Source organism: Gossypium arboreum, chromosome 5 (genome assembly GCF_025698485.1).
Source record: "Gossypium arboreum isolate Shixiya-1 chromosome 5, ASM2569848v2, whole genome shotgun sequence".
Taxonomy (NCBI): Eukaryota; Viridiplantae; Streptophyta; class Magnoliopsida; order Malvales; family Malvaceae; genus Gossypium; species Gossypium arboreum.
In genome coordinates this window covers 32590026-32662114 of record NC_069074.1, presented here as the reverse complement: position 1 = coordinate 32662114, position 72089 = coordinate 32590026, and the positions used below count along the sequence as shown (strand labels likewise).

Genomic DNA, 72089 nt, shown 5'->3' with positions numbered 1-72089 from the left:
AATTTTTATAATTTTTTATAATTTTAATAAAATCGAAGCTTAATTGCTTTTTGAAAAGTTTGAGGGCCTTTTTGAAGCATTTTGAAAGTTCAAGTACCTAATTGAGTGAAAAAAGTATGGGCTTAATTGTTTTTTTCTTGAAAAGGTTTAAGGGCTTTTTTGATGCATTCTAAAAGTTTAAATACCCAAATAAGTGCAAAAAAAAGGCAGGGACTTAATTGCTTTTTTTGGAAAAAGTTTGAAAGCATTTTACATTCTTAAGCCTTTAATAAAGAATTTTAATTAGTTTTAGAATTTTAACTTTTAATAATTATAATTTTAAAAGTTGAAAATATTCTAACAATATTTTTAATTTTGAAAATCATTATTGGAAGAATAGTAATGGTTTGTTTAATAATTAGCAATATTTAACAATTATAGTGATTACTGTTTTGATTGTTTTTGTAAAAATATATTTGATTATGATTGTGTATTTTTAAATAAGTAAAGAAATCATTTTGAAATTTGAAATAAAATTTATAAGTTATATTTTATGTTTTAAGATATATTTTTTAAATTTTAAATGCCGATAGGTAACTTTTATTTATTAATGAAAATCTAAAAATATTTTTTTTGGTAGAAATTAATGATATTAAGCAAAAACAATAAAATTAAACAATCTGTTAAGGATAGTATTTTCAGACTCCAAAATCTCTTGAATAAAAATTGATATATCCTCAAAAACGTTTGACTCAATGAATTATAATATATGGGTTTTGCCATTTGATCAAGAAACATATTCTAATATCTAAGAATGTATCAATTCTTATCTTCCAATCGACTTAAGAAAACCGTAAATTTATACATGCAAAAAGAATCATTAAGTTAGTATGACTGGAAATTATAAAATGATTGTATGTATGATTTAATATATTCATATGAGTGGATTAAACTAATCACTTTAGCCCTAATATCATTCATTACTTAGGGTTTCTTTTTTTTTGTGTTAAATCAACCATCAATCGATCTAGTTCTAATTATTATAATACTAGTTTTTAATGTCAAATGTGATTTCAATTATATTAATAATGATTATTTAAAATAATTATTGAAATTTGATTTTCTTTTTAAAATAAATTCACAAAATATTTTTCACACGTACCAAATAAATAACAGATAGACAAAAAAGAAACGGTTTTAAAAGTATTTGTTTCACACGGTATAAGCAACATATAACATAATTATAAAAATCATAATATCAAACTACCTTTGATCAATAAGTAAAATAATCTTCTATTTTTTTCCAGTGCTATTATAGTTTGAATATAATTCAATATTGTCTATTCGAATAACTATTGTTTATATATATACATATATAGTTCTAACTTATGTTGATAATCTTTATTTTTTATCGATAATTTTTCTTAGATGTTATTTAATTAAATATGTCTAATTACTGAATGTTATTTATAAATCTAAGCTTAAATTTTAATTCCTATATAACTCTAATATTAATTAAGTGTTAATTAGCATGCTTAGAATTTTATTCAAGTAATAACTCTATCTTACATCAATAAAATTAGCACAATTTTTTATATAAAATGTCTTTTAACTAGTAATTGTAATTTAAATAATAATATACTGTTATGAATATTTTATTAGGTGGATGTCTACCAAGATCAAGATAAGTTTGGATGTACTTTAAATTCTAATAGTCCATTAGAAGTAGATATCTACTTCATTTATACTTCTTGTGCCTATAAATATAGATTTTGGATATGTTTTGTAAATATTTTGATTGATCAATAAAAATACGCTCTCTCTTTGCTCTCCCATTCTTTTTGTTCTTTATTATCTGTCTTTTTATTTTATAACACGTTATCAACACTATTTTCTTTTAATTGTTTTTCTCCATAAGTCACAAAAATATCCCAAATTTTACTATTGTCAATTGCCTCATAGAGTTGCTGCTATTTCAATTGAGGCCTGCGCACTATGAGTAATCATTAGAGCATTTAACCACTCAGCTAGGGTGACAACGATGGTGTTAAAGAATTTCATATATATTTAACTATGATTTATTCATTATATCATATTTATTATAATTGGAGACTGATCATGACAACATGAATAGATAGATTTTGATTTGAATTCCATGCATATTTGCGATGGTGATTATGAAATAAAGAATCTAATTAGACGTTTATAAGTTCGTCTTAGTAAATTTATTGCATTCCCCGAAGTGAACGTAAAAGAAAATATAAACCAATATTATTTCAATATTTGGTAGTACAAAATTAGTCGAAAGATTAGAAGAGCTAATATATTAATATCCTGTGATGGTTAATCTATTGGTTTTAAAATATATTCATAATAGATCTCATATTGAGATTGTGAATGAGGAAAAGATTATACTGCATATGAATCAAAAGAGGATTGAGTTATTAATTGCGACTATCTTTATAATCTTCTTTTGTTATCATCCCCATTAAGAAATTGAAAGCAAAATATTTGACTATGAAAGAAAAATATGAACAATAGAATATGGTAATTCTATCTAAAGCTCATTATGATTGGATGCACCTAAAGTTGCAAGTTTTTTAAAAAAAAATTGTAAGTATAACTTTACAGTATTCAGAATAAGTTCTCAATTAAAATTACGTGGAAAAATATTACTGATGAGAACTCGTAAGAGAGAAAACTTATGTATGAAAAGTCATTAGTTATGTACCTATTATACACCTGGAAAATAGTGATTTAGACTTCACATTAATTTAGACATTTCCAGTAGTAAATGTTATAATAGTACTTATATATGGATATAAAGTAAAAGAAATGACAATAAAATTATCAGTTTGTCACAATTTGTATTGGCATTATTAGTACAATTGAAATGCTTGTTAAAGTAAACCAGAAGTTTATTGAAACAAATGCATTTACTACTTAGCGTGACCAGTTAAACCATCCTGGATCATATATGATGCGAAAATTAATTGAGAATTCATATGGACATTCATTAAAGAACTATACGATTCTTTAATTTAAAGAATTCTCATTTGTTGCTTCTTAATAAAAATTGATTTTTAGAAACTCATTAGCTAAAGTTAAGATTTAATGTCTTACATTTCTGGAATGAATATGAGTCCATTCATCCACCATGTGGATGGTTTTGATATTATATGATTTTGGTAGATGCATCTACAAAATAACCACATATGTCTTATCAACTTGTAACTTGTCATTTGCAAGATTGACTGTTTAAATAATTAATTTTAGATCATGCAATTAAAACAATTCATCTTGCTAATACTGATGAATTTATATCTCAGTCTTTTATTAATTGAGTTTAAACTCTTTTTTTGTAAAAGTTTATTATTTATGCGCATGATGGTTTAGAGAAATTATTGACTGGACGTCTTTGATTAATGCTAAACCATTACTCATGAGAACTAAACCTCCTATTTCAACATGAGATTATGTTGATTTATGTATTATACGCATCATGCCAATAAGTTATATAGACTCCCAATTACAATTGGTTTTTGGTAAAGAGCTAAATATTTCCCATCTTTGAACTTCTGTATGTGTATATATTCCAATTGATCCACTGCAACGCACAAATTTGAGTGAATCCTCGAAGAAAATTGAGAATATATATTAATTACGAGTCTCCTTATATTATTATATGTTTTAAATGTATTGGAGATTCAATTATGACATGATTTGTGCTTATTATTTTGATTTGATAGTTTTCCCAACATTAGGGGGAGATAAATAATAACTTGTAATGAGTTAAGGGGGAGAGTAATTTGAACCAAAAGTTCAACAAGGATAACTCATTACAAATTCCAAATATGAAAATTATCATAAAAATAATAATAAATCTAGATGGTCATATAGTGAAGGTGAGTGCTCCAAAAGAGACCCAAGACATAACTAATAAGTAAAATTTCAGAAGAGATTCAGGTACCTGAAATTAAAGATTAAAATAGTGAAAATAAGATATCTCGATAAGTTATTCAATTTGAGAAAATGTAGAACCAATAATAAAAGTGGTTGACAATGGTTTTGCATGCAATATTATTATTGAAATAATGAAATAAAAGGAGGATCTTGAATAAATCTATTGAGAAATATAGATGTTGAATAAATTGGTTAAAATGGAAAGATGCAATTTAAATACAATTAAATTCGTGGAGTTTTTGAAACAGTAGTTCAAATATCTAAAGGTATAAAGTCAATGAGGGTGCAAATGAAATAGTTTTGCAAAAGCGGAATAAAAATATGAAGTTTTTCGCTACGTCCTGGCATTGATTATGACAAGATATAATATTCTTTTGTGGTAGATGCAATAACTTTTAGATATATTATTAAACTGACAATTTATAGAAGATTTAACTTGGGTCTAATGGTTGTTATTACAACCTTTTATGAATTACTATATAGTAAATTTTATATTAAAATCTTTGAAGGATTTAGAATGCTAGAAGCATATTGAAATTATCGGGAAATTATGCATTTATATGAATTGAAATAATTAAACATATGTGGTAAATTTGACTTAGCTAATATTAGTTGAAAGAGGATTATAAAATGGTCCAAAATATCTATTTGTATTTTTATAGAAGGATCATGATTAAAGTTTGTTACGATTATTGTTGAAACTCCTGAAGAAATCAAAATATATTTCTCCCAAATTTTCCCTCACTCATGACATTTAAAGGAATGGTGATAAAAATGCTTAGCAAATACATTCAATTAGTCATTTGAAAAATTAGAATTTAAGATTGAATGCGTAGAATATAAGAAAGTATGCGATGTTTTCACGAGGGGGAGTAAATACTTTTTTTCCTTAACCGAGGTTTTACCCCATTGGATTTTCCTGGTAAGGTTTTTAATGATGCAGCATAGTATGCATACTATAGATGTAACGCCCCCACGCCCGAAACCATCACCGGAGTCAAGCTTGAGGTGTTACTAAACTTATCTTACCTTTTAAACAACTCTAAATCACTTATTTTAATTTTCGGAATAAACTGTTTTTCTGCGTCATGGTTACTTAAAAATTCATTTATCAAGTTTCAAAACTCGAAATTAAGATCCGTAAATTTTTCATGAAACTAGACTCATATATATATCTACTAATTTTTTTCTAGAATTTTTGATTTAGCCAATTAGTACAGTTTATTAGTTAAAGTTTCCCCTGTTTCAAAACTTGACTGCACTGACCTCTTCTTACTACGAACCATTTTCCTTCCTGTACAAAATTCATATGACTAAGTAGTTTGTTTCTCTCAAAACTAGATTCAACAAGAATTCTAACCATATAAATTATACCTTCTAATTAGTTTTGTACAATTTATGGTGAATTTCCAAAGTTGAAACAGGGGATCCAGAAATTGCTCTGACCCTGTTTCACTAAAACTCAGATATATCATAAAATATAATACTTTTACCTGTTTTGCTTATTCCATAAGAAAATATACATAATAAGATTTAATTTCATATATTATTAATCTTCAAACTATGTTTCTACAATTTTAGTGATTTTTCAAAGTTACATCATTTCATTACTTGAATCTGTTTTTAGGTTACTTTCACATTTTCATAATTTTCATGTGATAATCATCATTCAATCATACATATTAATAAACATGTATATCATCAGCTATTTTCTTAGCTAATCACTAGCAAGTATTTACACATCATTCATTATTCATATTATACCAAAAGTAGCTAAGTTTCTATACATGCCATACCTAAAACAAAACGTCTAGTTATACCGAGTTATTTCTTTGATAGTGTGATCGGCCTCCGACATTTCCTTCGATCCCCGAGTGACTAGATAAGTACTATAAGAAGAAGAAAATAAAGAGATTAAGCACTAGGCTTAGTAAGCTTACAAGCAAAAAATCACAACATTCAACATAATGGATAATTATGCATAATATCATCTAACATCATAAATTTCTTTACTTCTCAATTTCTATCTTCTTCTTTATTCCCTTACCTTCTTTCTTACCGACCTTTCCTTTTCATAAGTATAATCTACTTTTCCTTTGCTGTTAATTCACTGTAATTTAACTCAGATCCTGACCCGTTGAACCACTCGGAATACTAAGGATACTAGGGTCGTTCCTGTCTATCAATATCCTGCCAATGCCATGTCATTGACATGGACTTACATGAATTATTCCTGTCTCCAATGCCATATATAATATGGACTTACATGGCTCAATCCTGTCTCCAAAGCCATATTTCTAATATGGACTTGCATGGCTCATTTCATTACGTCTGTCAACCCTAATATCCTAACATTCCTAGGGTTCAATCGGGCTTTCTAACACTTTTCCTCTGTCACTTCACCTTAAATTCGACTTTAAATATTTTCATAACATAAATATATAAATGCTGAAATTGACAATAATAATGTAAAATAAAAGAATATTGCATTTATTTACTGTAAACTTACCGGATACAAAATGTGACTAAACCTTACAATTTAGTCCTTTACTTTTTCTTTTCCTCGTTCTTCTTGGATTCTTGATCTATAATATAAAATATTTCTACTCATTAGCATTTATTTGATTTCTATTTCACTTCACAATTTATGCTGTTCAAAATTCGAAATTGCACTTTTACCCCAAAATTTACAGCTTTTACAATTTAGTCCTGCTCAATTCACCCATCAATTGAACTAATTTTTTCTAAATTAACACTTTTATTTTATCATTATAAACTATTTCACAGCCTTTGATATTCTGAATTTCAACACCAACATCTAATTCACAATTTTGCTCACAATTAGGTCCTAAATACCATTTTCTATCAAAATGACTTAATAAAACAACCTTAATATGAAATTAGAACTTCAATTTCATAATAATTCATCATAAACTACCCTTACTCAGCCAGGGTAACTTCCAATTTCACCCACCAAATCAAAAACTAATGAATTAGATGATTGGACCTAATTGTAAAAGTCACAAAAACATAAAATTACTAAGAAATAGTAAAATTGAACTTACATGGTGCAAAAATATGAAAACCAGCATAGGAGACCTGCTACGGCGTTTTTGGCTGAGAAAGATGAAGAAATGTCTAGATTTTCAATTACATCATTTTTTAACTATTAACTTTTATGCTAATTCCAATTTTGTCCCTTGTTCACATTGTTTTCTTGCTTATTTCATACCCAAACCGTCCATCCATTAACCTTTGGGTCTAATTGCTCTTTAAATCCATCTTTTAAATACTTAAGCTATTTACTCACAATTTAACAAATTTTGAGCTATTTTCGCTTTAGTCCTTTTAATTAATTAGCTATCCAAACCTCAAAATTTTCTAACGAAACTTTAATACTAACTCAATGACACTTAATAAATATTTATAAAAATATTTATAGCTCGATTTTCAAATTTGAGGTCTCGATACCTCGTTTTTGACCCGTCTGACCTAATAAATTATTTTAATTCACTAATTTCACCATTTCACAAATTCTTCTAAATTCTTACTTGACTCATAAATATTAAGTTACTATCTTGTTCAATCTTATTTGTCCGATTTAGTGATCTCAAATCACCATTTTGACACCAATGAAAATTAGGTCGTTACATTCTACCTCGGATTTGTGGTTTAGCAACCATCGTTCGCTTTAGGCCCTATTTCGGATGTTACATTTCTCCCCTTTAGGGATTTTCGTCCCAAAATCTTACCTGTGAAGAGATTTTGGTACTATTTTGTATAGCCTCTTGGGTTCCCATGTAGCCTCGTCTACCCCATGTCTATTCCATAGTATTTTCACAAGTGCAATACTTTTGTTCCTTGATTGCTTTACCTCTCGAGCTAGAATCTTTACCGGTTCTTCACCGTAAGTCATGTCCGGTTGAATCTCAACCTTTGTCTAAGAAATCACATGTGACGGATCTGAATGATAACGACGTAGCATAGACACATGAAATACATTTTGAATCTTCTAACTCAATCGGAAAGCTAACCAATATGCTAATGGTCCGACTCTCTCAATCACTTCAAACGGTCCAATAAAACATGGACTTAGTTTGCCTTTCTTGCCAAATCGAGAACTTTCTTCCACGGGATACTTTCAAAAAAACTTTGTCACCAACTTGATATTCGATCTCTTTTCTTTTAAATCAGCATATGACTTCGCTTTTCTGAAGTCGCTTTTAAACAATTTCGATAACTTTCACTTTTCTTCTTTTTTTAACTAGATCAACCTCAGAATCGGCTTTCTTTAAGCTCATCCAATATAAAGGTGTGCGACATTTACGTCCATACAAAGCTTTATAAGGTGCCATCTTCAAACTCGATCGATAACTATTATTGTAGGCAAACTCTACTAATGGTAAATATTTTTCCCAAGCGCCTTGAAATTCCAAAGACACAACATCTAAGCATATCTTCAAGTACTGAATAACTCTCTCGATCGACCGTCGGTTTGAGGGTGGAAAGTCAGTACTAAAACTCAACTTTGTGCCCAAAGCCTTCGTAATTTCTTCCAAAACCGTGAAGTAAATCTTGGATCTCTGTCTAAAATGATCGATAATGGTACCTGTGTAGTTTGACTATCTCGACATATACAACTCGCCAACTTGTCAAGTGAATAATCCATACTGAATGGGATAAAATGAGCCGACTTCGTTAACTTATCAATCACAACCTATATCTGCATCTTTCTTTCTCGGTAAACGCAATCCTGTCACAAAATCCATAGTAACTCGATCCCATTTCCACTCAGGGACTAGCACAGGCTGCAATAAACCTGAAGGCACCTGATGTTCGGCCTTTACCTGCTGACAGATCAAACATCTAAAAACAAACTCTGAAATGTCCCTTTTCATTCCTACCCACCAGTACATTTTTTTTAAAAATCATTATACATCTTTATACTACCTGGATGAATAGACAAAGAACTACTATGTGCTTCCTGTAAAATCTTTCGAATAAGCTCATCATTCTTCGGTATGCATACCTTGTCTCGGAACATCAAACAACCGTCGAACTGATCTGAAAATCTGACTCTACATCCGACTCACACTGATCTCTTTTGGTTAACAACTCATCATCATTTTTTTTTGAGCTTCACAAATTTCTTCAAGAAACATCGGTTTAGCTCTCAACTCAGCTAAGATAAAACCATCATCCGATAAGGCTAGACTAGTGTTCAAAGCTCTTAATGCAAATAAAGATTTCCTACTCAAAGCATCAAGAACAACGTTTGCCTTACAGGTGATAATCGATCACTAGCTCATAATCTTTAATCAACTCTAACCATCTTCTTTGCCTCAAATTCAAATCTTTTGAGTCATCAAATATTTCAAACTTTTGTGATCGGTGAATATGTGGCACTTCTCACCGCACAAATGATGTCTCCAAATCTTCAAATAAAAAAACAATGGCAGCTAGCTCTAAATCATGTGTCGGATAGTTCTTCTCATGTGGCTTTAGTTGTCTAGAGGCATAAGCAATTACCTTCCTTCCCGCATAAGTACACAACCAAGTCCATTCATGGACGCATCATCAGAAATCACAAACTCCTTACGGTTCTAGTTGCACTAAAACATGAGCTTTAGTCAACAATGCTTTTAACTTGTCAAAACTCGTTGACACTTCTCATCCATTCAAACTTGACATCCTTTCGCAGCAATCTTGTCAGCGGGGTAGCTATCATGGAAAATCCCTCTACAAATCGCCTATAATACCGACAAGACCAAGAAAACTTCTAACTTTTGATACATTTCTAGGAGGATTCAATCAACAATGGCTGAAATCTTGCTCGGATCAACCTTAATACCTTCACCTGAAACAATATGTCCAAGAAAACCAACTTCTCGTAACCAGAACTCACTTTTGTTGAACTTGACATACAACCGATTATCTTTCGAATCAGAAAGCGTTCTCAAATGCTCGCATGCTCGGTCTCATCATGAGAATAAATCAAGATATCATCAATAAACAAAACTACAAACTTATCCAAGTACGGTCTGAAAATTCGGTTCATTAAGTCCATGAAAATGGCAGAGCATTAGTCAAGTCAAATGGCATCACAAGGAACTCATAATGACCATACCTAGTCCGGAAAGCGATCTTCAAGACATCGACTCTTTAACTCACAACCGATAATATCCGGATCTCAAATCTATCTTGAAAACACAAGAGCTCCTTCAATTGATCAAACAGATCATCAATTCTAGGCAATGGATACTTGTTCTTTATCATTACCTTGTTAAGTTGCCGATAATTTAAGCACAATCTCATCGATCCGTCATATTACCTTGTTTCAATTCCAGAATTCCTTTCTCTTCGGTCAATAAACCTCGATGATGTACTTTTTACTTAAATTCCTCCGAAAGAAATCCCAAGTGACCTCTCCTTTGGTACAACCGATACAAGTGTCTTCCACCAGTAGTAGGCTGAGTCTCTAAGAAGTGATACTACACATTCCATACATTCCTCGGGTGTACAAGATAACTCATCAAAGACTCTGATAGTATTTTCTAACCAAAATTCTGCTCTTTCTGCATCATCATCTTTTGTTGCTCGGAACTCTTCGCCTTGTTTCTCGATTCTATCAACTGGTGGCTTTTCTCTTATCACTGTACCTGTGATTGGGGGAGCTTGAGCTACATGGGTAGCCTGAGAATCATGAGGGGGTGGAGGTCTAACTGCCGGATTCGTACGAACGAACTCGGCAAACAAATCATTCAAAGCTTGGAAGAGAGCTTCTCAGTCACTCCTCCCCGATTAATCACATCGCCTATTCTCGATGGCGCTACCCCTTCTACGGGAGCAGGTGCATTACTTTCTACATCATCATCACCAGCTCACTCGGGATCCATTACAATAAAACAAAATATTTAAAAATCGTCAGGAGTCGTCACACTATCAAAATACAAGTATGGCATGTATAGCTAGACTTTTTCTCACACTAGCTGTTCCGAGAACCGACTAAACCTGCTCTGATACCAATAAATGTAATGCCCCCATGCCCGAAACCATCACCGGAGTCAAGCTTGAGGTGTTACTAAACTTATCTTACCTTTTAAACAACTCTAAATCACTTATTTTAATTTTAGGAATAAACTATTTTTCTGCATTATGGTTACTTAAAAATTCATTTCTCGAGTTTCAAAACTCGAAATTAAGATCCGTAAATTTTTTATGAAACTAGACTCATATATATATCTACTAATTTTTTTCTAGAATTTTTGACTTAGCCAATTAGTACAGTTTATTAGTTAAAATTTCCCCTGTTTCAAAACTCGACTGCACTGACCTCTTCTTACTACGAACCATTTTTCTTCCTGTACAAAATTCATATGACTAAGTCGTTTGTTTATCTAAAAACTAGATTCAACAAGCATTCTAATCATATAAATTATACCTTAAAATTAGTTTTGTACAATTTATGGTGAATTTCAAAGTTGAAACGGGGATCCAGAAATCGCTCTGACCTGTTTCACTAAAACTCAGATATATCATAAAATATAATACTTTTACCTGTTTTGCTTATTCCATAAGAAAATATACATAATAAGCTTTAATTTCATATATTATTCATCTTCAAACTATGTTTCTACAATTTTAGTGATTTTTCAAAGTTACATCATTTCATTACTTGAATCTGTTTTTAGGTTACTTTCACATTTTCATAATTTTCATGTGATAATCATCATTCAATCATACATATTAATAAACATGTATATCATCAGCTATTTTCTTAGCTAATCACTAGCAAGTATTTACACATCATTCATTATTCATATTATACCAAAAGTAGCTAAGTTTCTATACATGCTATACCTAAAACAAAACGTCTAGTTATACCGAGTTATTTCTTTGATAGTGTGATCGGCCTCCGACATTTCCTTCGATCCCGAGTGACTAGATAAGTACTATAAGAAGAAGAAAATAAAGAGATTAAGCACTAGGCTTAGTAAGCTTACAAGCAAAAAATCACAACATTCAACATAATGGATAATTATGCATAATATCATCTAACATCATAAATTTCTTTACTTCTCAATTTCTATCTTCTTCTTTATTCCCTTACCTTCTTTCTTACCCGACCTTTCCTTTTCATAAGTATAATCTACTTTTCCTTTGCTGTTAATTCACTGTAATTTAACTCGTATCCTGACCCATTGAACCACTCGGAATACTAAGGATACTAGGGTCGTTCGCTCATCAATATCTCGCCAATGCCATGTCTTTGACATGGACTTACATGAATTATTCTGTCTCCAATGCCATATATAATATGGACTTACATGGCTCAATCCTGTCTCCAAAGTCATATTTCTAATATGGACTTACATGGCTCATTTCTGTTCTGTCCTGTCAACCCTAATATCCTAACATTCCTAGGGTTCAACCGGGGCTTTCTAACACATTTCCTCTGTCACTTCACCTTAAATTCGACTTTAAATATTTTCATAACATAAATATATAAATGCTGGAAATTGACAATAATAATGTAAAATAAAAGAATATTGCATTTATTTACTGTAAACTTACCTTGATACAAAATGTGACTAAACCTTACAATTTAGTCCTTTACTTTTTCTTTTCCTCGTTCTTCTTTGGATTCTTGATCTATAATATAAAATATTTCTACTCATTAGCATTTATTTGATTTCTATTTCACTTCACAATTTATGCTGTTCAAAATTCGAAATTGCACTTTTACCCCAAAATTTACAGCTTTTATAATTTAGTCCCTGCTCAATTCACCCATCAATTGAACTAATTTTTTCTAAATTAACACTTTTATTTTATCATTATAAACTATTTCACAGCCTTTGATATTCTGAATTTCAACACCAACATCTAATTCACAATTTTGCTCACAATTAGGTCCTAAATACCATTTTCTATCAAAATGACTTAATAAAACAACCTTAATATGAAATTAGAACTTCAATTTCATAATAATTCATCATAAACTACCCTTACTCAGCCAGGGTAACTTCCAATTTCACCCACCAAATCAAAAACTAATGAATTAGATGATTGGACCTAATTGTAAAAGTCACAAAAACATAAAAATTACTAAGAAATAGTAAAATTGAACTTACATGGTGCAAAAATATGAAAAACCAGCATAGGAGACCTGCTACGGCATTTTTGGCTGAGAAAGATGAAGAAATGTCTAGATTTTCAATTACATCATTTTTTTAACTATTAACTTTTATGCTAATTCCAATTTTGTCCCTTGTTCACATTGTTTTCCTGCTTATTTCATGCCCAAACCGTCCAGCCATTAACCTTTGGGTCTAATTGCTCTTTAAATCCATCTTTTTAAATACTTAAGCTATTTACTCACAATTTAACAAATTTTGAGCTATTTTCGATTTAGTCCTTTTAATTAATTAGCTATCCAAACCTCAAAATTTTCTAACTAAACTTTAATACTAACTCAATGACACTTAATAAATATTTATAAAAATATTTATAGCTCGATTTTCAAATTTGAGGTCTCGATACCTCGTTTTTGACCCGTCTGACCTAATAAATTATTTTAATTCACTAATTTCACCATTTCACAAATTCTTCTAAATTCTTACTTGACTCATAAATATTAAGTTACTATCTTGTTCAATCTTATTTGTCCGATTTAGTGATCTCAAATCACCATTTTTGACACCACTAAAAATTAGGCCGTTACATTCTACCTCGGATTTGTGGTTTCGCAACCACTGTTCCGTTTAGGCCCTATTTCGGGATGTTACAATAGATATGTATACTTTTTTTTCCTTCACTAGGAATTTTTTTCCCACGTGGTTTTTATCTTAGTAAGGTTTTAATGAGACACGTTATCTACAATGGACATCCAATGGGGAGTATTATGAATATCTTATTAAGTGGATGTCCATCAAGATCAATATAAGTTTTGATGTACTTTAAATTCTAATAGTCATTAGAAGTAGATTTTTACTTCATTTATACTTCTTATGCCTAAAAATATAGACTTTGGAGGAGTTTTGTAAATATTCTAATTGATCAATAAAAATACGCTCTTTCTTTTGCTCTTTTATTTTCTTTGTTCTTTACTTTTTGTCTTTTTATTTTATAACAAATACAATTATCATAATTTTTTCGTATATTATACTTAGAGTAAACTCTATTTTAAAATTAACAACTTTTTTACTAATAGTTGTAAATTAAATTATAATTATTTTTTGAATATTAATCTCATTGTAGGTTCTTATAATATTTGCTCATTTTGATACAATACTTAAAATTACCAATAGTCTCTCCTCAACCCTTAAATAAGAGGATAATATGCTTCAACGCACTTAAACTCACATCCTCTTACACTGGCAACAATGTCAATGTCAATTGAGCTAAGACTCAATCGACTAAATTATAAATATTTTTAAATATGTGATTATCACAACTTCTATTAAATTATAATATTTATTTAGTAATATGATGAAAAATAAAGAATGTCAGTTCAAAGTTTTTTCAAACTCGTGCTTATATACATATTATACTAGTTTTCTTATCGATGATGCACGAGTTTGATTGTATGTATCAATTAAATTATCTTACAATTTTGTATAAATTTAATTTTATTATTGATATTATAAATAAATTTAAATCATTTTATCATAAGTAAAATTCTAAAAAAATATTAGCACTAAGCGATCTTTCTCTAATTAAAATATATTGTAAAAATCATTGCTTACAAGTTAAGTTAAACAAAAATAGTTTCTTTCTAAAAGATTTAGTATTTAATAGTATAATATATTTAACATTTATTAACATAATTTATTTGAGCTACAATTTAGCCTATAAATAGACTCTTTTACAACCTTAGAATAAACACCCATTAAAGATTAGAACTCATAACACTTTTGGAGAATGCTGTGTTTACGTTTTAAGGGTTATTTGTTTTTTTGGGTTTCAGGGTTTAGTTTTTATCTCCATCTTTTGTACTTTTTATTCTTTTGCTATTATAGTAAAATTATCTTTACTCATGATTTTTTATTCTCTTTGAAGAGGTTTTTCCATGTTCAATTTGTGTGTTCAATTTCTCAATTTCTTACAGTATTTTTTATTTGTTCGTTGTTCAATCGAGTCGATCCCCAACTATATGTATTGATAAAATTTTAATATATATAAAATAGATAATAAGTAAATATTTAGGTTAAATAAAATGGATAAAATTTTATAATAAATTTATAAAAAATAATAGACAAAATTATGAAATAATTAGTTAATTGTTGTAATAGAAAGTAAATTACCAAAAAAGAAAAGAGGAATACAAAATGTTACAGTATGTTTGGTTGGATGGAATTGCTATGCCATTCTCGCCTTTATTCCAGGCCATGATGATTCATACGTTTGGTTCACCGTTTAGGTGATTCTGCAGCTTAGCTATTACGCCATATTCCTCACCTCTTGTAATAGGTATTCAGAGTGAGGGCACTGAATTGCTATTCAACACACACGCCGAATACATTTTCGATTTTGGGACCAAAATAGCCTGATTTCTTCTCCCAAAATTCGCTCCAGATTTCTTCCAACCTTTTCTCCAAATCAAGCATCCATCCATCTACCCTTCATCTTCATCTCCTCAAAGGTACGTTTTTTTTTTTTTTACTTCTATCCGATGCTTCTTTCACCCAAATCTCTTGCTTGCTTTGCCTCCGCCACTTTCATTCCTCCGCTCTTTCATGTCACCAACCCAAGTCACCAGTTCCTCCGTTCTTCTCGATAGCCTCTATCTTGTTTATGATTTCATTTAGGGTTTTGCTCTTTCTATTTTTTTTTTTGCTTTTCTTCTCTATGATTCTTGTTTATAGCAGAGAAATAACTGTTTGTCTTATTGTTACTGCTAGTGGATGTTCATTAATTTATTGATTTCGGTTCCTCCCTAATGCTTTATAGTTCATATTTAGTTCATCTGTGCCTTTTTTATGGTTCTATGTTTTGTTGACCTAGTTTAGAATATGGATTAAATTTGGGATATCTTCACATTTGGTGGTCTTTATTGATGCTATTCTGCACTGAACCAATCTATCTCTATGTTGCTTGATTTGCTTTGTCTAAACCCTATACCAATGGTTGCAGGTTGATAGGCCACTTGGCTTAATTACTTACTGCTTGTTGTTCCTCCTGATTACTATATTTGCTTGTAATTTCTGGTTCTTGCTTTTGTAGCCTCATTGCATTCTATTATTTCTACTAAGCACAATAACTTAGACTTGACTTACTCTCTTGCTATAGTAATCTGGAAATAGATGGAAACATATCTATGAAATGTTGTTCTGTATTTTTCTTCACAAGCACATTAATAGAAAACTGTATAATTTATCCGGATGAAGTACATATTAATAGAAAAGCGTATAATTTACAGGTAAAGTATGTATTAATAGAAAACTGTATAATTTACCCGGGTAAAGTATGTATTAACAGAAAACTGTATAATTTATCCGGATGAAGTATGTATTAATAGAAAACTGTATAATTTACCCGGGTAAAGTATGTATTAACAGAAAATTGTATAATTTACCCGGATGAAGTATGTATTAACAGATATACTTAAGATCTAGTTGGCACTTAAAATCTAGTTGGACTACCACGTAGGATTATCATTAGGGAGATAATAATAACATAAATGACTAAAACGTAACATTTCAAATATAAGTGACTAAAATGTAACCCGAGGAAAACAAAAGTGACTATTTTTGTAGTTTACCCATAAATAAAACATTGCAATATATGTAAAATTTATTAATGTATATATATAATAAACTCAAATAAACAATGAAAATATAATAAATTCTTAGATATATATATATATATATTTGTTTAATTTAAAAGCACTTTTATAAAATATTTTCGAAATCTACCAAATAACGGAAAATATTTTACATAAATTCATCCAAACACCGAAAAGTAAATCATTTCTAGAAAAGTAAATCATTTTCCATAAATTATTTTCCGGAAAATATTTTACTTGGCAAACAAACGAGCCTAAATATGTATTGAAGTTTAAAAATAATAAAGCAGATTATATATTTTTTGTAGTGTTATATATTTTGATTTTTAATTCATATAATAATAGTTATATAATGAATGTTATTAAATTATATTTTTATTAAATTATATTTAATAATAATTATGTTAAAATATGGTTAAACTATTTATTATTTTATTAAACTATTTTTAATAATAATCTTATTAAAATTTAATAACAATAACAATATTCATCTCCTTAATAAAAATTCTGCTAAGGGTATTCTGGTCATTTTAGTTTTTTTCCTTATATTATTACAACATCATTCCATCCAACCAAACACAAGAATACTATTACAGTTCTATTCCATTCCATTCAACCAAACAGTTGAATTACTTATTACAGCTCTATTCCATTACAGCTCTATTCAATTACAGCCCTATTCTATTACAGTGAACCAAACGTGATGTTAGTGTTTAGGCCTATGAGGTCTTTATGGGAAATAAAATATATACTTAAAAATAAATTTTATCAAAAAAATCTGTCGTTTAAAGGCTCTCATCAAACTGTAAAATCAATCCTTCTTACGTATTAAATTAGTGCATGCTTGTCACTTTCTTTTTTGCTCCTTTGAGACAAAGTTTTACCTTGTAAGAACCTGTGCAAAATGAAAGCATATTAAAAATTTATTTTAATTGTGGATACAAATATTAATTTCTTGGAATCTGTGGATTTTTTATGTCAATTTTCGCTCTATTTAGAACACATTTGAAAAAGCTGATGTAATAATAATTAAAAAAAGAATCATTTATTAGATTACATATAAATATAATGTAGAATGAATGTTGGATAGAAAAAGTAATCTAATATTTTCAATAAAAACAAACCTTGCGATGATTTGAATATCTGGGATCGAGGGCAATAAAGTTGCTGATATTTTGGCTAATATAGCAGCCTCTTTGGCAATGCAAATGTATACTTTTGAATGTCCACCAACCATGGTCTTTACGACTTCATTAGATGATGCATATGGGAGAGTTATTCCTGAAATACTATGATCTAATTCTGTTTTGTTCCTTACATTTTATATATATATATGTACCATGTCATTGGATTGGTGCTTTTGTAGTAATATTTATAGGGTGAATAATGTAAATTATGGGAAACTTTTAATATTTTTATAAAAAAATTATGTCACATTTACCTTTAAATAAATTATTCAATTATGGATAGTTCTAATATTTTATAAATTAAAAAATTATTGAAAAGGTTTTAATATTTAAGTAGATTGTTTTGATTATTCAAATTTATTTTCAACTTAATTTTATTTAAGATAATATAAATATATAAAAATATTTTTAAATTTATTTAAATTTTATGGTAAAGTCTTAATGAATAGATAAATTATTTAAAATATTGTTTTGATTATGTATTTTTGACAACATAACAATTTGGAGTTTATAGTAGAACTGATCTTGGCCTGGCCGAGTCGGGCCATTTATTCAAACCGAAGGTTAGTCCGAAAAATCAGAGGGTTTGAATAAAAATATAGGCTCAAAAAATAAATTTGGATAAAATTTTAGGCCCATTTCTCAGCTCGTGATCAAGCCTGATTTATTTACACTAGCCCAAACCTAATTCAGCCTAGCCCATGATCAACTCCTGTTTATAGCATGTTAGTGTATTTTTGATAAGATAATAATTATTTAAGGATAACATGTTTAGATAACCATTATAATTAGCTTGTCTCGCCGAATTGAGAGTAATTAGACACTATCTAATTCTTAGAGAGGAGTGAGAATTGGAGTAATTGTATACGTAATTACACCAATATCTAATTTAAAAATATTTTTATACAATTTATAAAGATTATATTATAAACGTGAACACGTATGAGTATTTGGGATGATTATGATAAAAAATTCTTATATTCTTATATTCTAAATTCTAAAATATATATTATAGAAATAATTTGTGTATATTGCTCAAAAATAAAATCTATGTATTTTATAAATTTATAACAAAAATTATATTATTTAAATCTTAAAAATTCTAAAATTATAGCAAAAAATTATTATAAAAATAATTTACATGCTATAAAATGTTATAATATATTTATTTATAAAATTTTATGATAAAAAGTATGAACATAACTTATTTATGTGTCCGTACTATATATTATAAAAATAATATATTTATTCATAAAAAATATTATAGTTTTATATCATAACTTATTTAGAAAAAATATAATTTTAAATTTAAAGTAAAAATTATATTATTCATAAAGAGTTACTAAAGTTTTGGATAATTTATAAAGCTTTGTTTATAAATGTCATAAATTATAAAAAGTATATTATTTTTTACATAATTTACGTATTATAAGAAGGGATATAACATGGCATAAGTTTTTCTTCAAATTAAGTTTATATAAATTTTTATAATTAAAGTTATAGATTATTTGAACTATAAACCTAAATATTACAAGGTCGGTATTAATTATGCAAATCCAAAAGGTTTTCTTACATCATATTATGGGGTATAATACCATTTGAAATAATGGGGCCAAACATGAGCACCATAAACAGCTCACGAACTCTTTAATTTGATACATTTAAGGTTTCGAAATGTGGTGAAAAAAACATTTGTTGTTCTAAAAAAATATTTCCCGTATTAACAACATCAACTTAATATAATATAAAAAATTAAGTTGGATCATACTAAAATATTGCATATTTCATAATTTCGATTATAGGTGTAATTAAGCTTATCCATACTTAAAATAGTATATGGAAGAAATATATCTTGATAATCTTAATGATGCAAATTCAAAATTAGATGATGACGATGACGATGAATTCGATTAAGGACTAATAAATGATTGATAATGAGTATATGTTAAATATTAAAGAGGAAATAACCCGACAAATATGTACTAAAGTAATTAGATAAAATTACGTTATAATGTTTATTTTATTATTATTAGTAATTGTCTTATCAACTACTTTTAAACTAATATAATCCATATGATGATTTAATTTTATTTTTGTTAAATAAAAATTTTTATTGTACTAATAAATTTTTAAAATATAAATTATATAATTGTGTAATTATATTTTGTACAATCAAATATGACATAAGGAATGAAGTTGTAATCATATTCTATCAACTAAACACATCTAAGGAATTATAATTTATTTGTAATTACAAGAGGAAATAATTATTACCCTAATAATTAATAATTACACTTTCATTCAATTAATCTCTCTTATCCAAACAGACTCTCAAGAAAACTAAAGTGTTTATAAAGTTTTTAAATTCTATAAGTAATGTTAAGAGGTTAACAAGTGTTGGTATAGTAAAATATAAAAATAAATATTTTATACTAATATTTTTAAAATAATATTTTATATTAATATATTTTAATATATTAGTAGTTATCTAATTATATATATTTTATTTATTCAACTATAAAAATTACAAAATTATTGTAAAATATTTATATTAATTTAATTTAATTTTTAATAATTTTCCTTTATTAAAACTTTATATAAGGGCATAAATTTATTTATAGAAGTTCTATAATAATAAATAAATAAATAAATTGTTGAGTTGATTGAATGGGGTGGGATGTGGTTGAAAATCCAATTTTCTTTTTAGTGACCGAATAAAGGAAAACAAAAATTATTGTCAGGCAGGGCAAATGGCTTGGCAAATTCAGTGCACTGCTTCACCACCACCACTCCCTTCTTTTCCCCCTTTTACTCTAAAATCCAGCTCTTTCATTTCTCTTCCTCTCCCTCTCCCTCTCCCTCTCACTCGCTCTTCCCGCTTCCGCTCTACTCACGCGCCGTCTCCTAGGCCCATCGCCGCTTCCTTCTCCGCCGTTGAATCTACCACCTCCACCGACGGTCTTGGCAACTCCAAGACGCCTCTTCTCGAAGTCAGAGGTTTAACTGCCGTGATTGCTGAAACCAAGCAGGAAATCCTCAAAGGCGTCAACCTCGTCGTTCACCATGGAGAGGTCAATTAGAAGATATATATATATATATATTTCTGTTACTTTAATTTTTATGAATGATTTTTGTTACATTAGACTCTGTTTTCTTTTTCCAATTATATTTTGTTTGTTTAATTTTTATTAGATTCATGCTATAATGGGAAAGAATGGCTCTGGGAAGAGTACGTTTTCTAAGGTTAGTATTCTTTCACATGTATTTAAATTTAAATTATTATTTATTTTTTTATAAAGGAGTTTATAGCTTGTGAATAGGCTAAGGGATGCAGATGACTGTATAAATCAACTGAATTAATTCCCAGGTTGATTATAGTAATCTTTTTCCTTTATCTTGAATGAGGGTGTAAAAGAGACTTGTGCAAGCTAGTTACTTCGATTTGGCTTCAACTAACTCAAATTGAGCTCAGTCATTATCGATCGAGCTAGTTTAACTTAAATATCCTAATATTTGACTTGAATAGCTCAGGAGCCATGGGGCTAATCAAGCCTTTTTATTTTTAATTAGTATTGAAAAAATAATAATGTGAGCTTGAGCATAAATAATCAGATTGAAGTAGAGCATGAGAATCAAGTAATCAAGCATAACTAACCGAGCTTGAGTAATTCGATCTTTATCCTAGATAGAGCTCGAGCTCTAAAAGTGAAACTTGATTGAGCTCAAGCTAAGCTTCGAGCCTTGAATTTCAAGTCTAGCTTGAGCCAAGCTTTTTGCTTTGAATTTCAAGTCATGCTCAAGCGCTAGATTCTCACAACTTGATCTCAACTCAACTCGATTACACCCCTAATCTTGAATAATAGTCCTAGTAATATTTGTTTAATCATACAGATATTTGTATTTGTTGAACTAGTTAGGTGAAATCATACTGGTTTATGAATTATTTTTTGGAAGGTCTTGATTGAATTTATGTATTATAGGTTCTTGTCGGTCATCCAGATTATGAGGTGACTGGAGGAGATGTTGTTTTCAAGGGAGAGAATTTGCTTGACATGGAACCGGAGGAAAGATCTCTTGCCGGACTTTTTATGAGTTTCCAGTCCCCGGTTGAGATCCCGGGTGTGAACAATATCGACTTTTTGCACATGGCATACAATGCTCGAAGGAAAAAACTTGGTGAGCCTGAGCTTGGTCCACTTGAGGTATATGAACTGCCTTCCCCGTCTTTTTAGGAAAGAACTTTCTAGTGCATTGTTGAGATGTTCTTGTTCTCCCTGTTTAATCAATAACAATGAAAAGATCAAAAGTTGCAATAGTCTGTTATTCTTCTAATATGTAAGCTGATAAATATACCAAAAACATAATATTCATGCTAAGTTTCTTATTGATTATAATACTTCTGTCATTTTACTCTTGCAGTTCTATGCTTACATATATCCTAAACTCGATCTTGTGAACATGAAGACTGATTTGCTTAACCGAAATGTCAATGAAGGATTCAGTGGAGGTGAAAGGAAGCGCAATGAGATTTTGCAGCTTGCGGTAATATGATATAATGTCTTCTGTAATTCATTGTGGAATTGTTTTGTCCTCATTTGATAGTTGCAGTGGAATATTCTTGTTTGAACTTAGAATTGTTGTTCATGGCTTACATGCTATTACAGGAGCTATTACTTCACGCTATTTTAATATTTCAGCTTTATTAATAATTTTTAGATATGGATGGATGGCTAGGATTATAAGTTTTCCTTAGTTTTAATATAGGGCTAGGATTGAAGTCTGGAATCCTAGTATAAATTGGCTGTAAAATAGATTTACAGCCACCTTATTGTTTTCTTTTAATTAATAGACTTCAGAAATTAGAGTTTTTCAACCCTACGGTCTCCCCCCCCCCCAAAAAAAAACAAAAAAAAAGAGTTTAACTTCTATCTTACTCGTTTTCAGCCTTAGTTCTATTGGGTTGTTGCTGTTTTCTCCCTGAACCATACCATGTACTATGGACCTTTTCTTGCATGCCAAAAATATAGAATATTGGCCAGCTAGGTTTGGATGCCCTGGGATCAAATCTGAGCTGCTCCCCTCCCCTATGAGAGAGAGATAGTGAGTTATAGTTCTGAAATCTAGGGAATATTTACTTATAGATTTGTTGGTTATTTATTGCATCGAAGCTAAGAAAATCAATTTTTTTCTCATCTCTATATTTACTTATAGGTTCTTGGAGCAGACTTGGCTATACTCGATGAGATTGATTCTGGGCTAGATGTTGATGCCCTTCGAGATGTAGCGAAAGCAGTGAATGGTCTTTTGACTCCAACAAACTCAGTTTTGATGATAACTCATTATCGACGACTGTTGGAAGTTATAAAGCCGACATTCATTCATATTATGGTGAGTTGTTTAAAAATTCAAGGCAGTGATCAAGTGTATATTTTATGCCTGTTGATTGCCTTCTCCATTGAAACTAGTGAATGTGGCTTCTCCTTGGTGGAAACTCTTCACACTAAATAACATAGCTTGCTTTCCTGATAACATGTATGGTTCGTCTGTTTTTATATCCATTATTTTCTTAGAAAGATATCAAACTCTAACATGGGCCAATGACTAACATTATAGCAACCTGAGATTTTGGCTGAACTATAAACTATGTGAAGATTGGCCCCCATTCATGATTTCAAGTGATCTGCAAGTTAACTTATGTTTCATGGTTCCGTCTTTCTCTTTGTTTCTAACTGCTATTTATGAAGTTACGCCTAATGGATGAGTCTATTTGGATTTGATTCCTAGATTTGCTAATGAGGATCATCTATGTATGCTTTAATTAGGCATTGGGAGCATTTTGAAACAGTATCGGACGTAATTTAGTTGGGAACTTGTTCTGCTTTGTTCTTCGCATGTTTTTTTCTATTTAGTCACCACTACTAACTTTTATATCCTTCAGATTTAATCTTAAAAGGAATTTGTTCTGGTGCTATAAGAAAATATCTTTGTTCTGATTGGGTTATGATCTAATGTGATATTTCCAGGAGAATGGAAGAATCATTAAGACAGGAGATAGCTCCTTAGCTGAAGTTCTCGAGGAGAAAGGCTATAATGCAATTTCTGCTGCTTAGCATACAATTCAGAATCGGTACACTTTCATTGTACTAAATATTTGATTCTCATCAAACTCAATATACCGTTGTTAAAGCCATTTAGCTCTGTTTTCAGCGTCTGCTCCACAGTGAATGACATTGCAAATTCAAGAAATGAGGTTTGACCATCATTTAAAGGGAGCATGGAGCTTCAGCCCTTAGGTATGAATAATGGCACCCTATACCGTTTTGGTTTTATAGTTAACCTGTAACTTTGGCATGTGAATCTTAGAGTTATTCTCCTCCATTTCTCACTTGGGGATTTGGGAATTAGGGTTTTTAGAAAGAATGAACTTTGTTTACTACATGATTATTGTTGATCATATCCATTTTCAATGCCTTACCAAGTCATCCATTTTTGAGCTGATGAAAGTCAGATATATGGAATAATAATTATAATCAGTTCAATTGAAGTTACAACTACGCTACCTGTTTTTAGTTGTCTTAATCTGGAAATTTTGTTTTGAACTATAGACTCAGACTTGGAACTTGGATGTGAGTGTTGGATATAAGTACATATTTGATGCCGGTATGTTCAATTTTTTTATTTAAAAAAAAAGATTTCTTTTTCATGAATTTGGAGGGGTTACATATCTCCTCTACTTGTATCTGAAAATGTTTTTGGCATGGCTGTACTTCAAGAAAATGAAAAGTAGAAGCAACAATATATTCCTTTTAAATGTGATTATAAGGTGATGTTTGAGAATTTGGATTTCAGAATAAGAATTCAGATTTTAAAATATTAGTTGTGTGAATCGATGATTATTTTAAAATTCAATTAAATTATGAATTTGAAATATTCTGAAATTTGAAATTCATATTAAAAGATTGAAAATATTTTTATATTAGTATTTGTATATTTTATAATTAAAATTAATAAATTAATTTTTATGTTTTAAATAGTAATTCTGTTTAGTGTTAAAATATGTTTCAAGTCATTGTATTTTTCGTATGCTTTGAAATTTGACCTTTTATTTTTAGAAATTTAATCTTTCTAATTTTTAGATTTTAAAATTTATGTTTAATTATTAACATTATTAATTTTTTATTAAATTAAATTAAAATATACTTAGTAGCATGTAACAAAAGAAATTAATGTCGGATTAAAGATTTTGGGTTAAAATGTTGTGCGCATTAGTAAGCATTATCGTTTTATAATGTTTAGGAAAAGTTATTTTAATAATTTTAATAAACTAGTGTTAAGCGCTAAGCAGAAGCAAAACATTGGATTTTGTTACCTATGATACCTACATTTAGAATTAAAAGAAATTGGTATAGGTAAAGTATTTGAAGATCAATATTTAAGAGTTATATTTTAAAAGTTGCGATTTACTGCAAATAATAAACAATATTTATTGTGGAAGATAATTTGGCTGGGACAGATTATTATAAATAATAATGGAAACTAGATCTCCGTTGGGATGGGATGTTTGAACAGGTTTACTCATCGCCCAAAAATTGATGTTTATAGAGATGTTAATTTTGTCACCTCCCAAAACAAAGCCGAACTCCTTTAATCTCTGTTCATGTATAATGTGTGAAAGATAAAAAAGATTCACTTTCAAACTATATAAATATATATATATATATGGCTGATAAAGCTGTTATTAAATAATTTATAGCACACATGCACAATCAAAAACTACCAATACAGAATCTATTAAAATGTTAATGTTTCATGCACACTAAATTTGAGTATTATTATTTAGGGTATATTTTGACGCTACAGAGTGAGATAAGTCATTTGGACAGGTTGGGCTGCTGAAGAGGGGGCAAGAGTCATTAATGATTGTTTTTGCTGCTCAATCGGTCAACACAAATAACATGTTCAAAATAAATCAAATTAATATTTGAAGTATGAGGAATAATATCCCCAATAGTCCCATATCAATCTCAAATTGCCTCGGATCTTGCTAATAACCTTGTGGCTGTAATGTTTTGCCATCCATTGCGATTTTATCAACAAAAAGCTTATCCTTATCGTTAAGGTTTAAGCCATAAGCACATTTAAAGACCTTACTTTTATTTTAGTTCCGTTAACAACATCATAGTTGCTATTCCTTGCAACAGTCACAAGACCAACCGGGTTCGAACTATTCAAGAAAAAGGTGTTACGATTAATCCTAATAGTTTTGGGTACCCAACAACATCTTTGTCACTAGTTCAATTTACATTGTAACTTGGGGACTTGGTAGCTTCTATGTACACGAGGAAGCCGTCCAAAGTAGCATTCCATTAGTGAATCGGGTTGTCATTAATATCTTGGAAGACTGATTCCGAGATTTCCAAATGTTGTAGCTTCAATAAGATTGATACTATAGAAAGCTCCACATTTGGGCAGCTTTTGGTCAATCTTCATCCATCAGCTTGCAAAGGATCCGAATCCCATGAAAGCCAGAGTGTAGTGGAAGGAGGAAGCCTTCCAAACGGCGCCTTGAGAAGAAGGGCAAAAGAAAAGGATCTGTTGCAACCCGTTCTACATCTCATATGGATCTTCCATGGTGTTTTCACACAAGAGCCCATTGGTTGAGGATGATCGAAAGCACGAGATATGTAACTTCCATTCGAAGAGTGATGCCATGTGAGTGTTACCTTTTTTATCAACACCACGAATTGGAATCATGGATATTGCCTTCCAGTCATCCTCGTTAAACAATTCGTCTCCGGCAATCTAAAATTAGGGTTTAATCAGAGACAAAGTTAGAAAATTTTTTTATTGAGGGTAGTCCGTGGTTAGAATTAAATTATATACTTTTTATGATAGTAAAAAGGTAAATTTACTATTTTAATAGTTTATATCTTTATAATTTTAAAAGATTAAATCAAAATTTTATCATTTGAGGGGGTTAAAGTGTAATTTTACTATTACTAATTTAGAAATTTATTAATTATAAAGGGCTCAAATAAAAAATTTCCAATTTAAAAGAATCAGGCACCTGCAAACCCCTGACCCCGCCCTTAGATTTAACAAGCATCAATCTCTCCCGCAATCTAAAATCATCATATATATATATATATTTCAAATCTAAACATACAATTTAACATATTTTCAATATTTACATTATATTATATTTAATTTTTCTTACTATATAAGTTATAATATATATAATGAAACATTGTACACTTGAAATCTAATTGTGCCAAGGTTTGTGCTCCAAATTCAAAGCTTGAAATTCACTCATATTTTAAATGAGTTTAATTTTTTCAAACCATTTTAAATTTAAGTAAATAGCCTAACTCTTAAACATGCCTAATAATAAATATTATGTAATTTAAGTAAATATTTCATAGGTTAAAATGCATGAAAAATTATCTATTATAAATAACATATACTTATATTCTAAAAATAAAATATATGTTATAAAATTAACATACATTATTATTATTATATAAAATAACTTTTAAACTTAAATAAAGTAGAGGTATATTTGAGAGCCATAAGATAATTGAATTTGAGCGTAATTGTTTATAACAATTCGTGTAACTATCTCAATTTTCACTTTCTCAAGAATTGAATATTGTAATTGAGGTGTTCCAATTACACTAAATTAAGTAGAATCCGCTAATTATAGTTTTATACAAACATGTCACAAAATAAGTAATTATAGGCAATTACACCCAAATTTAATTACTAAGTCTTTTTTCAAACACACCCTTAAAGTAAATTACACCAGTGATCAATCAATTCTGTGTAAATTGTTGTGAAAAGTTTGTTAATTTTGTCATCAATCTTTGTTAGGTGAATTACAAGAGGAAAGTAAAGTCCTAGCAGTAACACAATTAACCCGATTCAAACCCAAATCATACCTGAAGTGATAAACACTCTGACCATCATGTCAACACATACATCCTCAAATTTTTCTTCATGCTTTAAAAACAAAAGAACATATATATTGAGATCTTTTTGTCATTACAAATTTAAAGAGGGGGTGGGTTACAAGGGGTCAATTTCTTGATCTTTTGATGTTAATTTACAATAACTTCACTACTCCAACTATAGTTTTGTTGGCCACGGTGAAATTTTTTTAACTTCACAAATAACAATAAAAATATATTTTATATTAATTTTAAAATATAAAATTAATTAAAAATAATACAAGTCAATATTTAAAATTGTTTGTGGATTAAAAAAATTGTACCGGTAGTAAATAGGATTTAATTCTTAATTAATATGAGTACAACTAGTCATATTTAAATTAATCATTTCTACCTTAATAAGTGGTTGAGGGTTTGATCCTCGCTCTGAGTATAGAGCAGCTTTAAAACTCGTGGCTAACATCTACCCTCTTAATGAGCCTACAAAATATGAAGAATTAATTACTTGGCCTGCTTCGATAAATATATTGAGAAATTAATAATCATTTACAATTTAAAATAAATTTCAATAATATTTTATAGGTAAATTTCGGATCAGACCAAATTTAAATACAAATTAGTGATTTCAACTCGAATTAAAATTGGTTTGTATGAATGCCTTGTGAAACGTAGTGGGCTTATTGAATTATTTGGTTGATTGTAAATTTTATTCATTTGAATACCTATTACAAGTAAATGCACCAAAAGATATTGAAATTAAATATATAAATTGAATTATTTCTACAAAATTAAATATATAATTTGAAAATTTCCTTTTAAATTTGATTTTTCAAAATAATTTATTTATCAATATCAAATATCTTAAAGGGAAAAATAGAACACATGTCTAAGTCCTATTCACCTTGCTTTTTCTCTCTTCTTAACATTTTTAGGTAATTGGACCAAAAATGTTAATAGCGGTAAAGTTTAAGGTATTAATTAGGTACCTGTATGTGAAAATTGGTATAGTTTAGGGGCTAAAACGTGAATAGAGCCTAGTTTGAGGTGTTTATTCAATTAAGCCTTTAAGAAGAAAAAAAACAAGGATAAACTCCATAATTGATCACCCAACTTTCATAATTTTTTATTTTGAACATTGAAAATAAAAAGCTTACAATATGGGCACTATCGTTACATACTTTTATTAATTTAGTCGTTGTCGTTTATATACTTTTATTATCTTAATCACTTACAATTAATTTGCCATTACATACACTCATTTTACTCAACCAACTTTGGTGAATTTTCATTTTGGTCACTCATTTTATCATTTTAATTTCTTTTAATTTTTTATTTTTAAGAATTAAATTTAGTTTTTTTCAATAAGGAAAGCCAGAGAAAATCTAGGTTAGAAATTTCATTTTTTTAATTTCCCCTTTTTAGAATTAATTTCTGTTTTTCTCAATAAAATGAAAGGAAAAAATTGGGTTTACATGAAATTACTCGAGTTTTTATAGAAAAATTTAAATTTTTCAAGAAAAATTAATTTATCTTTTTCATTTCCTTTTAGAGGAAAAACTTGAGGTTTTATAAAAATTACCTGGATTTTCTTTCAGAGAAAATCTACAATTTTATAAGGAATTATTTGGGTTTTACGGAAAAAGTTTAATTTTTACTTTGAAATTAAGGTATAAGTGAAAACTTGAGTTTCATTTCAACAGCTAAATAACTCAATTCTACGTAAAAAAAATAAATTTATCTCTAAAAAGGAAAATAAGTGATCAAAATAAAAAATTATTAAAATTGGGTGACTAAATTACATGCATATAATGACATATTAACCACGAGTGACTAAAATGATAAAATTATGCAACAATGTTGGTCATATTATAAACTTTTTATTTTCAATATCTAAAATGAAAACTTATGAAGATTGAGTGACCAATAGGTAAACAAACATTCACAGTGAGGAATGAAGTCCCTTACGGTCGTCCCTACAGTATCATAGAGATTATAGTGGAGTCTTCTCTCTCTTTGCTTCCATTTTCATGGCTATTTCTGTCCTCATCCCACATATCTCCATTGAAATAGCCTCGTAATTTCTTCCCCACATTTTCCCTCCTCTGTTTTTTCTTTTCCATTTTAAACCAAAATTTCTTATCAAACACGGTGAATTTGCAGTGAAACAACTAACTTAAACCACCACCCATGGATCGTCTCAATGGCCCTCCCCGCCTCATGATAGTTTCAGATCTTGATTTCACAATGGTATTCAAAAAAGGAAAAAAAAAATCCCTGTTTCATAAATTAAAATCAATCATTGAATTCCAAGTGATTTTCATCTTTCTTTTTCAATTTCCAGGTCGATCATGAAGACCCCGAGAACCTTTCCCTTCTTCGATTCAACGCTCTTTGGGAAGCCTATTATCGCCACGATTCTTTGCTGGTGTATTCCACTGGAAGGTCTCCGAGGATTTATAAACAGCTGAGGAATGAGAAGCCCCTTTTGACCCCAGATATAACCATAATGTCCGTTGGAACCGAGATTGCTTATGGAGAACCAATGGTGCCTGATTATGATTGGGAGCAACGCTTGAATCTCAATTGGGACCGAGATATTATTACTCAGGAAACTGCTAAGTTTCCTCAGCTTATTCCTCAGGCATGTTTCTTTACTCTTCATTTATTTATTTTCGCAAGAAAAAATGCCAATTTAGCTTTTGTTTCTAGTTCAGCTAAGGATCGAGCTCAGACTCGAATAGTTTACGAAGTTTTCAAAGATCGATCCTTACCTGTCAAACATGGATTTTGGTACAATTACTTCTAAATGAGAATCTGAGCTCATAAGCTATTCGAGTTCGAGTTCGATTCAAAAAGAAATCTGTTTCAGTCTTTCTCGAATAAGTTCGAATAGCTCGAATGAGTTGAATTCGAGTATTAAAGCCTAATCGATTTTTTTTTAGTATATGTTTTTTATTCTTAATTAAGTGTTGAAAATTTGAATTCGAACTTGAACGACATAGGTTAAGGTTGTCCCTTGTAGGAGATTTGAGCACCTTTCTCAGGTTGGGTGTTTTTGCTAGTGGCTAATTCGTCTTTGGAATTAGTTTTATTTGTATCAGTTCCCTTCCCCCTTTATTTTGAAACCCCTTGTTTTTGGTTTTTCTAACAAAACTCATTTTTCCTTTAAAGAAAATATTTCATTGGAAGTGACTCTTGACAATTTTGAATAACAAAGTGTAAGAGTTTCAGTTTATAGATGGTAATTATATTAGAGTGCACACCTATTTTATTCGGATTCAGGTATGTCAGATATGGACATGTATATGGTATGTGTATGCTCAATTTTTTAACGTTTTTCCATGTATCTGGAGAGTCATATATGAGTATGTTCGAAAATCTATGTTGCTTTTACTCTTTGTTTTTCTTGAAGTTCCTGTGTCTGATATATATATATAGTATATATCTGGATGTAACATATGAAAAAGGTTTTGAAAATTAAGTGTACCCATTTTGAATACGCAGCCCTATCACTCATATCCGGGTTCGAGTAATATAAAAATAGATAATCATTACAAAAGCTAACAACTTCGTGTTTTCTTTGCAGTCAGACACCGAGCAACGACCTCACAAGGTTAGCTTTTTCTTGGAGAAGCCTAATTCATTAGAAGTAATCAAGGCACTTTCAGAAAGTCTAGAAAAACACAAGGTGAGATTGTGTGTTTCTTTTTAATGAAATACACTTAATCACGAGATAAGAAAATTTGCATGAGAAAGCATGTTTGGATAAGGGATTTGAAAATTTTTCGGGTGGCTGCCTGGTCTGGGAACACTTCTACCTTGTACAGTTGTACTATGTTACTCCTACTTTTCATTTTTCTTGACATACAATATTTGAAAGTTGACACTCATGTCCGATAAATGGATATGAAATAAAACCTCCAAAGATCTTCTAAATATATGGAAAAACTTCGAAAATTTTTATTATCTCCTTATCAAACAGATATCCATATCTGATAAGACACTCGAGTCAAAGCAACTTAGTTCTTACACTAATGTATTGAATATTTCACACATGGATGCTTTAAGAAAAATGAAGAATCTTGACATCATAGATATTTAATGGTGTCTCATGAATGGCTTTTGATCTTAATATCTTCTTTTGGCAGCTAGATGTTAAAATAATTTATAGCCATGGGACAGCATTGGATGTATTACCAAAAAGTGCTGATAAAGGCCAAGCGCTTGCATATTTGCAGAGAAGGTTTAAAGCTAATGGAAGAGTTCCACTTAGTTCACTTGTCTGTGGTGACTCTGGAAATGATGCTGAGCTTTTCACCGTTCCTGACGTATTTGGTGTGATGGTAAGCATACGGTTGAGAAAAAAAATTATAAAAGCAAAAATCAAATCAAATCTCAGTGTTTGGCTTGATTTTGATTAGATTTTTGTTTTAGTTGATTCAGTTTCAATTTGGGTATGACTTGAATGCATTTGATTCTGTTTGCAATTCATAAGTTGAAAAACTATAATTAATCGAATAGATTCGAACTGAGTCAAATTTTATTTTATATTTAATTTTTAATGTTTAATAATATAAAAATGAATATTTTATTTCTAAATTAGTAAAAATAATTTTAAAATACTATGTAAATAGTTTACCAATGAACTTAACTGACCAAATCAGTGAATTTGGTTTTGGTTGGTTCAGTTATTAATGGTATTGAATTAGGGATGGCAATGGATGGTGTGGATTTGATATTTGTGGATTCGTATAATAACCAAATTTGGATATTCTAATTATAGCGGATGCTGATATTAATTTGTGAATATCCATTATCTGAATCAGCTTTATTTTTGCAGATAATGGATATAGATATCTGAATTGACTATTTGAATCTATTATGCTATTGTGGATAATGGATTCAAATTTGGATATCTAAATCTATCATCCACTTTGTTTCTAAAATTATCTTGACTTTGTAAGTTCAGATATTTAGCAGATTCAGATATCAGGTTGATGATGTTACTTAAAATGGATTTGGATAGTAGTAATCGAATTCAGTCTAGATAATAATCGGATTAAAATTTAAAGCAGTTTTGCTACTTTGATTAGGATATTTCATTAATTAACCACAAATTTCTTTCAAAATTGCACTAAACTGAACAGTTTCACTGCTTATTATGCAGCTTTCAACCCATTATCGTTTCCATTCTTCAGGTTGGCAATGCACAAGAAGAGTTATTACAGTGGTGTGCTGAAAATGCGAGAAACAATCCCAACATAATCCATTCGACTGAGAGATGTGCATCTGGAATAATACAAGCCATTGGGAAATTCTCTTTTGGTCCAAATGTGTCTCCCAGAGATATCAAAGATTGGGGAAAATGCAGAGTAAATGTTTTGAGTCCTGGTTATGAAGTTGTGAAGTTCTATTTGCTTTACGAGCGATGGCGACGTGCTGAAGTTGAGAAGTCTGATCAGATTTTGCAGAATCTTAAATCAAGCTTTGTATGTCTCTTTTCTCTTCTCTTTCATTGATTTAATATTTGTTTTGCTATCAATAGGGTTGGGGTAGTGCAGATTCAAATATTTATGAAAACCCTTTTACAGATTTGAATAATATTCGAATTAAGATATTATAATTAATATTATCCAAAACAGAAGCAAATATAACTCTTGGATGTCCATTATCTGAGTCCACTTTAATTTTTAATTTTTTGACTTGTTAGATTTAGATATTTAATGAATTTGGATATTTGATAGGTTAATGCTATTTGAATTCGGATAGTGACACTTGGATTTTATATGGATAAGAAATGGATTCAACTTTTAAAGTAATGTGAATCAAATATTACAAAAATATATAGATAGATAGATAGATAGATATTCAACCCATTATCATCTCTAGCTATGAATTGCAATGACCTGATAATCTCTGCTTGGATATCTGTATGTCCATAGCTTGATCTTGTCCAGCTATACTAGTTGGATGCAAGTGTTGAACACGGATATGTGATCAGCATAAGTATGTTCAACTTTTTAAAAGATTTTCATATATTTTGGAGTTCATAGATTTATGTTCATTTTAAAAAAAAGAAGACTCAAATAGCTGATAGTTAATTGATCAAGTCTTTTCTGTTTAGTATCCATTAGGTACTTTTGTCCATCCCTCTGGAACTGAGCAACCAATGAGCAAGTGCGAAGATATGATGAAAAGATTATATGGGGATAAACAAGGAAAACAATATTGTATTTGGCTGGATCGCGTTTCAACATCACAGATTGGTTCAGATGCATGGCTTGTGAAGTTTGATAAATGGGAGTCAACTGGTATGATTTGTTTGATCTTTACTCTTTATAATCCCACATTTTTTTCCTTATGAACCACTTACACCTTTGACCGGGAAGTGTTGGACATGAATATGGTTCCGACATGATAAGATACGTACTGGACACACATGGCCACAAAAAATAGAAAAAATATCCGACATGTTGAAACACAGGAATGACCTATGTTACTTGAACTCAGGTGTCTTTATAATCCCTATTTTATGAGGTCTTCTTTTTTCTTTTCTATTTTGAGGTTTGATTTAAAAAATAATAAGTTCTGTTTTGGGAACTAATGTGGCTTTTTAGAAACAGTGCAGTTCATTGGCTTCTTTGGGTCAAATATGCAAATTGATCAATGATATAGTTTGAGTATCTAATAGTTGTTCGAACCGTTTTAGCATTCATGTTGGATATTAGCATTTTTTGCTATACCATTCATGTTGGATACAGATATATATATATCCAACAGGGATATAATTAATCTTTTTCAAAGTTTTTCATGTATTTAGAGGTCCTTGAAGGTTCATACCCAAAAACGTTCGGGTATGAATGTCGGACACAATTGCTTTAAGAAAAATCAAGAGTCAAAATAACATAAACAGAGTATCCTGGAAATAGTTTTCTTCTGTTTGTGATGCTCTCTAACCTGTAAAACAAGAAAGTGGCTCAACATTTTGATTTGGAGCTAGCACATACGCAGAGCCTCCTGGAAATAGCTTTCATGAAAATTGTTAAGAGGCCAACATCTTACTGTTCAATTCATTACGTGTATACCACATTTTTTCCCAGTACAGCAGAGGTTGTGATTCAAACCCTAGACCTGTTGAATGCTTTCTCTTAAAGGCGGCTTTATCAATTCATAATGTTGTGATCCAAAACCTAGATTTGTTAAAATATATTCTCTTAAAGATAGCTGCATGAATGGGGGCTCCGAGTTCTTTTTGTATTCTCTTTTGCTAACCAACTTTTTTTTTAAGAAAAATAAAAAATTGAAACATTGTAGATGTTTCTCATAAGCTATTTCTTAATCATCTTTCCAGGTGAGGAAAGACATTGCTGTCTTACAACAGTCTTACTGAATACAAAGGTATCCCCTCTCCCCTTCATTAACTTAATTCATTTCTAGTTATCTGTTTAATCGGGCTTGTATACATCTCCAACATAGGTTTTTATACCCATATATCGAATGCAAGTGTTAAATATGAGTGCTTCAAGAAAAATAAATAATTGACAGTTAACAGGTTTGATAACAGTCATTAACTGATTTTTTTGTATGCTCTTGGCTTTCAGCAAGCTGAAGAAGGCTTCACATGGATGCACATACATCAGACATGGTTGGATGGTATGGAAACAAAGCATCGAACTGTTTGGTTTCTCTAAGCCCCCTACCTGACTATGTAGGGGAGAGCATAAGTCGGTTAAAACTGAATCAATTCGTTTAAATCGGTTTCAGTTTAAATGGTTTTGGCAGTTAAATTGAGTTAGGGTTGGTTAATTTTATTATGCCAGTCGGTTATTGGTTATTGAATTTCGTAATTGATTGACTTAACTGTCCTAATATTTAATATTTTTAATTATAATATATTATAAAATATACTTCATAATATATTTTAAATAAAAAATTGAAAGAGTTCGTTGGTTTGAAAATTTTTCAGAAGCTAATCCTAAGTTCTTTGATTTTGGTTAAAAAAATAGTTGGATGTATTTAATTAAATTAAAATTTCGATTCATAAATTAGATTATCATATTTTATAGACTTGGGAAGGTAATGAGAATCCTTAATTTCTCCTAAGTTGTTTCCTAACATTTATCTAAAAAATAAAAGACAAGAAATTGCAAATAATTTAAATAAATGAGATTGCAATAAAAATAGAGGTGATTCAGTACATTGATAAGATGTTCGAAGCACCAATGGTTTCTACAATAGAGAATGGGCTGAAACTGCTACTACCAACTTCATTTAACATCACTTCGACTGGATAGAATGTTGAGCAATGCCTAAACTGGTCCAGCCTCGGGTCCGAATGACTGCTACCACCTCGGGTGCAGTCGTCTTCAACATAAAACTCTCAGTAATTCGGCTACTATTTCCCTGCCAAATTTATTGAACAGATTCGTCGACAACTCGAATGAATATAAGGCTTTAAAAGTGAAATCCATTCAAAAGCATGGAAGATTTACCCGTGATATAGAAACTCAGAGTTACGGTTACCATAAAGATAAACAAGCCTGGCCTTCTCAGAGTTGCAGATGATGTCGACCTATCGAGAACACCATCAACCATGTGAGTATGGTATATACATGCAATTAATCAGATAGTTCATTCTGGAACCATCGCTAATTAATGGCATCCATGACATTTCATCCACAGGCAGTAAGTTTTTCACATGCATCCATGAATAGTTATCGAAATAAGTAATGGTGAATACCTTGAAACAATGCTCGCACCCGACTCGGTTTTAAGTCCGAATCCCAAGGGGAAGAGTGGATCATAGTGTGAATCCCCAACATTCATCGGTAATTGATCTACAGTTTTGAACCATGTTCTCGGAAGTTTTCCACTGAATCTGTAGTCCCCGTAAAGAACATCAGTCACACCTTGGCCTTCAGTGCCAGGTAACCATGCTGCCACTAGAGCATCAATGGCAGAAACATATGGTTCAATCACAATCGGTCTGCCGGAAATGATAACAACCACACACTTGACAGTTCCGCAGACATTGTTAATGGCACTTGGGCCAGGGTCTATCATCGTAAGGTTTGTGCTATCCCCCGCAGTCTCGGCATAAGGGGGCTCACCAACAACAACAATTGCATAATCAAATTTGTTAGATTTCACAAAGTTGGCATCAGGGCTCTCACGGAAAACAATTTCAGTGCTCTGATCAACAGTAGATTTTATGGCACCGAGGATTGTCGTCCCTAGTCATGGAAAGAAATATTAGTAAATCTATTGCAGTCAAAATCTGGTGAGCTGGCAGTGTTTTGAAAGATAGATTAATAAAGTAAAGCATACCCCTTGTAGAGTTATTGCCATTGAATCCTTGCCAATTAATTGTCCATCCACCACATTGATAACCCAAATTATCAGCATGAGTGCCAGCAACTAGGATCTTTGAAGCTTTTTTTGGAAGGGGCAGTAGAGGTGTACTTCCAGGTTTCCCGTTCTTCAGCAATACAAGTGATTTTCTCACAGCTTCCCTTGCCAGGTCTCGATGTGCCTTGGTATGGGATATCAAATCATTTAAAGCATACAACTTTTACAAAAGAGCACTTCGATGATGATTTGCAGAAAATTAGAAAGACCAACAAATAATGATTGATTTACAGAAAACAAGGTAATGGATATTAAATTTTGGATTTATACAACCAAAGAAAACTGGACAGAGATGAAAATAACTTCGCATGTTACAATATACTAACTAACCTGGCTTCCAAGCTCATTAACTAGACTAAAATCAGCCATAGGTGTCTCAAAGAGTCCCATAGTGAATTTGACTTGCAAAATTCTTTGCACTGCATCATCAATACGATCCATCGGAATAACTTTGCTATCCACTAGATAGGTTAGATCGTCTACGAACTCGGTAAGGTTGAAGGGGACCATGACCTGCAGAACACAGATCAAGAGACTGCAAGTCTTAGAATGCATCCACATGCTGTCAACGTCCGAGTTTTACACTTATCAAAATAATTGCAAGAAAGCAGTTATCTTCGATTTTATTTGAAACATGTCTGTGCAGAAGCTACTAACCATGTCGATCCCAGCTTGAATCGCTGCTTGAACAGAGTATGTATAGTTCGCATGCGGTGGTGAGGTGATCCTGTCTATTCCCTGCCAATCTGATATTACAAAACCCTGAAAATCCATTGAAACAACAATTTGCATTAACAGGAAAATATCATAGTACAAAATTAGCAGTTCTTCCTTTAAGATAATACGGATATATCAATATTTTGGTCCAATGTTTTAAAGAAAAATGGGATTTTCATTATGTTCTAAATTTGCAAATTTTTGTTACTGATAAAGAGCTGTAACAAGGCTCAACCTTAAACTTAAGAGTGTTCTTAAGGAAACCAGAAATCAGCTCACGGTTTGCATGCATCTTTTGCCCATTCCAGCTGGAGTAGGAAACCATGACTGTCGAAACACCCTTGATAATAGATTGAGAATAGGCAGGCATGTACATGCTAAGCAACCCATGCATGTCAATCACGGTGTTGTTTTCATTGATGCCTCGAGTTGTCCCACCATCACCTACAAAGTGCTTCGCACAAGCCGCAACCTTGGCCCTGACAAAAAGGAAGAACGGAATAAAGAGGGAAAACAAGCACTATAAACATGATGGCACATGATGGCACACACTATATTATATACACAGTTTATGATATCGAGGCCTCATTAGTGATGCCATACCAAATATAAGCAGCAGATTGTACTATCTGTGACTAACAAGAAGACTAGATAAACCATGATATTCAGGGAGCATCTAAGGCAAATGAAAAGGGAAAGCAATGCAAGATTGAATCTAGTACTTATCTAGATCACTGGACTTTTGAGGAGTATGACGAGGAGTGTGAATCTATGGCATTAGAAAAAGAAACTTAGAAGAGTAGCTCCTCGGAGTTAGAACCATTATCAAAGGAATTCTAAGAGTATATACAATTCTACAATACGAAAGTACGTTAACTTGGACAAGTTTCATACTTCCCACCAACGTATGGAACCCCCTTGCGCCACGTAGAAGGAGGATCTCCTTGCAACCCAAGTATGATATCAGTCATCTGTTCCACAACTTTATGATCCTCACTGTAGCTTTCATAACACCGACCCCACCTTGGATCTCTACATACCTATAAAGAAAACGCCAAGAAAAAAGGGTTGTATTGCGGCGGTGGTGAATTCAGATGCAGCAAGCATGCGGAAAAGTTGCAATTACTAGACGCAACCATCTGATCTTATTAAAAGTATATAAATTACCGCGATGCATGGAGCAAAAACATAAGGAATCCCGGTAGCTCTCACTTCAAGAGCAGTTGCAGCACCAATCTTCTTCACCAGCTCAGGATCTCTGCATATTCATTCGAATGGAGTTTACGGTTGAATTGAGGAGCAATATTAGCTTGACTCTATCTTTCCTTTCAGGAAAATGATAGTGAAGTTCCTCGAATGAAGATATAAATGCGACATCATTTAATTGACCCAAAACTGTTACTAATGTAATCCTCTTTGTTTCTTTTGATGGCAACATCGTTTCTAAGCTTTCAACTAAAGAATGGAAGGTTAAAAGAGTAAAAAAGTACAATAATTTAATGATTCTACAATAAATATCAGCAGAAACTGAATCAAAATCTATGCTTACCCGGTTGCACCGAGCCCCACGTTATGTGGAAATATTGTAGCATTATAAACATTGTTATGTCCATGAATAGCATCAATGCCATAAATCATAGGAATTCCTAAGCGACTAGACAGAGATCCGTTCTGAAAAGCATTAACCATATTGATCCAATCCTCGGCCTTAGCCTCTGGAAGCGGTTCGCTTCCACCACCACTTAACACACTCCCTGTGAAAGAAACAAATGCTGTCAATTACAAACTGTAAACTGATATGCTATGTTATCCGGCCTTCGGGTTGACTGACAGTACAGGCATACTGAATTTTTTTTAATATATATAGAGGATCACCCGAATATGCCTCTACCATGTGTACATCATCAAAGAGAAAGAAAAATCCGAACATATCAGATCAAAAGATTGATAATGAACCAACATTCAAGTATACCCAAACTATAACTCGAAGCAATAAATGTATGAGTAGATAATAGTGAGCATTACTTTCTAATATGTGGTATCATAATATTACTATTTTAAGGTTGCTACATACGAATTGTGGCAGACCACCCCATTAGCAAACAATAATCAGAACCCACAAAAAAAGGGATGAAAATCATTGCCAAAAAAAAGTAACCAGAACTAAAACAAAGGATCAAAAATAAAAATAAAAATGGTGAAAATTATTATTACCAACGGAGTAATCTCTGAGTATCTGTTCAGTAGCAACACTTCTATCAATCTGGGCCATTTGACCAATCTTCTCAGCCAGTGTCATTTTGGACATTAGATCCTTAATTCTAGCAGCTACTGGTTGCTTGGGATCTTTGTACTTTACATACTCAGCTCCCACCGCCATTGCCAACCATGAAATCCACACCACCAGCTTCACCAAACTCATCCCCATCTAAAAAAAAAGAGCAAAAACCCAGTATTTCAGAGGATATAAACAGCAAAGTTTTTGAAGTTTTCTCGGCATCCAAACAGGATGGGTGAAAGAGTAGGAACGTGGTTAGCATCTTAAGTTAAGAAACCAAGAACACGATAGCTACGACATTGCCTTAAAAAAAAGGGAAAAAAAGAAAGAAGAAATCTTACATATGAAAGCAAAATAATGATACCCTTTTTAGCTGAGAAAGAAAGTAATATATTAGTGAAATGCTTTAATTTATGCTTTTCTGAAAGTGAAAATCTGCAGCAAAGTTTAGATTTTTGGTTTTTGGCTTTTTCTTTTATTTGAAGGTGAAAACTTGAAAGAGGAGACAGAACAAATAAATTATTAAAAAGGGACGGTTTTCTTTTTTCTTAAACACATTTAAAAAGTTTAAAAATTAATAAATAAATATTCTGAGATAAAAATATGGATTAAAAATCGGATCGGTTGAATCTTAAATTCAATTTTACCAATTTGTATTAATAAATTATTTCTTTTTCACTTATGAATGTGATCATTTTAGTAGTATTATTATTTTATATTTTTAAGATTTTAAAAAATTATATTTTGGATTTAAAAAAAAATCGTGGGAGCTGAGTTTTAGATAGTAAATGAGTGTAGTTGAAAAGTGGGGGTTTCCATTTCATTCATAATCTTGATTGGCTCTAAGGATTAGTTGATCCAATCATCTTTATTTTTATTTTTTAACCCTTCATTTTGCCCATTTACTTTGAATGTTTATTTTTATTATTATGTTTATACGTAAATAAAAATTAGTTTTATTTTATATCTATGAAATTAATAATTTTGTTTATTTTTAACTAAAAGTAGTAATGAGATTAAAATAGATTCGTGGTGGTAAAATGAGAATAGAGAATAATTATTAAAGAAAAGTGTATATATGGTAAAATATTAAAATATTTTACAAATTATATTTAAATTAAATAATAAAATATATTTATATTTATGCTAAGTGATAAATAAAAATTATAAAATTTTATTAAAAATTAAATCAAACAAATTATTTATATTATATTAGATAATAAAATTATGCATTGATTTTCAAAATACTTTTAAAACAAAAATTATTTTTGAAATAAAAGTATTACTAAATAAAATATTTTTGATTTTTTAAAAGTGTTTTTGAGCAATATATATATATATATATATATTGCAAAAACACTTTTTACCAAAATTGAATCGGGCAAATTTAACTTTTGTATAAAAATTTTTTTAGTTCAAAAATATTTTTGAGAAGTAATATTAAATTAGCTTATGTTATATATATTAAATAAAAATTATATTAATAATAAAAAATGATTGGGGTAAAAGAAGAATTACCCCAATTTTTGGACTTCTGTGGTATTCACTACTCACTATAGCATTGAACTCCACCCAAAATTTTGGAGTTTAGTGACAACTTTTTCAGACATACTAATTTGGTACTGCGTTTTAGTGGATTTTTCCTTTTATACTTTTAAAATCTCAATAAATTTTGGTTGGTTGAGTGGAGAAATAGAAAGTTTCAGAAAGGAATAAAAATTTAAAAAATAAATTTTAAGTGCATTTAGTAAAAGAAAAAAATTAAATAGGCATTATTTTTATCTTAATGCTTAAAATTAATCTTTTAAATTGGGATAATAAGAGGAGAGAAAATTAACTTTTCTAAATTGGAATGATAAAAGAAGAGAAAATATGAAAGAGTTGTATATTAATTTAAAATTATGTATTTTTCAAAAGTTTTATTATATTTTCTCTCATTATATCAAGCAATGAAAATTATTTCTTCTTTCAATTTTTTATATTTTCTATCAAACAAATTATATTTTTTTTATCTTTCTACTTTTCTACCCTTTAATTTTCTAAATTTTATTTTCACTATTGCAAGTAAAACTTAAAAGTGGGATTGCATCCGAAGGGAGCTTGAACCTCGAGCAATATATTTTACCTTTATGCCTCATTTAGTTATTAGTGTAATAACATAAAGAAAAAAATAATAGTTAGATATAAAATATAGAATATTTAATACATTATGAAAACAAAAATATGAGTAATAACTCTTGTAAAAAAAGTGAAACTTTTTCATTCTCTTTGCTAAAAATAACTCATAAGAGTAGCTAAATATTATCAGTCGAATTAGTTTATTGTTAACTCATATACTACAACATGTGTAAAAAATAATACCTCTAGCATTAGCGTGTTTCAGTTATAATCTTACACAGTACTTTATCTTTATATTTTAAATAAAAACAATAAAAAACGACAAATGATGAGATTTGAACCTATGCTGTCAATATGCATAAAAAACTGAACTTAACCACTCCAATAAACATTTGATTTGTATATGTTAGTTTATTTGAGATTCAGGAAATAATAGATTAGATTATACAAACGTAATTATTCTATAACTTGTGTCCAATCTTGATGTTACAAACAAAGGGAAGAACTTATCTTCTTTCTTTTATTTTATTACCTTCCTCTCTCATATATTTGATTTCTAAAACGGATTATTAATCTTTTTAACTTTTCAAAGAATTATTCATTAATAGTTATGAATGATTCATTTTTTTCAATCTTTTGGACTTTGATAAATTACAGAGTAACATTATGAAGAAAATATGATGTTGGACTATGACATTCTACAACTCAGATACTATCTTAGATTGAAAAGCTTGCTATGTAGTACTCCTTCCCAAGGACCATGAGTTGAAAAGTCTATAAAAGTTTGTAGAGAGTGAAATTTGTCTTCTGCAATGCATTAAACCCAAATTTTCTCCCAAGCAGCTTGGCGATGATGGTCTTGCCCATACTAATCTCCATGAGGGACAATATTCTATCCGAGAATTTAATTGGTGAAATTCCATCTATCAAATCAATAATCATATCTCGGGTTTTTTACTAAAAAAGTACAATAAAAAATAAAAAAAATTCAAAATAATACAACATAAAAAGTAATTACCAAAATAGTATGCTCAGGGTGGTCACTCCACTGTGAGAGGCGGCACCACCCTAATTTCTGACAATGAACAGTAAAAAAATACTGAAAACGAAAAAAAAAAAGGTGATTTGGGTGCCAGAGGCGGCACCGGTTGTGCCTCTGGCAGAGGTGGCACCTAAGCAGTATAAAAGCAAGTAGAAGCAGCAACTCCGGGAGCAAGAAGCAGCAGCAAGGAGAAGAAAATAAAGGGAAAGAAAGGAGAAGAGAAGAAGAAGAAGGAGAAGGAAAAAAGAAAGAAAGAAAAGAAAAAAGAAGGTATAATTTTTTTTAAATAATGGATTTTTTATTGTTTTTGTGTTTTTGCTGTTATTATTATTGTTGATTTTATTATTTTTGTTGTTAGTTATTATTATTGTTAGTAAACCCTTATTATTATTATTAGTAAAAAACTCTAATTATTGTTAGTTATTATTATTGTTAATTTATATTAATTTTGTAAAAAAGAAAAACCCTAAAAAGCCTATTTATGTTATGTAAAGAATGTATTGTTTTTTATGTAACTTATTTGTTATATGTGTTTTAGGTGGGTTTTTTACCCTAATAATATAAAAAATAAAATAAAATAGCAAAATAGGTTGTTTGAAAGATTAAGTACCATTTTTGGTACTTAATCTTTTATTTTATTTTTTATATTATTAGGATAAAAAACTCGTTTCAGGTTGATTAGATGAAATTTATGAAATTTATTTGGCATGTTATAGATATTGTTAGAAATGGCAACATATTTGGTATTGCCTGATGAAATAACAACTTCAGCACAAAGGGAGAAAGTTGATAAGATGATGAGAGAAGAGCAAGATTACAGAATGAAACCAGAAGAAAACATTGTTCAACACGTTATCATAGTAAATAAAAGGATGCAAGAAGTGTTGTGGAAAGGTCATGAAATGATTAGGAAGAATAAAGTTCAATACTTAACCCTTAAAGGGACATTAATAGAACAGGAACATCAAATCATTTTAGACCAACTTTGGAAGACATTGGTACCACGAACCTATTGGAATCTAGTTATATGCTTCGTAAAGTTTATAATCTCTTATGGAGCAAAGAAAATAGCGAGACAAAATATAGGTTCACGAAAGTTGACTGGGAAGCAAAATATGATTGACATACCATGGATGGATAAATTAGATGTTAGGAAATTACCAAGAAAATTTCTAATTTCAATACCCGTTATAAAAATTGAAGAGGAAGAAGATCCCGAGGAATTGCCAAATTGGATTGTAGAAGATGAATATGAAGAGAATCAAGAATATCTAAATTGGATTGTACAGTATTTCCCAGAGGAAGATACATAGAGCTCAAGAACATAGAGCTCAAGATCTCACTGCGTATGGTGAGGAACATAGAGCTCAAGAACCGTGCATGGTGGCTCCAATATCGTACATTGATAGTGAATTGACTATACGTGGAATCGATATCGATCTTAATGTTACACCCGATATGGATGTGGTTGGTGATGATGGTTATGATAGTAGTGATCCTTGTTATCAAGAGGTCGATAGTGATAGTGATCTCGATGTGGACGATGTCCCCAATGATATTGATGATAAAGACGTGAATGACGATGGAAACATTAACGCGTCTTCGGTCGGGAACCAAATGCGACGTGTTGTGATTCACAATAATATTGGGCCACACATGTCGCTCATAGACCTCGACGCGGCTCATGTAGCCGAGTTCCCAGAGTACTCTGAAATACTTCCTGCTCACCGACTGGCCGTAAATCTGATCCTGAGGAGTTATTCGTCGGCCAGAGATTTGAAAGTAAAGAAGAGTGCATATTTGCTATTAAGCGGTATAGCATGAATATATCAGTAGATTATAAAGTTGCAGTGTCTAAACCGACATTATATATTGGGGAGTGTTGGAAGTCGGCAGAAGGCTGCAATTGGCAGGTACGAGCTGCATTTATTCAAAATTCGCAGATGTGAGAGATACGTAAATTTGTTGGGCTGCACACATGCTCATCAACACGTATGACAGAAGATCATCGAAAACTTGATCCTAAAACTATCTGTACGTGTATCATGCCAATGGTGAAGGACATGCCGACCATTAAAGTTTCGGTACTGATTGCCAAAATGCAAGCACGATTTCAATATCGAGTGTCATATCGAAAGGCATGGATAGCAAAATAGATGGCAATAGAGCAATTGTATGGGGATTTCGATGCGTCGTATAACGAGCTACAGGAATGGATAGTCGCTATGCAGGAGTACATACCGGGGACCGTCATTGAGTTACAGACACGACCTTATTACAGCCCGAATGACCAACTACAACCGAGAAAAAGAATTTTCCATCGGATGTTCTGGATGTTTGATTCATGTGTGCGCGTATTTCCCCACTGCAAGCCATTTGTGCAAGTGGATGGGACCTGGCTGTATCGAAAATATACACAGATCTTACTTTTTGCTATTGCTTAAGACGGCAACAGAAACGTGCTCCGGATAGCATTTGCCATTGTAGATAAGGAGAACATGGAATCGTGGGAATTCTTCCTTACCAACCTGCGGAGGTATGTTATTAGCAACGATAATATATGCATTATCTCTGATAGAGGGAAATGATTAATTATCGCCATCAAACGTTACGGTGTACCATGAAGATCCGTTTACTGCATCCGTCACATCGCAGCTAACTTCATTAGATATTATAAGAATGCAGACTGGAAAAGAAAATTTGTGAAAATGGGTAAATGATTGCCTTATCTTTTCAATATAAGTTTTTAGGGCAATACTGTAACTTATCTTTTCTTAATACATATACAGCGTATGAGCTAGAGCCACACATTTTTCGCTAAAGAATGACTCAACTTTAGAGTGACATGGAGGGTCAAACGAATACATCTTTCCGACAGTGGTTGGGTCCTATGGAGCCGTGACAATGGGCTCAAAATTTTGACGAGGGCTGTCGTTATGGTCAAATGACCACAAACTTAGTGGAGGGGGTCAATGCTGTATTGTTTAAAACACGACATCTTCTGATTTCAACAGTCTTCTCGGCTACATTCTACAGGTTGACTACCTTGATGCTAAGAATGGGTCAGCAACAAGTTAATTAGATTGAGGCGGGACACGTGTTTTTCGAAGATGTCAGAGATGCAATGGTTGCAAACCGTCGGATGACGAGGTCGATGAATGTAGAAATATATTCACGACGCCTTGAAACGTTTCAAGTTACGGAGACCATTGGTCGTCGACTGGGTATACCACCTAGGTCCTATGGAGTTGATCTCTGGAATAGATAATGCGATTGTAGGAGATTCCAAACACTTCATTATCGGTGTGCGTATGTCGTGGCAGCGTGTGCTAAAGTGAACCTTAATGTTGAACAAGTTGTCAATGATGTGTACACACTCAATCGCACGTTACGTGTATGGAAAAATGAGTTCCTTGTCCTGCCCGACCTGTCTACGTGGGAAGTGCCTCCGACGACTTTCGAACTTGTCCCAGACAGAGGGCTACGCAGGAAGTCGAGTGGTCGTCCGCAATCAACCAGAATCCGTAATGAAATGGACATTAGGGAGAAATCTGAAGGTACGCGTTATGGATTATGCATGTTAGCCGGTCATAGTCGGAGTAAATACCCACAGCGAAACTATCATGTCGGGCAATCGTCACGATCAGGTAGGAATTGAGCTTATGTTGTAATGTATTTATTTTATATTAAAAAATTATATTGCAAATATTCCTCTATTTGTTCAAAATCCAGTCAAGCTATTTTCTCGACTCGCAGTTACGAATTTATTTATATCTAGAGCTACAGAACTCAAAATTAAGATCCGCTAATTTCTCTAGAAACTAAGCTCACATATCTTCTTACCATAAAATTTTCAGAATTTTTGATTTAGCCAATTAGTACAGTTTATTCTTTAAAGTTACCCCTATTTTGCTGTTCCACAACTCTGACCCTTATTCACTAAAAATAAATTATATTACAGTATGGGATTTGGATAATGTTCTTGTCTATTTGTCTTGAAAATATTTTTGTAAAATTTTTAATAATTTTCTGAAATCAAAACAGGGGATTCTAGAATCATTGTGGCTCTGTCTCACAAGAATTCAAATATCTCATAATATGAAATTCTTTTACTTACACCGTTTCTTATATGTGAAACTAGACTCACTAAGCTTTAATTCCATATTTTATCCAGCCTTTAATTCAATTTTTACAATTTTTATTGAATTTTCAAAGTCGGACTACTGCTACTGTCCAAACTGTTTTTGTACAATATAATGATATTTATCATAATATCATTTTCAACTAATCATGAACTCAACATTTCATGGATCCCATGTTCAATTACACAATAAAACTCAATATAATCATCATTCAATTCTCATGAAGTACACATAACCAAACATTCCATCGATCAAGGTAATTTTTACCAATTACCTACACTCAATCAACGAATTAGTCACATATACAAACAAGGTAATGGTTGAGTGTACATTTACTCAACTTGCATAAATAATTACATATGTATCATCTATTTCATATGTCCATGTAATAGTATGTTCCAATTTAATTAATGTTCCAATTAGATTAATGTTGTAATGTATTTAAAGTTTGTTCCAATTTATATTACAAGACTAAGTTTGTTACAAGTTTTTGTGTTTTAATGTTCAAAAATGGCCAAATTAATCAAATTTAGGTTATGGTCAAATTTTGTTCCACTTTTCAAAGTTCCAATTAATCTAATTAAATATATACAAAAAAATACAAACTTTTTAATATCAAAACCCAAGAAACCCCTAAAATTGATGGTTCGATGGTGTGGTCCTAGGGGTATATTTCTGCGGAGGTCGACGTTCACGTCGTGGGTGATTGTGACGACCAACATCCTCTTCAATCGCAGGTGAGGGTGTCTGATACATAGAAGAAAAATCATATGGCTCGAATGGCATCGATAAACTTGAGTCGGGAGGACTGCCATGCTGTGGTCAATACAACCCAGTAGGAGTAGAGTACTGCAGTGGATACGGGCCGGGGGTAGTGCTATAATGCGGTGGATATGGGCTGGGAGAAGTGCTATGTTGTGGTGGGTATGACCCAAACATATCAAACTCGTAATTGTATCCGCCCTCTAACGAGCCCGGAAAATAGTTATTTTCCGGAAAATCCGGATGATAAGAAGTATCAACCGAATGTGAATGTGATGACGAGCCCGGGAAATAGTCATTGCTCGCCAAATCCGGATGATAAGAAGTATCAGTCGAATGTGAATGCGATAGCTCGGACTCAGCCTCCAGCTGTACTTCGGGCTCCGGTTCTGGGTCCGGCTCGGGATCTGGTTGTGGATCGGGCTCTATATCGGCCACTGGCTCATATGCCCCAAATCACTGCACGTGCAGGGGGACTATAGTCGACTACCCACCAAGTAAATATGGCTTCCCCATACTAAAGTACCATTATATCTACTCTAACGATGGTCGCAAATCGGAAGACATATCCATCTGAGGTCTTCGAGCCATCCGATTCTCCCACACCGCAACATATCTTCAGTGCGTAACCCCCAATGCTGTCCATGTCTCCCTCTCTTGTTCTTGTCGTGAACCTCCTCCCCCACCTGCATTGGCGGATTCGGGATGTACTGGATACAACCAAACTGTCGTAGTACTCGATCCCCGTGGTACCACTCGACTACATTGAAACTGATAATTGGTGAGTTAGTGCACCACAAATGAGAATCAACATAGGCAGACGAGGGTATAATAGCCACAATTTCTAGTCTACGGTATGGCATCGATATAAACTGCACGATTAAATACCATGATTAAAATTTAACATGGTTGGAGTAAGATGTACAAAGTAATTACATGTCACGAATATTTGAATAGCTTACCCTTTCCCCGGCATGTTTCAATTATCAGACGATATATCGGGACAGTGTACGACCTCCCGATACCCGGATAAATACTCCATCTACGAAAATAATTTTCAAGTAAATATAGTATCGTTAGAATAGTATCATTATAAAGAAATTGTCAATTAATAATAAGTTAAATTTTATCACATGTTAACTAACGAATATACGTATGGTTGGTGACTAACCGATGCCAAGAATGGCATCCCAAAATTTCAGGCCCATTTTCTAGGCCCGGGCCCTACTCGGCCCGAAAATGGGCCTAAAAATTTGCCCAAGCCCGGCTCGACCCGGCCAATATTAAATTTTTTTAACTTATTTTATTAAATAAAAAATTTTAAAATATATTAAATAATCAAATACATTTAAAACAAATATTAAAAAAAGAAACAAATAAAAAATATATTAAAACAATTATTAAAACAATACACAAATTGAAAATATATAATAAAAATTGATTATATTAAAATTAAAATTAAAATATAAATATAATTAAAATAAAATATATATATTTATTATATAATTGGCCGGCCCGGCCAAAAAATTTTCTCGAGTCTGCCCATTTTCTAAACGGGGCTCATTTTTGTGCCCAAACCCATATTTTGGGCCTATATTTTTACCCAAACCCTCCTATTTTTCGGGCGGGCCTTCAGGTCGGGCCGGGTAGCTCGGCCCATGCACACCTCTAAAATCAGCTAACAGAGGTAAATATTGGAGATGAACCTTATTGTTGTTCGAATTGGGCATCAGTACACCCCTTATGATATGCATAATGTACGCTCGAGCTGCGTACACCAACTCTTCTTCGGTAGCATTATCTAACAAATGCTGAAAATTGGCTTTTAGCCATGTAAATTTCAACTTCGAAAAAGTAGACTCAGCATCGCCGGGCGAGGCTCCTAGTAGGCTATAACAAAGTTCAGCTGGCTCAGCTATCGCACTTACACCCGTGACAGCATCCCCGTCGATTGGGAGCCCAAACTGTAATGCAACATCCTCCAGAGTGACTGTGCACTTCCCACACGGCAAATGAAAAGTGTGGGTCTCCGGTAGCCAACGCTCGACTAATGCGGATATTAAATCGTACCACAAATCGATCGTCCGGGTCAATGCTGCTAACCCAAATCCAGCTAGCTCCAAGTAGGGCATTAGTCGTGCATCCGGGGAATATCTTACACTATTCACCCGGCCCCTTAATATGCGGTACGAGTCCTGACAGTGTTAAATTACAGAAAATAGTTATAATAACATAGTTTATTTCCTTAAATTACGTAGATCTTTTTTTAATGGAACCCATGGTTAACAAATAACAATATATTACCGTATTATTAACTGTGTCACATATGTGAAGAAGTTCCTTATTGATCAATGAAGCCATTGCGATGCCTGCAGTTTCAAAATAAATTTTAGTTATTAATTTTAATGTTTGATTGATTTTAAATATTTATTAGAATAACTTACAAAAAAATAGCAAACAATTTTTTGACAACATATTTTTTTGCTATACTAGATTAAAAATTAAATATATCCAACTTAAATACAAATATTTTTATTATTATTTTAAAATGATAATAAGTAAAATATTTTCAGATATTATTTTTAAAATATATTATTTTCGTATTTTATTTTTTATATTATTTTAGCAAAAATGTTTCAAATGTATTATTTAAGTGTTTTTATATTAATTTAATAAACAACCCCGATTTTGGCATTTTCTTCTTATTTTTTATTTTCCTATCTTATTTTTTAAAATATATTATTTTCAGTATTTTATTTCTTTATATTATTTTAGTACATAATATTTCAAATGTATTATTTAAGTATTTTTATATTTTTAATAAATAACCCTGATTTTAGCACTTTATTCGTATTTTTATTTTTGTATATTATTTTTAAAATATATTATTTTCAGTATTTTATTTTTATATTACTTTAGCTAAAAATGTTTCAAATGTATTATTTAAGTGTTTTTATATTAATTTAATAAATAACCTTGACTTTGACACTTTGTTCATATTTTTTATTTTCGTATTTTATTTTTTAAAATATAATATTTTCATATTTTATTTTTATATTATTTTAGCAAAAACTCATCAGCACCACTTTCCCAAAAAAGTTTTTTTTCGTATTTTATTTCTTCCCGTACTTTATTTTTTCATTAACATATTTTTAGTATTTTATTTTTATACTATTTTTTGTTAAAGGTTTAAAACCCCATTACATAAAAAATAAAAAAATTAAAATAATCAGAATATAATAAGTCAAATAAATTTTATAAAAATATATTTAATCAACCTAAAACACACTTAACAAATAAATTACATAAAATAATAACAATAAAACATTCTTTGCACATAACATGCGTACATTTCAATGAAAATATAAAATAAATACAAACATACCTTAATATCTCTTCTTAACCAAATAACACATTGCAAAGAAATAAAATAAAAATTATATCTAAATTAAATCCAAATCAATCAACAACAACAATAATAATAACTAAAATAAATAAATTATTTTACTTAAACTAACATTAATTACTCAAATTTATAAAAAAATTACCTTTTTTTTCCTTCCTCTTCTTCTCCTCCTCTTTTTCTTTTTCTTTTTTCTTCTCTCAAGCGTCGGCCGGCTCCTCATTCTTCTTCTTCTCTTCTTTCCTTCTTCTCCTTCTTTTCTTTTTCTTCTTCTCCTTCTTTGTTCCCGAAATGAGCCTTGGGGACCATATATTATGGTCCCCCAAACAAAAAAACAAAACCCCTCTGCATGAGGGGTCAAATCGGTTTCAGCATTTGGCACCCACATCACCCACATCACCTATTTTTTTTATTTTTTTTCGTTTTCAGCATTTTTTTACTGTTCATTGCAGAAATCAGGGTGATACTGCCTCTCACAGCGGCGTGACCACCCTGAGCATACCATTTTGGTAATTACTTTTTATGTTGTATTATTTTAGAATTTTTTTATTTTTTTGTACTTCTTTAGTAAAAAACCCATAAAAATCATACTACTTTCTCCTGAATATCAGGAAATTTTGAGTTTCTGATAGTATTAGGTAAAATATCCGTGAAAGGACATATGACTTCCTAAGGCGAACCCCTATACGTATCCTCCATGTCAGGTGGTTCCTCCTCCCTATGTCCGACTTTTTCCGTCACTCTACTGCTTTCCACCAACAATGGGGTGGTTTGATGATAGAATTTTTTTACTTCACTATTTTGGTAAAAGTACAATGTGACCTTGTATTGCGTTTTGGATTATATTTTATTTTATTTATTTAAAAATAGATAAATTAATCTATGTAGATTAGATAAAAAGTAAATTAATTTTTTTGTTAAAAATCGTTTATTTTATCATTAAAATTGATCTTTACATATCCACATGATATATAAGTAACACGTCATATGTCATTATTTGCTTCTTCAACCACACTAGTTTTTAACAATACAAATGGATGGATGAAATTTTAATTAAAAAAGAGACTAATTTATTATTTGATTTAATAAATAAAATTAAATTATTTATTTAAAAAAAACAAATACGATCTAAAACTATCATATCTACTTCCATATTACTTTTACCTCGTAACCTTCCATTCATTTACTTTTGTTTTTTTTTTTCAAGTAGAAAGAAAATTACTAGACTAACCATGTTGAAGAATTGATAAAATATTTTCTAAATTGGAGTTAACCTAGTTTGTTAAACTCTAAAAATTTGCTAGTCCAAGCTTTAACTTTCAGTTTAAAAAATTACACTTTGAAAAACATTGTTTAAAATATTTATAATAATGATTAATATTTGATGAGTGGTCAATGAATAAATGTCATGCACTAACTAACAGTTAATAATAAAATAACACATTTTCATTTATTAATTATAATTTTTTTTCAGGTTTTAGGTTTTGAATTTCAAGTTTTAGATTTTTAAGTTTTAGATTAAAGAGGATTCTAAATTTTGAGTTTCGAAATTTATGTTTAATGATCATTATTAATATTTATTTTAAGCCCTTTAATATTTTCTATTTTACACATGTGATAATGTGCCATCCTATTATTAATTAATGGTGTGATATTTATTGTTTATTATGGGTCAAAATATAAATATTATCTAAGAATGTATTATATTATTCTTAACATCTTTAGTGATTTTTAACAATTTTCGTATTTCATATTAAAAAAAAAGAGAGAGATAAATTTAGGGTTAAATTTGTTATTAGTGACTATACTTTAAAAAGTTATGAATTTAGTCTTTATACTTTAATTTGATCAATTTTCGCTTCTGTACTTTTTGCATTGCTCAATTTCAATATCTGTACTTCTTAATTTTGAATTTTTAATCCCGACCTAAATAGTAACAGTTAAATTTATTTAGATAAATTTAATTACTAGTCATGTATTATGTATACAATTATATATTTAGTCCATATTCTTTAATTGAATCATTTTAAGTCCCTATATATTTTTGAATTTTAAAATTTCTGATTAAAATAAATTTTAGAAATAGTAGAACTTAAATTAATAAATTTAATAGTTATTATTTAGTGAGAATTGAAATTTTAAATTTTGAGAAATACTAAATCCACAACTTTCATAAAATATAAAGACTAATAGCAAAATTTAACCATAAATTTAACTCGTAAGGTTTATATATATATATATATATATATATATAGTAAAATATACAACCACATCCGTTTATCATCCACATATAGAGATTTATTTTAATGATATTGAAACAAAAGATTTATAAATAAGAAAATTTAATATATGCACAAAATTATGAAATCATAATAATTATAAAAACAGGACTGAAGTGAAATCCGGAAGAAGCAAAAAGGAAAAAAAAAAGTATGGAAGAAGTACATATTAATGAATTCCTTTGCTTTACGCCAGATAGATTAATATTAAACTGAACCTTTTTTTTTTTCAACTTGGCTTTTTAGGAATATCATCTAAGTTTAAAAACTTATAAAAATATCTTAATTTCAAGATTAATTATGAGAATGACATGATTTCTACAGCAGAGTTAACTATCGTTTTATTTTTCCAGGCGGCACTACCCTAAAGATCTTTTGAAAAAAATAATTTTTTTGGTGTCGCCTAACAAATTGGCGGTACCGAATTAAAACATTCAAGGGCAAAACATTTAGGGACCTGACGAAGTAATTGCCCTGTTTAGATTGGTTGAAAAAAGAGTTCCACTTAATTAAACTTTTGGTTTATTTACATATTAATTTGTCCCATTTTGAATTAAATTTAAATAGCTCTTAAAAGATATAAGAATAAGAATAATAAACTCTTCTTTTTTTATTTTTATATAGTCATCTTAATATTGTTTTAATGATTACATTAAAGTAGTATTACATATTTAGTATAGATTTATTTTTTTATGTATTTTAAATAACATAATATATAAAATATTATAAACTTTAAAAAGGGCTAGGTCGAGATGGGCTCAAACCTTAAATGTTTAAGCTCGAGCTTAACTCATATTTTAAACGAATCAAATTATTTTTGTCTAAACTTATTTTTCAAACCTAATATTTTCACTTAAACTTTCCTAAATTTCGAGCCTAACCCGATTAACAGTTGTAGTAAAACGTATCTTAAAATGATAAAACTACCTAGGATTTAGGCAAAGAATATACCTCTCCTATTCCTTTATAACCTAACCAAAGCACAAATTCCTAAACCCACACTTTTATAAATAAACCTTCAAAAATGAACCCCACAGAACTTCTTTATTTTTATTTACATATTTTCTTAAAGCTTTTAATATTATTTTAAGAAAAAAGAAAAGAAAAGAAAGATGAACAGAGGGCCAAGACCAAATGGGATATATGTACCACCAGCTCCACAGCAGCAGCCATCCCAGAATTTCAAGCCTAAATCTGAATGGAAGCATCAACAAGATGCTAGCTTTTTATTCATTTATCTTCCTGGTATTTTCCCCTTTTTTTCATATTTATTTTTACATGGTTATGGGTGTTATTATAAGTTTTGTTTCTGAGGCCGACCACCTCAAATTTAGTTTCTAAAGACAAATATTTTATTTTTATTTTTATTCATATTAATACAATTTTATTATTAAAATATGTAAGTAAAAAACCTGTCATTATCGGGCTAACATGTTTACTTGAGGCTTAGCTTTTTAGGAAGATTGAGATTTCAGATCAAAAGTTTTCACGTGTAAATCAAATAAACAATATTCAATCCTATTCAATCAACATTCATATCGACTCTCAAATCAATCATTTCAACTAAAGTATCTCAATTAGTTCAATTCAGTTCAAACAACAGTGCATTAAAAACCGTTCCAACAATTTCTATTAATTACCCATAATTCCTTAAATTATACACGCTTAAGAGTGTTCAAACCTATGTTCTTCTGCATGTTGCAACAATACCAACTATTGTTTGAGATCGGCCATATTATGGTGGTTTAAAGCGGTGTTACGTCTATACGATTATTTAAAAGTTTGATTGAACTAGTGTTATGCAACAATTAGATCTCAATTCAATTGTAAAATTATCAAAATAAAAAATTTTATTTTTATGAAGTGAAAAATATTGTTTTGAAGATATTTTTGTCTTTTTTTATATTTTTATATAAAATTTTAAAAATGCATACACATGATTTGAATTCAAAACATCAAAATTTTCATTATCTTAACTTTATCATTTCAACCCAATTCACATTTAAGCTTTATATGATTTTTAAATAAATTTATTACATAATTTTTTTTCATTCACATTGTCATTAGCATTTAACAATTTTTTCAAAACTGGTCCGATGGTCAAATTGGTCGATCCAATCAGTTTAACTAAAAAATTATTAAAAAATTAAAATTTTAAGAAATCTTGATTTAACCAATTTTTAACTAATTCAATAATTTCCAGTCTAACTAGTTCAAAAGCACTTTTTCAACCAATATCCCGATCGACCAATCTAATTTAGTTTAAATAACATGGTATTTATACAAGATATATATTAATAACTCATGTTATTGATTTGGTTTGGACATCTTACTTTTTTTCATATCATCCTTTTGGTCTTTCTTTTTAACGTGTCCAATTCATGTTTTCATTTCAATATCTTAATTATATTTAGAGTTTTATGTAAAGTTGTTTGAACTGTATTGGATCGATCAATCAGATATGTTGAATTAGGAATCGATTGAGAAAATATTTTAAAGAGAAGTTTTGAATTAGTTAACCTGGTAATTAGTACAAACCAATTAAACCAAATAAAAAATTGATTGAACTAGATGTTTGGATTGAATGGTTGAATTGTATTTTTAATATTTTTATTTTTTAATAAATTATTTAATCAAACTGAATGAACCAGTCGAGCCAATTAGATCGATAAATTAGTAACAATTTAGCCACTAATACAATTCTAAAAACATTGGTTTTATATAAGTTTTGATACATTAATAACCCGTGTTATATTTTTCGAATAGACGTGTTACATTTATATTATTTATTTCATATCATAATATCCTTTTGGTTTTTCTTTTTCAACATCCGTACAATTCATGTTTTCATGTTGTGTTTGTATAGTTTTATATACCATAACAATTACTAAATTTATCTATATTATACTATAAAACACAAGTCAATTTAGTTGTAAATGATAAACTATTGAATATGGATATTTTCGTACATCTCTATTACGACTTTCGCTAGTTATTCATTTTGTTTTCCGTGCCTGATATTGCAGCATTCGCAGTGGATCAACTGATAATAACACCCGACTCTTCCACTGCAACTCTAAAAATAGAAGGAAAGCGTCGGCTACCTAATAACAAAACTTTGCCACTCGATGAAGTTTTCAACATTCCACCAGAACTCCATTTGTCTAAAATGGAGAAACTATTCGGACGAGGGATTCTTACCCTCAAATTCCCCAGAATTTCCAATGACGTTTCTCAACAACCATCTACCAATGAGTTGGTGGAGGAAACCCCCAACCTCCCTCCAGAAACAACGGCGGACTCTGTCGACAAAAAGATGGCCAATGATGGAAAAGCAGCTGAACCAGAAACAACCGCTATGGAAGAGACGGGCTCAGTGAGAGATGAAAGCCAGGAAGGGAAGTTGGAAGGCGATGGAAAAGGAAAGGGTGTTGCGAAGAAGGCTGAAAGCAACGGATCATCTGTTAATAAGGTGGTTGAAGAGAAAGTGAAGGAGAACAAAGAAACGAGGAAGGAAGATGATGATAAGACAATGTTAGTGAATATGGGGTTAGCAGTTGTTATCGTCGTGGGACTGGGTGTTTCTATGCTTTATACTTTACTAGGTCATTAACCTTAACTACTTGCCTACTTCTTCTACATGATTAGCACCAAAAAGAAATAGCAAATTACATACCAATACATATTTTAATTAATATTTACATTAATAATTTGTATATAAATAAATAAATAAACCCCATATTTTCGTGCATTTGAAAACAAATACTTGTATAATACTATATTTATTTATTCTTAAAGCCCTTAGGTTTAGATTAAAGAAGCAAAAGGCAAAAATGAAGCTGAAAAACATCCACCGTTGCAGAGATGCAAACTTCCAGCATCTAACCTGTTTTTGAGGAACACATGATCAAACAACAAGCTTTGTTGTGATCCCAGCAAATTATATTCTTCCCGATCATAACTATTTCTTTGTTTAATCCGTGAATCAACATCAATCTTCCCGGTGTCTTTCTCAAAACCTTTGACGTACTTTTTAATGTCTTGTTGGAGCTCGCATATCGAACCTGGTTTGGGAGAAAAGGAAAACTGGAATTTCCGATTCCATTCGCAATCGATACTGTTCTGCTCCATGCTGCCGTCACTGCTGGTTAAACCCGAAACATCATGGTTGTATGTGAATGGACCTTCCTGCAAACATAGAAATATTGACTTTTCTTCTTTTGGACGATATAGACAACAGTTCAATCATGCATGATTTCAACTGCATTTTCTTACTACATATCAAGCCTCAACTCTGAGATTCTTTTGAACTTAAAAGAGAGAAACGCCACATCAGATGCGTTCCGTATCCAACACTTACACCCTTCTGAATAACACCAGTTTTACCAACCACAAGCCCTAAAGTTACTTGATTTGCCCATCAGTTTTAGCATCTAGATTTAAAAAAAATGAAAGAAAAACATTATGAGAAATATGAATATATGAAAAACAAACCTGTTTATCATGGAGATAACTGCTAGGGAAATTGGTGGACGGAATGCTTGAATTTGCATGCGGCAACGATACTCCATCAACATCAACAGTGCCCACGCATTTGACTGGTGGATCTTCTATTGATGAGAAGTCAGAGCCGTCAAATGTTGATAGTGATACACACTCATCGAAATAGGCAAGGGCATCATCTGTCAGGCATTTTGATATCTTCCTTCTCTCAATGCTAGTCTGTCACCATATTTAAGTAGAATTTATTTAGAGAAGAGAGCAGGCGAAGAAGCAAACTCAAAGACCAACATATATGCAAATTATCTGGAAATTTCCAATAGGATCAATGAAATAATCAAAACAACTTTCATGCATAATATTTTGCAAACACTAACTATGCTACTTTGATTCTTCATTTTGCTTGAAGTACCATGTCCAATACATATTTGGATATGGGCGTGAGGATAAGACCCTCAAATGATCCTTCAAATACATGGAAAAACTTGAAAAAAGTTAAACATACTCATATTAGACACATATCCATATCGGACACTAACATCTGAGTCTGAATAACATAGAACATTAATGCAATGAAACGACTCATTATTGTACCTTTAGAATTAACACTTTAACAAAATAGGAAATCCTACATAAACACTGTCATCTAAACTTCCTAAATGATGCAATCTGTGTAAACTGCAGTGAAACTTACTTGAACTGGAAATGAGATTTATACAAATTAAAGTACAAATTAAATTCTCTCAGATAAAGAACCCAACAAACTGCAAGAATAGTATTTGAAATGATTATAAGAATCTGAAAAGTTCTCTTCCAACAGGACTGGTACAATCCTCATCTGAACAATTATAGGCATGCATCAGTACAAAAATTGCCTTTTTATACGTAAAATGTAAAACTGTATCGGGAAACTTAGTAAACTATAAATGCTTACTTTTCTACGTGGATGAGATTTCTTTGTGCTAGGAGTCTTTGCATCTGGAAGCACTTCCTTCAGAATCCTACTAAGCTCCATGCCCCGGTGTTCCTCTACAGCTAGGTCAGCTCGAAGTTGTCTAGCACGTTCTTGGGACTGCGAATGTAAGGAAATAGGAAAATATACGATTAAATATTTGATTTAGACGTTGCAGCATACGCATATCAGTAAATTTGGTACCTAAAAGGCTAAAATGTGTACTTATGTAACTTGAACTTCAATTCTGTACAGTTTGGCTCTGGGACTACAGACAGTTACTAATTCTTAACGTGGCCAGACCAACCAATCAAATCAGGACACATGGTATAAAAATCCTAGTCATCGCCAGACTGTCTTGTGGATCAATTGCCCGTAGCCATCAGCAAATTTTTTTTTTAAGTTTCTATTAAAAGAAAAAAAACTGAAACAAATGAAGTGGAAATTTTTTCTAAAAAAAAAGGAGAGCAAAGGAGGGTAAGTGAAGGGAGAGGAGAAGCAAAAGCCATTGGGCCATTGATCTGCTTTGGACCTACAGGCCGACAAGAATTGGCACAATTTTCTTTTTGAGAGAAAAAAGTAGATCAGGGATTCAGGAGAGAGAAAAGTAACACGTACGTGTCCATGTTTCTAGCATATAAAGGTAAAACATATTTAGATCATAAAAAGACGTTTGCAAAGAAGAAAATTACATGCTCGAGCTTTGTAGCATATTCATGTTGTATGTCTGAAACTAGCTCAACCCTATTGGTGGTTGCATTACTCCTGATAGCCTGAAATCATAAGAAGCAATAACAAATCATTGACCGGCATACAGCTCAACCTCTTTACAAGGTAAATCTGAAGAACACAGTCAGAGAAGCTGTGAGAAAAATAACTAATACCAAAATCAAGTATTTGCTTTCTTCTCCAGATTATTTACAAACTATGTTACTTGGACCAGATACGAGTGTCAAATACAGGTATGTGGAAAAAGCAGCTTTGAAGACAAAGGTATCCTCATGTCCAATGACTTAACTCATCTAGAGATCCAAGGGATAATTTCAAATCCAAGAAGCCAAATTAACTTACACCCTGAAGCTCATTTTGGATATCGGAAATAGCCCGCCTCACTTCGGATTTGACAGTTCTGTATATGTCACTAGCAGCAGTAGCATCTCCGACCAAATTCTCCCCTTGGAATGACTTGAAAAATAAAGCATGACAAACAAAGTGTTTCAGAAGATTTACAAATGTAAAACAATAATATTGATCAGCTTCAAAATTTAAATAAATAAAAAATCAAGCACTTCTTAAACTATGAATTAAATGCTTGGCCTGAGATAGAGTAATAATGGTTCGGTTTTGGTAAGAAATTATAGTTACTATTCAGTACTTTTGATCTGTTAAAAAACTGAACCAAAAATGAATAGAATGTCATAGGTAACCAAATTCCACTGGCTAGGATAGACTTGGTCCATTCGTTTTTTTAACTTCTCAGTCAAAAATCAAACGAAATATGTTTAGATGTTATCCAGACTGAAAATGAACAGAATTCAGTAAAACAAGACTTGAAATCAAACACTATGGTTCGGTTTTCAGTTTTCTCAGATCTAGCTGTGATTAAAACTTCCACATACTATAAATCAATTCAAATTACCCAAAATCTCACCTCCATCAGTTCAGCTTCTGAAAAAGAACTTGTCGAGACCGAATCATTCCATTTTGCAGTTTCTAAACGGGACTAAACCAAAAAAAAGTTTATGAAATCATTACAAAGAAAGATCCCTCCTTATTGCACTTAATATCAAACAAATCTTTCAAAAAATTTTGATTCAGAAATACAAAATGGTCCTTAGAGTTAATACCAAACTTGTAGGAGAAGCATCCAAAGGTTCAGTAGGCTTCCGATGACCTGACCGTGTCAAACTAGATCTGCTTTGAGCTGAATTACCCTTTTGACCATTACCCGAAGTAGCACTTAGATTACCTTTGTTCTTGGATTTCATCCAGGAATTACCTTCTTGCTCCACCTCACTCTGCCCAAATCAAGAACAAGAAATGTCAGTATAAAAGAAGTAAACAGAAAAGGAAAAAAAAGAAAAAGAAAAAAGAAACTAAAGAAAAATCAAGTTGCTTATGATTAACCATAAAAACTCAAACCAACTTAAGTTGGCCAGCTCAATCGGTAATTTTGCCTATTTAGAAAATAAATCGTTTACATAATCATATAGACATATTGTATAAAATATAATAAGGCAATATACATGATATATTATATAAAAATATATTTAAGATTAGGTTATCAATTTTAAAAGTATCAAATTAACCAAAACGAAATTTTAAATTTGATTGATTCGACCGATTAAATCAGTTAAAAGAGATAAATACCCATTCCCAATTATCAGTTCAAACAGATAATAAACAAGCAAAAGTCAAAGAATATCTTGAATAATAAATGGACACATACAAATAATCAAAATTTTAACTTTATGAAAGGAAAAATGTATGATTTTTCATTCGCAGAGAAAATGTAGCACTTCTTTTTGAAGGAAACAGTGGCTTTCATTAATCAGTTTTACATTAGAACTAATTCCTAAAACGTAATTTGTTTCTTTTACTAGTTACCTTTCCATTTCAATGAGAAAGAAAAAAAAAAGAGAGCAAAAACCGAGTAAAAAGTTTAGACTTGGACAATACTACCATACGAGGATTACACGACATGAACATTGCACAAATGTTTCAAGATCCATATAAATACATGAACACAGCATATATACACATTCTTTTTTTATCGAAGCATATACACACAAATTCTATTACTCCTAATTTAAAATGTTACAAAAAAAATTAAAAATTAAAAATAAAGAAATTTCAGTTAACTGAGGTTCAGTTCGAATAACTGTATTTAACTTATCAAACAAAAGCTGAAACAATGTTTTTACTTGAATCAAAATCGAAATGATTTCAATAAAATTAGAGTCAAAGCCGAAATTATAATCAATTTTCGGTTCTCATTATTTTCCCCTCAGCCCTAAGCAAAATATCCATTCCAGATTCTTCTATATGAAATAAAATTGAACGAGAATCTTATTTCAAAAAATGGAAATGAAAATTGGCAAAACCTCAGAAGTAGCGACATGGGTTCTTGAAAGCGGAGTGCGGGAGACGGAGCGCCCACGTCTCCTTGTATCCACAACGGAAAAGCTCCGAGACGACTCCTTGCTAATGCTATTCCCCGAACCCGACCATTGCTTTCCATCGGAGCCAGTTCTGGAAACAGGTCTGCCTCTCCTATTATTATAATCGTGGGCAGCAACAGCTTTGGGCTTCGTTTTGGAAGTGATTCGGTCGGATTTAAAGCCGGAATTTGGTAACAAAGCTCCGCTATCGTCGTCGTCTTCGTCGTTACTAGTGCTGTTGCTGTTATTGTTGTTGTTGGTGTTGACAAAGAGAGGGTTGTCTCGCTTAATGGAGAATCCGGAGAAGTCAGAACTAGAGGTTCTTGAAAAGGCACTTACACTTCTGGATCTCCGAGGAGGAGCTGCCGCAGCTCTTTTCGAAGATTCCGACGATGACGGTGCTGCCTTTCTCGAGGTCGGATTCCCTCTTCGTAAAGAGGATTCAAAAGTTGATGACACCACCATTGAAATTTACGGTTTTTTTTTCTCTTGCGGAAATAAACGTAAGAATGGGAAGAATCGATAGAAAAAATGGAGAGTTGAAGCAAAAACAAAGATTTACTTTCTTTATCTTCAAGAATGAACCACTGAAAAAGACAAAAAAAAGAATAGAAAGTTTTTTTAATAATTGCATTATTGAATTTTATCATCTGCGTTTCAGAAAGCTAGCTGGCGCTATTGAAATTTAAATTTAATAGCATATGCCATTCTGCCGTGAATTAACCAATTCATTTTCTTTTATCCAATTATTTTAAATTCCCGCTACTAATTTGTATCAATCCAATATAATTCAAATAAACATAAATTAATTTTAAAATTCTGAAATTTAAAATAAATAATTCCTCTTTCACTTACTCGAATCTATATTTTCTTAATTAACACTACTATTTATATCATTCAATTAAAAATTAATTTTTTCGACATAAATAACATACTTACACACAACATGCATTAACTCATAATTATAGGAGTATTTATTAAATTATATTTAATTATGCATTAACTCATAATTAATTGGTAGTTCGATTAATCAATTCCTAAATTATGTATACACGACATAAATATGCTCCAATCTTATAATATAGTGTTAATTTTAATAATTTAAATATTAAATTGTGATAATAATCGAATTTAGGGATAAGTAGACATTATTTTAGCTTTTGATATTCTTAACCAATATGTAAGTTTTGAGTAGTATCTATTAATAGATATTATTTTAGCTTGTCTTTCTATTAAACCTTCCTATTTCCTTTAACCATTATTATAAAATATCTACTTGAAATGTCTACATAAATAGTTTTAAGAAAACTTGTTTAATTCAAAAATCAGAAGAAATGGCTACTTCCATTTGCGAAGGTGTTGGGTTTGACGATTCCTTTATGGAAGGTTTGACCATCAAGAAAAATCGATTTAGGGATAAAACCAAGGGTTTGGATAAGGATTTCTAGTGGATCGGCCTACTATACGCTCAGTCTCTTGGAAAGATTTGCTTGTAGGAAATTCAAACCCAGATTCAAGGAGATTGGTTGCTCTTTTTGGTGCTAATACGAATGAAGATTTAGATTTATTGGAAGGGGATATCAAGAAATCGATTGTTAATGGTATCCCTTCCATTGAATTTTCTGAGAAAATTCAACAGATTTTGATTAAGGATATGGGCACTATAATGGTTTTAAAGCTCTTCGGACATAATATAAGACACTTGACATTGCAAAACAAAATCTATAGCCTTTGGAAACCTTCTTCACCATTTTAATTGATGGACATAGAAAACAAGTACTTTTTGGCTAGGTTTCAAAGCAAGAGTGATTTGGATAAAGTGCTCTCTAAAGGCCCCTAGATTATTTATGGATAGTATCTAACGATGCAGCCTTGGATAATGAGTTTCAACCCTACACAACCATGGAAAAGAAACCCTAACAGGAGGCTCACAAGGAAAGGGCTTTAATTTGGGAAAATTGGCCAGTGAGGGTCATGGGGGCCAAACTGGGAAGTTTAATACGTTGGGTTATAAGGGTGCTACTAGCTCATCAGGCCAATTAGAGAAATTAGGTTGTGCTACTGTTGGGCCTTTAGGACCAAATGGGGATATTGCTTTGATGAGTAAACGTAGGAAGGAAACATTACATGCTAACGTTCTTTTGGACAAACAACCAAGCCAATCTTTTGGGCCGAGTGTTGCTCTTGAGGGAGGTGTAACAACCTGATTTTCATTGGTGTTGGAAACAGTGGTTCGAGACCACCAAATCCGACGAGTAAGCTTGTAAATTTTAATATTTAGTATTTACGAGTCAAATGTGATTTTAGAAAGATTTTTGCATTAGTAATTTGTGTTTATTAAGGATTTACTAGGTCAAGTGGTTTAAAAAATGAGGTATCGATACCTCGTTTCTATAAATCGAGCTGTAAATATTTTTATAAACATTTTTGGAGTTTCATTAAGGTAGCATTAAAGTTTCATTAGAAAATTTTAACATTTTGATAGTTAATTAATAAAAATGCACTAAATTAAAAAAGGTGCAAAATTTGCTAAAGTGATTAAATAGCCTAAATGGTAAATAAGGAAGGACTAAAAGGACAAATAGACACACATTATGTGATTTAAGGGCAAAATGGTCATTTGGTGAAAATTTGGAAAAAAAAAAGGCTAAAAATGATTTCTAGACATTTCGTCTCTAAATTTTAGCCTAAAAACACCATTGAAGAGCTCTTAAGAAGCTGGTTATCTATTTTTCTTCATGTGAGTTAAATTCTTGTATTTTTCTTGCAATTTTTATGTTTTTAAGACTTTTACAACTAGGTCCAACTAGCTATTTTATTAGTTTTTGATTTTATTGGAAATTTTGAAGGTTACCATTGATGAATACTAAATGTTTTTGATGACATAACATGGATTTAGAGCTTTAATTTTGTTGTATGATGATTTTATAAAGTGATTTTGATAGATATTGATTTTAGTACTAAATTGTGAAAAGATTAAATATTATGATTTGATATTAAATTTCTGTTTATAAAGAGCTGTATGATAAACTAGAATATTTAGATAAATTATCAATTAAGAAAAATTAGTTCATTTGATAGACTAATTAGTTAAGGAATAAATTGCAAAAGTTGTAAAAGTTGGGGTAATTGTGTAATTTTAAAAATTAAGGGTATTAATTGTGAAGTGAATTGGAACTGAAATATATGCTAATGAATGAGTAATTTTATATTTTAGATCAAGAACCTATAGATATGTGAAAAAAGGAAAATTAACAGAATAGTTCCTAAACTTCTAAAAATATTACAATTCAACCCAGGTAAATTCATATGGTTAAATTTTAATATGTGTGTGTGTGTGTGTGTGTGTGTGTGTGTGTTGAATTGATGAATGGTATTATATACATATATATATATATATATATATATATATATATATTATGTCTATTGTTGAAAGTAAAATATTGTTAAAATTATGGATTTGAATTGAACGTTTTGAATGAATGGAACGCAAGATATGAGTACATTCAAAAATTGATGAATTGATCAAAAATTGATGAATTGATCACATTGGAGGAAAATGTGGCATATTACCTAAGTAAATCGAGGTTCAGCATTTGTTGCGAATTTTCATGTTTACTTTTCATTTAGCTTTCACAAGCTTCTTTTTTACTCATATGAGTTTCAATTAAGCTCTTTTGAGCTTCTGTTTAACCCTTACGGGTTTCCGTTCAGCTCTTACGAGCTTCCATTCAACCCTTATGGGTTTCTATTTAGCTCTCACGAGCTTTTGTTCAGCCTTCGGGATTCTAAAAATGATGTACTCCTATCCGTAAGCTGTTCTCTGAATTGGTAAGATTTGGTAAGTGACTTATGTAATTGAAATTGAAAGACTTATTGTTTATGATTGGCATGGACCTAACATAAATATGTACACTGAATAAAGTTGTGATTGACAAGGAGATTGCATGAATAATTTACTTATTTTATTTATTATATTAGATTTGGTAAGATTTATGTTTAATCTATCGAACTTACTAAGCTTCATTAGGCTTATTTGTATTGTTTGATGTTCTTGTAGATTAACGTAAGGTCAGGAGATCGGATCAGTACATCAAGCCACACTATCCAACTTATTCCGGTAGTTTTTGCAACGTATGCTATGGTTTATATGGCATGTACAAGGTTGGAATGGTTTTGAGTAAAGTTGGTTTGTGTAAATGTTATGAATTACATTTGTTTAAATTTCCCATCAACTTATATATATGTATGTGTAGTTTTGTCATGCTTGATATATGCTTGAGTGTGGTTAATTGATAGATAATTTATAGGCATAGTAGTAAATTTTGTTTGATATAAGTAATCAAATATGTGAATTGATTAATGTGGTAAACTAGAATGTTAGGATATATGTAATAATGTAACATTTTTAAAGCTAGGAATTGGTTGTATTGAAGATCTTGTTATGGCCTATGAGTATGAAATTTGATGTGTTTAGGTTGGAATAAAAAATGGACGAGAAATGTGGCCTTAAAATGGCCTATTTTCGTCCACACGGGTAGAGTCACGGGCATGTGTCTTAGTAGTATGTGACACACGGCCAAGCACACGGGCATGTGGTCTGGCCATGTGTCCCCTGCATTTTTAAAATTTAGAAACAGAATGCCTAGAAATTTTCACACGGCCTAGCACACAGGCATGTGGCTTGACCGTGTAACCCCTGCACCTTAATTTCACAAATTAGTATACTCACACAGGCGTGTAGCTTGGCCGAGTGACCCAAGTCAAAGAGTTACACGGATAAGGATACGGGCTGAGACATGATCGTGTGTCCCACATTGAATGCCCACATGGCCTAAGACACGGGCATTTCTCTTAGTTGTGTGGCTCACACGACCTAGCCACACGGGCGTGTGTCCCCTGTTCTTAAATTTTTTTTTTGAAATTTTATGAAAAATTCTCTAAGTTTTCGGTTTAGTCCTGATTTAACTCTAATACATTTTTGGGCCTCGAAGGCTCATACAATGGACAATATAAGTGAATTATGATTAGTTTCTAATATGTATGTTACATGATGTGAAATGTTTGTATTTGATTTAAAAAGTTAGGTAATGCTTCGTAACCCTATTTTGGCGACGAATAAGGGTTAGGGGTGTTACAGAGAGAATCCATCTTTGTTGGATCAAGCTGTGAAAGTTGGTGGGAGTTATCAAGCCCAGCTAGTAGATGTTGAAGAAATCATAAGAGCTTCTTGACGTCGTTGGCGATGTTACGACAGTGAGAGATGGAGTCAGTTTGATTTCTAGTATTCAATTGACGACAACTCATTTTAATCCTGCTTTTGAGGGGCCGGTAGAATTTGCAATTCTGGTTTTGGAGGGTGGTCTTGACCTTGGGAAACATATTGCAGTCATCTTTAAGGAAAACAAAAAACTAATTTTTTGTGATTCAACAAATAGAAAGTCGATGATGGGCTCAGGCATGGATTCTTTTCAGAGTTTTGGGCATGGTTAGGGGGAAAAACTAGAGGTTGGTCGGTACGGGAGAAAATTAAATAAAATAATTCGTCTCTCTTTTCTTGTTGTTACGGGTTTGAACTTAACCATTTTCTCATGGAACTGTTAAGGATATGCTAGCGCCAAATTTGGCCGAGTTTTTAGGGAACACAGTTTGGGGCATAGACTAGATATTATGTGCTTACTGGAGCCCAGAATTAGTGTTAAACAAACTGATAATGTCATTGCCACTTTGGATTTTCACTACTCTCATCGAGTTGAAGCTATTGGTTTCTTAAGTGGTATTTGACTTGGTTGCAAGGATACTATTAGGGTAGAGGTGATTCAGAACCATATGCAATTTATTCTTGTTCGAGTACTCAATAATGTCCCTTCCAATATTATTTGTATCTCCTTTGTGTATGGTAGCCCGGACAGACGGAAGCAGAAGCTCCTTTGGGATAATTTAAAATTTTCCATGCCTAGGGGTCTTTGCCTTAGATGGTTATTGGTGATTTTGATACCATTCTCTCACCCATTGATAAGAAAAATAGTCGTTCTATTGGGAGAAGATGCCTTTTTTTTGGTGAGTTTGTTGAATCTAATAAGCTGTAGGACCTGAGTTTATAGAACCATCCTTTACTTGGCATAGAGGTGAGATGTTTGAGATGTTAGATAAGGCGCTAGCTAATGATGTGTGGGTATCAGCCTTTCGGAATTGTTCAGTTGCTCATCTTCTGAGGCTTAAGTCTGACCATAGGCCCTTTCTCCTCTCAATGAGGTCAGAATTTAATGTTGCCCAAGGTAGGCCATTTCGGTTCCTAGCTAGGTGGATGGAGCATCAGAATTTTGCTACTTTTGTTAAAGGCAAGTGGAGTTATTCAGGTAATATAGTTGAGGCATTATCTCATTTTACCTCTTGTATTAAGGATTGGAACATATCTATTATGGATTTATTGGTACTAAGAAGAATCAATTACTGAATTTGCTTTCAAATATTCAATGAGCAATGGAATGATCAAATTCTGCTCGCTTATCTTAGCTTGAAATTTTGGAGAGTGTCTTTAACCATGAGGAGTTGTTATGGAAGCAAAAGGCTAGGTGTGACTGCCTTAATTTTGGTGATTGTAACACTAAATTTTTTCATAGTCGCACAATTTAGAGGAGGAAGTTTAATTGTATTACTGCACTAAAGGTTGGTAATGGTGAATGGTCCTCTAATTAGAATATTCTTCAAGCCAGACAATTAGTTTTTTCACAAAAAAAAATTGTTTTGTCGATAAAGGATTATTCAATATTAGTAAGAGGGATTGACATTGATGGTAAAAGTTTTATAAATGCGTTTGTATTGATAATGCTCTAGAATAACATATTTTTATGTATTAATCATGTGTTTATTCTGAGCTTGATCCTACTAATTTGAGCTATTTATGTCATTTTATCGATTAGGGACTGATTTGGAGGCAAAAGCAAAATTAAGGGACAAAAGTGCGAATTTGGAGACACAATGGGCTGATATGCGACACAGGAAAAAGATTGTACCAAAAGTGCGAGCATGGAAGACACAAGAACTAAAAACGCAAAAAGAAGAGATTTTATTTTATAAGACTCCATTTTATTTATATTAGGATAATTAATATTAAGATAATTATTAGGATTATTTAATTTTAGGATTTTATTTTAATTATCTTTAATTATCTTTAATTAAATGTATTTATCTTTTTAGAATTTAAGTTAAATTAGACTATCTCCCTAGCACTATAAATAGGGGGTGAAGTGACTCTATTTGATGTTCATCTTTTTCTGTAAACACTCTACCCCTGAAAGTCTAGGCTTTTGTTTCTTCATATTTTCTTTTAATAAAATTCCCTTTTCTATTTTTATATTTATTTCTTTTTCCACCATTATCATGAGCCACTAAAACCTATCTAGCCGAAAGTTGTCAATATTCCCCAAAAAGGGTTCTTGAGGCCTAGAATCCGTACTTAGCCTTCTCGCCAAGTATTCATCGTTTCTCCACACTACGGGTTGACGCTTCCGTCCATGGCCCTTAAGAAGTAAGCTTTTCAGCATATGCAAAGGTTGCCGCTTTGTATGTTTTGGAAGGATTGCATAGTCGGTTTGTTAACTTACTGCGTCAGAGGTTGGCGAGCCAAAGAGACGAAATGGCGTGGGATTCGCCATTGAGAAGTGTTGATCTAGTATAGATTACTGGCTAGAGTCAGGTTCCCTAAAAATCATAAGTCTAATCTTTGGAGTTGGTGGTTGTAGGCGTCCTCTTCCACTATAACTGGCTTACTTGAGTTGAGAAGGGTCATTTAAAAGCCGAGGATCGAACCCAAGGCGGAATGAAACAACTGGAGGCTGGAATCTACCAATAAGAATTTCTTTTCCTTCAACTTTATTATTTTTATTATTTTCGTAATCACAATTTTAGTCAACTTTAGATTCTATTTTTTATTTTTTCCAAATCAAATCTTTAATTCTGTTTTTTTTTTCTGTCATGCAGGTTTTTTTGGGCACGATTCTGCCCAGGATTTTGAGAAACAAGCATTCGTATAAATCGATTCCTGAGGATTTGACCCTACTTCCCATTTACTGTTCTTTTTCATTATTTTACAGGGAATAGGATATTTTTGGTGCTCTCAACGACCGCATCAAATTTTGGCGCCGTTGCCAGGGATCGGTAATGTACTAATCTTGTTTTTTGTTTCTTATGACCAGATCTGTTTCAGGAACTCTTACGTTTGATTCGGAGATTGAAAAGACTGCAAGAGCTAAAGAAAAAGCAGTCAGCAGTGGTTGGGACTCAAAGTAATCCACCGCCAGGAATCAGAATCGACGATGAAGTAGAGTCTAGGGTTAACGAAAACCTTACTCAGACTTTTGAAGGCGAAAAATTAGAAGTCGATTCCCCAGAAGAAGTGCTTAATGCTAGGGTTGACGTAAACCCTAATTTAGCACCTCAACCTATGGCTCAGACAATTTGGCAATTGGCCGAAGCACCAACGGAACAACTGCCACTATGCATCGCGTATCCTACTATGGATACTGATTTCGAGCTAAAGTCAGGATTGATTCAGCTACTGCCAACTTTTCGTAGGTTACAAAATGAAAACCTCTACAAGCATTTAAAAGAATTCCATATGGTTTGTTTGAGTATGAAACCTCAGGGGGTAACTGAGGATCCCTTTTTCCTTAGCAGATCCAGCTAAGGAATAGTTATTTTATTTACCTCTTGGATCCATTACAACTTGGGCTGATCTATCTCACTTATTTCTTAATAGGTTTTTCCCTACATCACGAGCGGCTGAGTTAAGAAGGGAGATCGTGGGAATAAGGTAAAAAGAGGCAGAGTCTCTGTACGACTGTAACATCCCGAAATAGGGCCTAAACGGAATAGTGGTTGCGAAACCACAAATTTGAGGTATAAAAATTTATTTTATTATTATTTTAAGGTTCATGGTATGATTGCATGATTGTGTGAAAATTTCGTGATGAAATTCTATGCATAAAGTGCTTAAGTTGAGGTTAGGGACTAAATCGAATAATTTGCAAAACTTGCATTCTAGAAGTTTTTGGTATGAAATTACTTTGGAATATTAATTAAGAGGGTTTAAATAACAATTTGACCAATTTTAAGTTCATGGACAAAAATTAGGATATGGAAGGAATTTTTGAAAGTTTAGTAAGGAGGGGTAATTTGGTCATTTGGATATTAAATGAATTAAAAAGGGGAAAAATAACACAAAAATGGTCATCTTCTCAATTAGTTTCTGCCGATTTTTGCTCTCCTCCATAGCTTGGGTTTCTTCAACTTTCAAGCTTCATAGTAAGTGATTCTAAGCCCCGTTTTTAATGATCTTTACGTTTTTGGAGTCCCGGTAACTTGATTAAGCTTATTCTAGCAATAATTCAACCTAGGGTTCATATTTGGAAAAATAACCATGGCTGAAATTTGTGTATTTTGGTGTTTTATGATAGAATATG

At 31.4% G+C, this 72089-nt stretch overlaps 5 protein-coding genes across 5 annotated transcripts; 3 read left to right on the top strand and 2 right to left on the bottom strand.

The window, feature by feature from the left end:
- Positions 1–20557: 20557 nt before the first annotated feature.
- On the top strand, positions 20558–24495 carry LOC108450282 (ABC transporter I family member 6, chloroplastic). The gene is made up of 7 exons (XM_017747835.2): positions 20558–20987; positions 21109–21159; positions 21897–22118; positions 22336–22458; positions 23128–23304; positions 23940–24043; positions 24124–24495. Exons 1-6 carry the CDS (start codon positions 20667–20669, stop codon positions 24024–24026), a joined length of 981 nt encoding a protein of 326 aa, XP_017603324.1. The 5' UTR covers positions 20558–20666; the 3' UTR covers positions 24027–24043; positions 24124–24495.
- Positions 24496–29776: 5281 nt separating this feature from the next.
- LOC108453353 (sucrose-phosphatase 2-like) lies at positions 29777–35821 on the top strand. Its single transcript, XM_053028257.1, has 9 exons — positions 29777–29937; positions 30024–30110; positions 30205–30504; positions 31450–31551; positions 32012–32206; positions 33062–33352; positions 33988–34174; positions 35215–35261; positions 35465–35821. Exons 2-9 carry the CDS (start codon positions 30051–30053, stop codon positions 35552–35554), a joined length of 1272 nt encoding a protein of 423 aa, XP_052884217.1. The 5' UTR covers positions 29777–29937; positions 30024–30050; the 3' UTR covers positions 35555–35821.
- A 196-nt stretch (positions 35822–36017) lies between these two features.
- On the bottom strand, positions 36018–40807 carry LOC108453352 (uncharacterized). The gene is made up of 12 exons (XM_017751404.2): positions 40608–40807; positions 40203–40416; positions 39538–39742; positions 39156–39246; positions 38883–39028; positions 38224–38467; positions 37929–38033; positions 37602–37784; positions 37191–37395; positions 36604–37096; positions 36356–36435; positions 36018–36266 (listed from the first exon to the last, which is right to left on the bottom strand). The coding sequence occupies exons 2-12, from the start codon at positions 40414–40416 to the stop codon at positions 36259–36261; spliced, it is 1974 nt and encodes a 657-aa protein (XP_017606893.1). The 5' UTR covers positions 40608–40807; the 3' UTR covers positions 36018–36258.
- A 14210-nt stretch (positions 40808–55017) lies between these two features.
- Positions 55018–57775, top strand: LOC108489896 (inactive protein RESTRICTED TEV MOVEMENT 2-like). Its single transcript, XM_017794621.2, has 2 exons — positions 55018–55257; positions 57039–57775. The coding sequence occupies exons 1-2, from the start codon at positions 55125–55127 to the stop codon at positions 57623–57625; spliced, it is 720 nt and encodes a 239-aa protein (XP_017650110.1). The 5' UTR covers positions 55018–55124; the 3' UTR covers positions 57626–57775.
- LOC108489895 (uncharacterized) lies at positions 57764–63341 on the bottom strand. The gene is made up of 8 exons (XM_017794620.2): positions 62569–63341; positions 61312–61482; positions 61116–61187; positions 60536–60649; positions 60157–60237; positions 59447–59584; positions 58507–58734; positions 57764–58200 (listed from the first exon to the last, which is right to left on the bottom strand). Exons 1-8 carry the CDS (start codon positions 63088–63090, stop codon positions 57820–57822), a joined length of 1707 nt encoding a protein of 568 aa, XP_017650109.1. The 5' UTR covers positions 63091–63341; the 3' UTR covers positions 57764–57819.
- Positions 63342–72089: the final 8748 nt, after the last annotated feature.

Coding starts and splice junctions, on each gene's coding strand:
- LOC108450282 (XM_017747835.2), top strand. CDS start 20,667: ATGGCTTGGCAAATTCAGTGCACTGCTTCACCACCACCACTCCCTTCT. Junction 22,459..23,127: donor ATGAGATTTTGCAGCTTGCG/GTAATATGATAT, acceptor ATTTACTTATAG/GTTCTTGGAGCAGACTTGGC. Junction 23,305..23,939: donor CGACATTCATTCATATTATG/GTGAGTTGTTTA, acceptor TGATATTTCCAG/GAGAATGGAAGAATCATTAA.
- LOC108453353 (XM_053028257.1), top strand. CDS start 30,051: ATGGATCGTCTCAATGGCCCTCCCCGCCTCATGATAGTTTCAGATCTT. Junction 30,505..31,449: donor TTCCTCAGCTTATTCCTCAG/GCATGTTTCTTT, acceptor TTTTCTTTGCAG/TCAGACACCGAGCAACGACC. Junction 33,353..33,987: donor AGAATCTTAAATCAAGCTTT/GTATGTCTCTTT, acceptor TTTTCTGTTTAG/TATCCATTAGGTACTTTTGT.
- LOC108453352 (XM_017751404.2), bottom strand. CDS start 40,416: ATGGGGATGAGTTTGGTGAAGCTGGTGGTGTGGATTTCATGGTTGGCA. Junction 38,468..38,882: donor GTTCCATACGTTGGTGGGAA/GTATGAAACTTG, acceptor CCTTTTTGTCAG/GGCCAAGGTTGCGGCTTGTG. Junction 38,034..38,223: donor AGAACACTCTTAAGTTTAAG/GTTGAGCCTTGT, acceptor ATGGATTTTCAG/GGTTTTGTAATATCAGATTG.
- LOC108489896 (XM_017794621.2), top strand. CDS start 55,125: ATGAACAGAGGGCCAAGACCAAATGGGATATATGTACCACCAGCTCCA. Junction 55,258..57,038: donor TTTATTCATTTATCTTCCTG/GTATTTTCCCCT, acceptor CTGATATTGCAG/CATTCGCAGTGGATCAACTG.
- LOC108489895 (XM_017794620.2), bottom strand. CDS start 63,090: ATGGTGGTGTCATCAACTTTTGAATCCTCTTTACGAAGAGGGAATCCG. Junction 60,650..61,115: donor CAGAAGCTGAACTGATGGAG/GTGAGATTTTGG, acceptor TTATTTTTCAAG/TCATTCCAAGGGGAGAATTT. Junction 59,585..60,156: donor ATGCTACAAAGCTCGAGCAT/GTAATTTTCTTC, acceptor TTACATTCGCAG/TCCCAAGAACGTGCTAGACA.